Source organism: Mytilus californianus, unplaced genomic scaffold (assembly GCF_021869535.1).
Source record: "Mytilus californianus isolate M0D057914Y unplaced genomic scaffold, xbMytCali1.0.p SCAF_3, whole genome shotgun sequence".
Classification (NCBI taxonomy): domain Eukaryota; kingdom Metazoa; phylum Mollusca; class Bivalvia; order Mytilida; family Mytilidae; genus Mytilus; species Mytilus californianus.
The window spans coordinates 25038906-25110994 of record NW_026262679.1 but is presented as its reverse complement, the minus strand read 5'-3'; the positions used below and the strand labels follow the sequence as shown (position 1 = coordinate 25110994).

General features: G+C 33.0%; 2 protein-coding genes across 2 annotated transcripts in view; both read right to left on the bottom strand.

Annotated features, from left to right (window-relative positions):
- Positions 1–7857, bottom strand: part of LOC127734184 (uncharacterized) — a 17960-nt gene extending 10103 nt beyond the window's left edge. Inside the window, exons 1-3 of the mRNA XM_052243914.1 lie at positions 7796–7857; positions 2235–2298; positions 1–7 (exon numbers count right to left, since the gene is read on the bottom strand). The exon at positions 1–7 is cut by the window's left edge and continues 3514 nt beyond it. The gene's annotated coding sequence lies outside the window, so the exon portion shown is untranslated. The remainder of the gene's footprint in view (positions 8–2234; positions 2299–7795) is intronic.
- Positions 7858–37765: 29908 nt separating this feature from the next.
- On the bottom strand, positions 37766–57256 carry LOC127734187 (uncharacterized). Its single transcript, XM_052243921.1, has 9 exons — positions 57118–57256; positions 55543–55806; positions 54626–54729; positions 53132–53228; positions 43403–43510; positions 43002–43142; positions 42075–42531; positions 39805–40434; positions 37766–39455 (listed from the first exon to the last, which is right to left on the bottom strand). The coding sequence occupies exons 1-9, from the start codon at positions 57223–57225 to the stop codon at positions 39277–39279; spliced, it is 2088 nt and encodes a 695-aa protein (XP_052099881.1). The 5' UTR covers positions 57226–57256; the 3' UTR covers positions 37766–39276.
- Positions 57257–72089: the final 14833 nt, after the last annotated feature.

Genomic DNA, 72089 nt, shown 5'->3' with positions numbered 1-72089 from the left:
TATCCACCTGCAATAAAAATTCACACTTCAAAAAAATGAGACAACAAAATACAGAAAAAAGTTTACAAAACACTACCTAGCAAACTAAAGATTGAGCAACACAAACCCAACCAAATCTTGGGGTGATCTCAGGTTTTTAGGAAGGGTAAGCAGATCCTATTCCACTAGTGGCACCCGGCTCATGATACATGTAAGTAAAAATTTAATGACAATATAACTTCTATATACAATCAAATTTTGTTATGCTATTTCTCTGCAAAATTTTCTAGAAATTATCAACTGAGATTGTAGTCGCATTAGAGTCATTGTGTAATTAAAAGTCAAAGGTCAAATTGAACATATAAAAATTACATTGAGCGAAAAAAGGAAAGAAATTGCTACCTAAACAAGCATTCTGAGAGTATTGCATGGCAATACATAGTCCCCTACCGGGTAAAAATTCATTTTACTGGAACAAAATGCTAACTTGTTCTATAACTTGTCATGGTGTAAACAAAAAGTAAATATCATGTCAATATCTTCAAGCATGACTAAAAACAGTGTGGAAAACTGATTATATGAGTGAAAAAAACATTAGATATGATTAATAGATCTCTAAAATTAGATATGATGTAATACAGTGAATATCTATTTTCAAATTATAATCAAATATAATTAATAGTTCCAAATATTTTTTCTTTCATTTGTCACTAACTAATATAGATTTGTAACTTATCTATAAAATGTCAACAACTTTTATCTACACAATGTAATGTATTGAAATATATATACATTAATAAAAATAGATTATTATCTAATTAAAGGATTTCTCTTCAAAATTTATTTTATATATATAGCATTCAGAAAATTAGTTTATACTAAATAACAAACAAACCTGCCAAAAAATTCTTCAAATAATTTAACAAAGAATGTCTTTTAAAAAATGAGTTATCTCCCTTTGTACAGAAATATGGTTTAACATAGTACTCTAACATTAGATATGGTCCAGAGTTATAATAATGGTCCATAACTCTGGACTAAATCATCAGACCGGAACAAATTTGAACTTGATCTATAACTTGTTATGATAAAACTATATACCATATATTAAATCAATATCTTGAAGAACGAAGAAAAAAAGTGTGGAAAGCTGATTTGCCGGACTGACGGATGGACAGACGGACAGATGGACGGAGTGCAAACCTAAAGTCCCCTTCGACTTCGTCGGTAGGGGACTAAAAAGGAACAACTTAACTGCGGATAACCCATGTTGAATTATTTGAAGATTTTGTCTTGTGGTTCATCCTTACTTCTATTATAGTTTTTTAAGATGTTTGCCAAAATTGCATAAAATTGGTGAAAAAATCACCATGTGTGGTGTTAAGGGCAATAACTACAAAATGTGTTCTATCAGCAGTCATTTGACAATTTGGTCCAAATAGAGAGTAGGTAGATTTCTTGACATTCTGAACATTTCTGTCTTGTCATATTTACTCTATCTATAATGGTTTTAAAGATAATTAACAATACTTGCATTTTACCCTTATGTTTTATTTTCAGCCTTAGTAGCCATGCGTTTTGGTGGCTGGTGGGATCATCAGACAATATTTTTTAAATCAAATGCCCCTAGGATGATTGTGGCCAAGTTACGTTTCAATTGGTCAAGTAGTTTTAGAGGAAAGATTTTTGTAAAAGTAAAAAGAGGACTGACATGTGCACCAAATTAGTGATAAGAAAAGCTCAAACATACCTTTGAGCCATATAAGCTGAATACATGTATATCAGATAATATTTTAAAGCTTAACACTTTAGGATGACATTGGATAAAATTGGTGCAAACTGGCCTTGAACTATTAGAACATGCTATCATATAAAGAATAATGAATTTGTATCATGTGTTTTTGTTATGCTTTAGAGAGTACATATCTAAATAAGAAATATTGCTGCAAGGTAACTACAGATCCTGTCACTATCATCATTTTCTAAACTTACATTGAACACTGCACTTAACACAATTTATATTCTATGAAAAGAGATGTGTGGCATACATCAATGAAACAGCAAACAAACAAGAGTTTGGCCTGTGTGACCTTCCAGTAATCACACACTTTAACATTTGTTCTAGATAAAGGAAATAGCATGCACAAGTATCCTTTCTTCATGTTCCTAGACTATTGACTTTTTATAAATTTTAGTGAAAAGAAACAAATCTGGGTTTACACCATGTGTAATACTTATAAGATACATTTACATACCTGCAGGTAATTTATCTGATTTTCACAATCTTTTCATAATCTTTATCTTTCACAAGTTAATACACTAAAAAATATGAAAAAAACAAAATAAGTTATTCTGTTGCCTTATATATACACTTATATATGTAAGACTCTAAAGTGCGATCGTCACGCTAAAGTGCGATGGTCTACGCTTTTGTGCGATGGTGTCTCATGCTAAAGTGCGATGGTTGTTTGTTTGCTAAAGTATGGTGGTATATCAAGCTAAAGTGCGATGGACTAATAGGGTAAGGTTCGAGGGCTTTAAAAACGTTAAAGAACATAAGATGTAAAAATAGTCCTTTTGCAAAATCTAGTATTCTAAGGTATACCATATGTGATAGGCATTATAATCTACTGGTAGGCTGAAGTGATTGTTTTTTAAATTTAGAAGACCGACCACTAATAATTGCTAAAAAGGTAATTTAGGTGTCACAAAATACTATATTTCTTGTAAATGAATTTTTAACAATTCGTGCGTATTAAATATTGTGATAATTGGCGTAGCTTGCAATTCACACAGTCTATCACTAATGGGAACACCTCCCCTTACAGTCATCATTGTAAATTACAAATACAAAATTTGATTATTGTCGGAATATGTAACATTTGTTTGTTAAGCTTTAATTTAAATGAGAGAAAAAGGCGATGTTCGCAGAGTTTTCTCCTTTTTCGTAGTGACTACACATACATGTTATATTTTCCTATAATGTACAAACTAATATTTTAGCCGACAATTTATAATTTACGCATGCAAACATGTACCTTTATTTTACCGATGTTACTTTTTGAAGCGACAATAATTTAACGAGGACCGCAAACAGGCAAAGTAAACTGCAACATAAACAATGATTTAAATGTATCCATTCGCTTCCAATAAAAGCACGATACAGGATATTTATGCGAATACTATTTTGTATCTAAATAGTAAAATGGTCGACTGCAGGATACAAGTTCTTCTTCCAGCTACCAAAAAAAAAAACACATTTGCTTCAGATGTCAAAGCAGGGTTAGGTTTAAATTAATTATTAATAAGTCATTGACATTTGGTTTAACAGTTGTTAATCAAATATTAGTAATTTATCTTCCGGCGTGTTCATTTTTAGTTTGTATAAACGACTGTTAACGTCATAATCAAACTACGTTTCTTACGTCTATACTTTCGCGGACCATCAGACTTTAGCGCATGGAGGCATCGCACTTTAGTGTATACCATCGCACTTTAGCGTCCCCATCGCACTTAACAGTCCTACATATATATACATGTTTTTTGTATATATGTATATGTATGATCATCAAAAACTTACATCAACTAGTAACTTCTTTGTAATTTTCGACAATAATCATATATCATTTTTCATTTCTATGGTGTGTTTGTGTTGTGTTTTATCTAAAATTCTCCAGCAGACAAGCAAGGATTTCTATACAAATCTTTGAGCAGCCCTCAATTTAGTCTACTGAAATGGTCGCCTGGGTGACTTTAAAAGCTGATTGGCAACCAAAAATTCATAACTGATCGCTATTAGAATATTGAAAATCTGGCGACCGTGATTTTCGGAAAGTTTGCCCTGATCAGAGTCGGGTTTTAAAAAATCGTCTGAGCGCTTGACAGTGACACAAATTTTTACTATATTTCAAGCGCCTTTTAGATTTAAGGTTGATCTTGTCAGTGCTTTATTGCATCAGGTACTTTTAGTTCATTTGTAAGCAATTTGTTGTCGTTGACTTACTGACAGGATTTATATATATCTATCTTCGTATTTCCGCACTCAGTCATGACTTGGACTATTACGTGCCGTTAAAAAGAAAACCATTGGCATTTATAGATTGTGTATATTGAAAGCACATGGTCAAGCCTCGTTCTTGATTTCGTCAGTAAACGGATGGAAACAAGGTCGGGACAATTTTGTAACTTGTTCTCATAGATTAAATAAAATACTGGCTACAATTTAGCAAACAATTTCAGATATTCACTTGACCGATCGAGCAATCACCAGTGCTTCTGCACAAATCCGATGAGATTTTTACTATATTTGGGCTTTGGGCTACCGCTTAACGTCACAGACTGTTTTAAAACATGTATATTGTCAATGAATATAATATCAAATAAATCATGTGGTTTTTAACAGTTGATTTACACAAACTATTTTCTACACTCGTCAGCATAAAAACACAACAAAAACTTAATACTTTTATTTCACAAGGTTGTTAAGCTATAAAAAAATGTAGGCGACCTGAAATTATTTCCTGGCCACTGAAATTTTGAGTTGGCCACTAAATTTTCATGTCTGGTGGCCAATTGGCAACCTCATTTCAGAAGCTACTTTGAGGGCTGTTGAGATAAGCAAAGAAAAAGAGCAGATTTGACCTTATTTTTCTTTTATCATTTCAAATAGAAATAAACTATTTGAACATTTTTTTTGTCACATGGAAAAATATCTTGTCTTCAATGATTCTAATAATTAGGTTATTATACATATTACTATACTGGAAGTTCCCCAATAGCATTTTGTCAAAGAACAAATTAATAATAATTATTGTGGTTTTGATAAATTCTGTGGTATTACTTTGAAGTTCAACAACTGATATGCTTGTAAAATGTTTTAGAAGGAATTCCATAAAAAACGTTATTGTCTGAGCTTAAAGTAAGGGTTGGTCAGGTAAAACTTAACAAAGGAGTAGGCCCGGTAAGACTCCTTTTTGGCCCCAAAATATAGCGTTTTTACAAAGTTGTAAAATTATAAACTCTTAGTTTTTTATTGGAAAGTAGAATATTTATGTAACATAAATATGGGCTGTTTTTGGTAATACAATGGAAATGCATCAGGTGCTAGCATCATTATTTCATGCAAAAATACTGATATCTTCACAATTTAAACATTTTTACTAATTTTAAGATGGTTTTTGCCTAAAATTGAAGTGGCCACACTTGTGTTCAGTCTTAATATTTAAATATATGTTGTATTCAATAATACATAACATATATAAATGTTGAGAGTGAAGACGAATGCTGCCAATTCCATTTTAAACTAAAACCATCTGAAAAGTGATGTTAAATGGCATATTTGATAGATTTTTCATATTTAAGCTTGAATTTGAGCGTTTTTAATGACCAAGACAGTCCAAATCTTTTACAATAACCATTTGAATGGAATGAAGTAGACACTTGAGTGTTTAAAAAATGTCAAAAATCTTTCATCAGATGTACTTCGAAATTTAGGCCGAAATTAGCCCTTAACCGGCCTTCTCCTTTGTCTGGTGTTGTGCATGTTAACATAATCTTCATTTGGATTAGGAGTTCCAAATTTTGTTCTGCTTTGACTGCCACTGAATTCCTATCTAACCGCATTGTACTTTTTTCCTAAATATCAAAACCAGCAAGATTTAGTGTAAGCCACCACTCACTGGTTTTTACCCTTGCGCTTGGGAAATTTCTTGTACATATAGATGATGATGATGGATGGCTGCTTAACGTCCAGCGTCAAATTTATATGCATATTCAGGACGAGAACATTGAGAATTTGAAACAACTAAGTTCGACTCATCAGAGATTAAAATGCATAGATCAAAAGGGAATTTTGCCAGGACCGAGAAAATACTTTGACGCATCAGAGTTTTTGACACAACAATTAAGAAACTACGGTTCGAATTAGCTCAGGCAAAGTTGACCTTAAATGAATTTGGCTATTTTAAGGTCCCTTTTGAAGTTTTGGTCAGCTTATCAGGGGCAGCTCTGGCTCCAAAAAAGTTGGAGCCAGAACAAAATCGCCAGCTGCTATATTGTGTCACCAGTTTTGAAAACTTGGAGCCAACTTTAGAGCCAGCTAGAGTCTTGATTTCCTCTACCAAAATTGAAACCATGTACAATTTAAATTTCTTATGCACTGTACATCATTTGCCATGATAGACTATGGTATTTATTGCATAGGGTTTTGTATACATGAAAAAAAAACATGTGTACTTTTATTTTCTTTGTCAGTACATTATGTATTTCATAAGTATAGGACAATAAAGATTAAAACAAAGCAGCTGTTTTCCCACAAAACAGCATATTGTATGTTTTTGATTGAATGTTTATGTCTCCAAACAGTGACTAATGAGAAAATGTTTTAAATTAAAAAAATTAAGAATAGAAAAAATGGGCAATTAAATGAAGAAAAGAGAAAAATGGGTGTTTATATACATAATAGTGAATATTTGTACAAAAATAAAGAATACAGAAAATTATGACCCAAGCACCCTACCCATCCTCCTACCAAGAACCTCTTAACTTTGCCCATAACTCAAAAGACCTCCTAAACCTATAAATTCTAAAGTCAGAAGTATGTAGACATATTTAGAGTAGGTATCTCAATATTAGGAAAAAATGAAATAGAGTTATCTTTCTTTATTTGGGTGTGCTCCTTCTTCGGAGTATCATACACAGTAGTCAGTAGAAGTGAATACGATCAACAATGGCGGCCGGTTTTGTTATTTTCATATCAAAAGTGAGGGCAGGCAGAGACAAATTACATCTGAATTTACCATTTTTTACGGAATACAAGTAAAAGGATGTTTTCCAACACGTTTATTATGGTTTTCGTCTGTCTGTCAATTACGTTATCTTCATGAAACTACGGTAAACGTTGCCGAATGAAAATTTCTTCAAATCATGAATATGATGAAATGACAAATGCTAACTGACAGATTCTATTTGAATTAAATAATGTTGATGATCATTAATGACCCATCCGATAAACGTATTAACTGTAACATCAGATTATGACACCTGTTGTAACGGTTGATTAGCTTGGGGTCGTAAACAAAGTCATAAACTTGTCACCAGGTAATATTTCATACAATTTCTTCAATTTAAAAGAAGATCGATAATATTTATACCGTTACATTCAAGAAATGAAAATTTTGATGTAGGAAAATGTTGGCGCCAGAAATATCGCCAGCAGCCGAATTTTGTCGCCAGATGAAATAAAAAATCGCAATTTGCGACATTGGTGACGCCCAGCGCAGTCCCTGCTTATGATGTATTGTTATTCAAATTGCTGACTTAAAATCATGAAAATAAAACTTATTTTATATATGATATAGCATCTTCATGTATTTTGATCTTATACATCCTTGACTTTAAATATATACAACAAATAGAGAAAGTTGATGAATGCTTTTGGCCATGCATTGTAGGGTAAACAAGTTATACAACTACAGTCTACATTCTACAAGCTCAAATTGTAGACATTACATGTACATCGTACTGAACCTGTGCATTATGTCAATACATGGGATACTATCAAAATAATTATGACGTCTTGTAAGGCTATTCTTATGACGGCTTCCCAGCATAAAAATAGTATTGCAAGATGTCACAATTACATGTATTTGGACTAGAGCATAGGGATGCTGATGCACCAGATCATGCCAGATGTAAGACAGGCATTTCTTCATCCCCCTTTTCTGATTTCTGAGTGTAATGTGCAAGTTGTGATTACATATAAGTCTTTTTTATAATGTACATGCATTTTATGATGTTATAAAAAGATTCTGCATACAGCCAAACCATTTAATAACATGCATGTTTACAAAATTTCCCTCCATAATGGCTATGAATAACGGGAAGGTCTAAAAACAGGACAGATAAAACCAGGACAGTTATTTTCGATACGTTTTCATCTGTAACTTTTGTTTTTACCAACATATTGTTAAAATTTAAATTGTATAATAAAGAACAGGGTATATACTTACATTATTTGTAAAAATATTTAAAATAAAAAATTAATAAGTTAAAAAAAATCTGCCAGGACAATTAATTTTCAAGAAAAAAATGACCGAAATTGCCGAGAAAAATTTACTTATAATTGAAATAATTTCTCCAAAACAACTGTCTGGCATAATATTTTTTTACGATTATAAAGTTTAGGGAATACTCATTCTAAAAATCTAGAATTTAATATTTTTTTCGATTTTTAAAGGTAAAAAAATCTGCCAGGACAGTAGCCTATTACGTTAGAAATTTTGTTGAAATCAGCTCAAAATCAAAATATAAAGTTAAATATCTTCTTCAAAATGAATGTCTGGTAAGCAAATTTTGATTCATTGGAAAGTTTAGAACATAAGCTTTATGAAAATATAAAATTATGTGAACTTTTATTTTATTAACACAAAAAAAATCTGCCAGGACAGTAGCCTACTCCGTTAAATTTCTGTTTAAATGGCGGAAATTAACAACGCAATTTCTAACTATAAATGAAATAGTTTCTGTATTGCGATTGTCTGGCATACTATTTTGTTACTGTTATAAAGTAACAGACCCAATTATCAAATAAAATAAAGAAATTCAACAATTTTCATTTTTAAAGTAAACAAAAATCTGCCAGGACAGTAACTTATTATGTCTTAATTAACTTGTGGAGAAATTGGTTTCAAATCGAAATGGAAAGTTGAATAGATTATTACCATTTTTGTTATTCGTTGTAAAGTTTGAACAATAAATTTTAGGAAAAGATAAAAATATTCATTTGATAATAGATTAATACCTCAAAAATCTGCCCAACAGTCGTCCTATAGCTAAATATTTGGATGGCACGTGCCAAACTTTACGACCAGTCATTGAATCTGTGTATTTGTGTATTCTGTTATGTCAACCGTAAACGAGCGTGTGGTAATGAATACCTATGAGAAGATATTTATTGTTTTAAGTTATAATTATTTATTAAGAATATAGTTGAAAAAAAAAACAATTCGAAACACTATTTGATTGTATATTTAAAAGTTAAATTTGATTAGATCTCAATTTTACCGCAAGCATCTAAGAGTACGTGTTATAGTAGTCTCAGAGCTCACTAACAACATCTTCAGAAATACAGCTTTCACATGATAAAAAACGTCTGTTGGTCAAGATACCAGAAGTTCAGAAACAAACTAATTCCATAGATTGTGGGTTGTTCGCAATTACAAATGCTGTAGAATTTTGTTTTACAAGTTTTTTCAGGTGGGATACATGTAGAATTTGACACTGAACTTTTTAGAGAACATCTTGTGATTTGTTTGGAAAAAGGTGAATTTATTCCATTTCCAAAGAAAAAAATTAGCATGAAAGGTAAACCGAAATATAAAACTAGTGTGGTGGAATGTAATTGTGAGTGTGGCAAATGTGATTCAGTAGAAGACATGTTAGGGTGTGAATGGCAGAAAGGAGTAAAGAAATGCAACATTTGGAAACACGTTTCGTGTACGGGGATGAAAGAAGGCACTCTAAACACATTACTAATTAGTGAAAATAAATACCTTTTGAAGGATTTGACACCAATCAGTGACTTTGAAGTTTTTATTACTGTCAAAACATAATTTACCTGACTTAATTTGTTAATATTTTACTTGTCTTCCGATGTAAAAAAAAAGATTTTGCAGTTTTTAACACTTGTGTGTTTTTATACGACCGCAAAAAAATTTTTGTGGTCGTATATTGGTATGACGTTGGCGTCGTCGTCGTCCGGCGTCGGCGTCGTCGTCGTCGTCGTCGTCGTCGTCGTCGTCGTCGTCGTCTGGCGTCGTCCGGCGTCGTCCGAAGACACATTGGTTTTCGCACTCTAACTTTAGTTTAAGTGAATGGATCTCTATGAAATTTTACCACAAGGTTCAATACCACAAAAGGAAGGTTGGGATTGTTTTTGGGGGTTATGGTACCAACAGTAAAGGAATTAGGGGCCAAAAAGGGGCCAAAAATAAGCATTTTTGTAACTTCCAGACATAACTTGTGTGTTAGTGTATGGATCTCTCTGACATTGTACCACAAGGTTCCATATCACAAAAGGAATGCTGGGATTGATTTTGGGGGTAATTGCCTCAAAATTTTAGGAATTAGGGGCAAAAAAAGGGGCAAAAAACAAGCATTTTTCTAGTTTCATAACAATAACTTGTGTGTAAGTGTATGGATCTTTCTGAAATTGTACTACAAGGTTCCATATCACAAAGGGAAAGCTGGAATTGAGTTTGGGGGGTAATTGCCGAAACATTTAGGAATTGGGGGCCAAAAAGGGGCCAAAAATAAGCATTTTTCTAGTTTCCAGACAATAACTTGTGTTCAAGTGTATGGATCTCTCTGAAATTGTACTGCGAGGTACCATACCACAAAGGGAAGGCTGGGATTGATGATGGGGGTAATTGCCTCAATATTTTAGGAATTAGGGGCCAAAAAGGGGCAAAAAACAAGCATTTCTCTAGTTTCAGGACAATAACTTGTGTGTAAGTGTATGGATCTTTCTGAAATTGTACTACAAGGTTCCATATCACAAAGGGAAAGCTGGGTTTGAGTTTGGGGGTAATTGCCCTAAACGTTTAGGAATTTGGGGCCAAAAAGGGGCCAAAAAACACATTTTTCTAGTTTCCAGACAATAACTTGTGTTCAAGTGTATGGATCTCTCTGAAATTGTACTGCAAGGTACCATTCCACAAAGGGAAGGCTGGGATTGAGTTTGGGGGTGATGAATCATAAGGGGGTTCAAAATATTTGTGGGGGGGGGATTTTTTTTTTTTCATTTTTTTTTTTCTTTTAAAATTTTCCATTTTAAGTTGGTTATTTCTGATTTATATTTAAAAGCAAATAATAATGATATGGTAGGAGATACACACCAAACAGGATGTGTAAATTATTATATAATAAGTATTGTGCAATAGCAAGAAATTTTCAATTGCGCAGTATTGCACAATAGCAAGAAATCTTCAATTGCACAGTATTGCGCAATAGCAAGAAATCTTCAATTGCACAGTATTGCGCAATAGCAAGAAATATCCAATAGCACAATATTGCGCAATAGCAAGAAATTGTCAATTGTACAGTATTGCGCAATAGCAAGAAATATTTAATTGCACAGTATTGTGCAAAAGAAGATACTTCGTATAAATTGCTTATTTCTTGACCAATTTCAATGGGGTTTTATTCTTGAATTCTTGGGTTTCTTTAATATGCTGAATCTAACCGTGTATTTAGTTTTTGGATTTTGGGCCCCGTTTTTTTAATTGGTCCAAATTGAGGTCCAAAGGGTCCAAAATTAAACTTTGTTTGATTTCATCAAAAATTGAATTTTTGGGGTTCTTTGATATGCCGAATCTAACCATGTATTTAGATTCTTAATTTTTGGTTCCGTTTTCAAATTGGTCTACATTAAGGTCCAAAGGGTCCAAAATTAAACTTAGTTTGATTTTAACAAAAATTAAATTCTTAGGGTTCTTTGATATGCTGAATCTAAACATGTATTTAGATTTTTGATTATGGGCCCAGTTTTCAAGTTGGTCCAAATCGGGGTCCAAAATTAAACTTTGTTTGATTTCAACAAAAATTGAATATATGGGGTTCTTTGATATGCTGAATCTAACCATGTATTTAGATTTTTGATTTTTGGGCCGCGTTTTCAACTTTGTCCACATTGAGGTCAAAAGGGTCCAAAATTAAACTTTGTTTGATTTCATCAAAAATTGAATTCTTGGGGTTCTTTGATATGCTGAATCTAACCATGTATTTAGATTTTGGATATTGGACCATAATAGGTGAATGTCTAATTTAAAATTTTTAAGTTCTTAGACCACATTCATTCTGTGTCAGAAACCTATGCTGTGTCAAATATTTAATCACAATCCAAATGCAAAGCTGTATCAAGCTTGAATGTTGTGTCCATACTTGCCCCAACTGTTCAGGGTTCGACCTCTGCGGTCGTATCAAGCTGCGCCCTGCGGAGCATTTTATTTTTTATTGTATTGTATGATGATTTATGTATATGTATGTGTATGAAATGTTTTTGATTAATAAAACATAAGCCCATGCCCGTTCAATGACCTGTCTGCTGCCTTTAATAAACTGAAAAGAGATCAAATTAATCAACATAACAAAATAAGTAAACAATGTTTTAATGAACACACAAGTAATTATTTTTCTAAATATATTCACTTTAATGATTCTAACAATGATAAAGCTTAAACTGCAAACTTTGAATAAAATAAAAAAATCATTCTTTGAAAATTATTTTAAATTTGAAACAAATTTCTTCACTAGTTCCAATATGATATAGTACTGTCCTTTGCAGATTTTTTTTACTTAGAGAAATGATTAAAAAATAAATTCAAAGATTTTTTGAATGATTTGGTCCTAATAATATCAAAAAAGTATGCCAGACAATGGTAATAAAAATACTATTTCATTTATAATTAAAAAATTACGTTGATTTCCGCCATATATTCAAACATTTAACATAGTTGGCTACTGTCCTGGCAGATTTTTTTTATGTTTACAAAATAAAAGTTCATAAAATTTTATATTTTATTAAAGCTGATAATACAAACTTTCCAATAAACACACATTTTCTTGCCAGACATGCATTTTGAACAAAATATTCAAATTTATCCATTGATTTGAAGCGAATTTCAACAAAATTTCTGACGAAAAAGGCTACTGTCCTGGCAGATTTTTTTTGTGTTAATGAAATAAAAGTCCATATTTTTTTATATTTTCTTAAAGCTATATATATTTCAAACTTTCCAATGAACCAAAATTTGCTTACCAGACATTCATTTTGAAGAAGATATTTAACTTTATATTTTGATTTTGAGCTGATTTCAACAAAATTTCTAACTTAATAGGGTACTGTCCTGGCAGATTTTTGTTTACTTTAAAAATGAAAATTTTTCAATTTCTTTATTTTATTTGATAATTGGGTCTGTTACTTTATAACAGTAACAAAATAGTATGCCAGACAATCGCAATACAGAAACTATTTCATTTATAGTTAGAAATTGCGTTGTTAATTTCCGCCATTTAAACAGAAATTTAACGGAGTAGGCTACTGTCCTGGCAGATTTTTTTTGTGTTAATAAAATAAAAGTTCATATAATTTTATATTTTCATAAAGCTTATATTCTAAACTTTCCAATGAATCAAAATTTGCTTTCCAGACATTCATTTTGAAGAAGATATTTAACTTTATATTTTGATTTTGAGCTGATTTCAACAAAATTTCTAACGTAATAGGCTACTGTCCTGGCAGATTTTTTTACCTTTAAAAATCGAAAAAAATATTAAATTCTAGATTTTTAGAATGAGTATTCCATAAACTTTATAATCGTACAAAAATATTATGCCAGACAGTTGTTTTGGAGAAATTATTACAATTATAAGTAAATTTTTCTCGGCAATTTCAGCCATTTTTTTCTTAAAATTTAACTGTCCTGGCAGATTTTTTTTAACTTACTAATTTTTTATTTTAATTTTTTTTACAAATAATGTAAGTATATACCCTGTTATTTATTATACAGTTTAAATTTTAACAATATGTTGGTTAAAACAAAAGTTACAGGTGAAAACGTATCGAAAATAACTGTCCTGGTTTTATCTGTCCTGTTAATAGACCTTCCCATGAATAACGGAAAGAAGGAACGGTCTAAAACACGGAAGTTTGCAAAATGTTTACTTTTAGTCGTATCTCGGAAACGACTCATATATATTAAAAACAATAAACTGATTTGTGAACCATGAAGAAATGTCTATTGATTGATATAGCCATTGTTATGAATTTTAAATGTTAAAGTACATAAACCGTCGCGGGAACCCTCATAATCAACTAACGACGATTTGTATTTCAGAATTTTCCATTTTGAACCTGATTTTTTAATAAAAGTAAAGAACCCTGTCTAAGACATTTGTGTGATTTAAAGTAAATTTATTAACAAATAAAAGGGTGTAAGTTGCTTTTACACTTTACCAGGAGAAAGGGCGAAATCGTGCTCGGAAGCTACCTTGCATAGAAAAGTTGACGTCAAATTATCACTTTTTTAAACTCAAATTTCTCCCGGCAAAAGTGAAGAACTCGATAAAAAAATGTATGATGTCCTAAACTAATTTATAAACAAATCAAATGTTGCAGTTTCAATTTGCAAGAAATCATGGGAACAGACAAAATCGTGGCCAGAATCCTTATAACTCAATTTTCTTTAAAAATACAAAAACTTTGATATGATTTCTGAAGACAACTTTTAACCTGGGACTATTATACTAACAATATATTATGTCCAAGTTTTAACCTAATAAAATAATAAAAGAAATTATTGAAAATGGATTTTTTTTTACCTACATCCATATTTGTGTAGAAATACTAACGTCAAATTTTCGACTTTGAACCAAAATTTCTCCATAACTAAAGAACCCGGCAGTAAATAAACTGAAAATGATTTTATCAGATAAGCTATTACAATAAAAAAGAATTGATTGAACTTTAAAAGTGAAAAAAAAATGGATCGAAATCGTGGTCGGAAGCCTCCCTTGTATAGAAATATTTCACTGAACTTTCAAATAAAGTTTTTTTCACGATTACATTAATTTCTATGGACAATTCATTATGAAATAAAAATTTCAAAAAGTTCTTATTTTTATTTTTGGTCAGTTGCTTTCAAATGAAATGTTATATCGTATTTATAAACAACCCTTTTAAATCCAGTTGAAATATTAAAAAAAAAACACACACAAAGAGTCCACCATCCTTACATGATAAGATTAATGTTAAAAAATCCCATGTATAGATGTAGCAATACAGACAAACACCCCATCATGCAGCCAAAGAAAAACACGCTATACGTTTTCAATTATTTTTGTTATGTCATTAATTATTTTCGTGATGTCAAATTAGGATGACATAGTAAGACCGCAAATGGAATACGCCACGACAGTATGGGACCCGTACCAGCAAAACCACATAGATAAAATTGAAAAGGTACAAAGACGAGCTGCACGATATGTAACCAGCAGACATAGAAATAGATCAAGTGTCAGCAACATGATAAATGAATTAGGATGGAAAAGCTTACAAAGAAGACGAAAAGAAGCACGACTCATCATGTGTTACAAAATAACAAACGACCTTGTAGCCATAGACAAGAATAAATATCTACAAAAACCAACAAGAAGCTCAAACCGGACAGGACAACATACTTACCTATTACAGCCAGCCACCAAAGACTGTAGGAAATGGTCCTTCTTCATAAACACCGTCAAGGATTGGAACAAACTGCCACCAGATACCGCCACAGCAAAGTCTCTTGAGATATTCAAGTCTCAAGTGACCAAAACCACAAACTAAATCAACAGAACAATTTGTTTTTATCCTGTTTTTAACCTGTTTTAATCATGCGCAACTTGCCAGAATATCATAGTCATCATGTTGAATGTGGGCAGTATTTGGAAGAAGAAGAAATTCTTGTCGCTATGTTTTTAATTAGAGGAGGGACGACATTCTTCACACGGCACGCAGCTAGAGTTGTCTGATATCATCTGGTTTTTGATAATTGTTTTCGCTACCGGCTAATCCTCGGCTATAAAAAGTTTGGAATGATCGAACTACCTCAGAGTTTAAGTTGAAAACAATTTTAATCAATTTTCAAAACTAATCGTCGTCTGGAATGGTAGCTCATATACAAAGCCTGTATAAAAGTAGCTAGTTAATTATTTAATTAGTGCTTAAATTGTGCTAATTATTTTATAAGTTAACATCTTTATCTGCTTTTAACTGTTTTAAATGCTATTAATTTGCTTTGATTATAACTCTTTATAATGTGAAGCTAGCTTTTCATTCCACTTACAAATGGCATGACAATTTTTCAATTTAAAACAATCGCAAGATTAGTGCAACATACACAGTTAATCCGGCGCTTATAAAAAAAAAATATTACATAAGATTACGATGAAAAAATATCGTGTTGACAAAACAAATGCACTTAGTCGGTGTCTATATATCTTTTTTCAAAATGTGTTATAGTTCTCATATCAATTTTTGTATTTCAATCCATAATCTTGAATGTCATTATACAAAAAAAAAATCATTACTGCACACGTATGTGTGCACGTAATTCCATCCAAAATAGTCGTCCATGCTAAGTATATTACTTAAATCAAGATGCTTTTAAAATGTAATTGGATATCCTGCAATTATCATGTTTTCCCTTAACATAAGGTCAACTGAAAACCACCTCCTAAATTATTGAAATTTATCATTTTGCATTAACATAATTATTATCTTGGTGTAAATGAGATACACCAAATCGGGATCTAATACATGCGAGTGAAAAGAACTTGATATGGAATATCTGTGTAATGGTGCTATTTTAAACAAGTTTTAATTAGGAATTTTGAAAACGTATCTTTTGAAAAATTAACGGAAGAATGGTATGACAAAATTATGTCAAATGATAAAAATAAATTACGTATTATAGACTGTTCAAAAATGTATATGGTGTAGAAAATTATCTGATTTTTAATATATCTGGTAGATGGGTTACACTAAAGACCTGAACGTGGACCTGAAAAGACCTGAATATAGACCTGAAGATATACTACTCGATTTATTCAAATTACAATTACTTTTTTTATTTTTCAAAGTTAGAATTTTATTAAAGGTAAAGATCCACATGATATTAAAGATAAAATGTTTTAAATAAAATACAAATTTTTGATGCCAAACCTCGGACCAGGAACATACTGTTCCCAGCTCGGACCTAAACGGAGAAATGAAAAGACCTGAACGAACCTGAAATTCTACGATCAGACTTATTCAAACTTCGATAACTGTTTTATTTTTCAATGGATTTCCTTCAATTTTAGATTTTGTGACACGAAAAATTCAATGTATTTATAATTAATATTTAAAAAGAAATTATGAAAAATACTTTTGAGTTGTCAAAACTCGGACCTGAACGGAAAAATTTAATTACCTGAATTGACCTGAAAATCTCCGGTCAGATTTATTCAAGTTCGCACTGTTTTAGTTTTAAATCAATTTCCTTGAAATTTGAAAAGTGCTTTAGAAAAGTTTAGATTTGGTGTAGCGCCCATCAGAATTGAAACTGGTCGTTACAAACATATTGATATTGAAAATAGAGTATGTTTTAATTGTACTGATGATGTTGAAGATGAAAAACATGTTTTGTTAAACTGTCCTGTTTATGCAGATATCCGTAATGTTATTTTAATCATGCTAGTATTGTTGATGAGAATTTTTTTTACATATGTCTGATAATGAAAAATTGATATTTCTTTTCACAAATGAAAATATGGTATTTTATACTTCCAAAATCTGCAATGAATTTTTATTAAAGCGAAAATGTATTTTATACTCATGATATAGTTGACTTGTATTTGAATTATATTTAAAAAATGTTTTATAGTCTCTCATAAATCTTTAGAGTGGCTCTTTTTGTTAACTTGTGTTTTACTATGCTGTATATTATATTTAACAAGTGGTGAGACTTTAATAAAGTATTTGTCTTGTCTTGTCTGGTCTTGCGATATTTTGTATATAAGGCAAAATTTACCCCCGATGAGTACATCCAAAAACAGCATTAGATTTCTTTCTGTTAATACCTGGATGAAGGACATCTTTTATCGTGAATCTTTCCCAATTATATCAATCTTATAAGAGTTGAAATTTTTTTTCTGTCGAATAAGATGCTCAAAGTGCATTTTTTTTAAACTCTAAAATGCGAAAAAAGTGCACTTTTTAAAACTTTAAAATGCGGAAATGGTGCGATTCTTCCCATGTCATTTTTCTAATTTATCTGCTTTAACTGCCTTTGGTCATGCTTTCTCAAAATACATGTCGCCGTGCTGGGGTCGGAGATAAATCGCAATAAATTTAAATCTCAAAAATTGCCCCACTACTTTTGGAAACCTTAAGGTTAGCCTGAAAATGCACGACGTCGCTGGCTGACAATTTCGACGTCTCCTTCCAATTTTCCCTGTAAGGTTATCGACATCATTTTTCAGATGTATATTGCTTATTTTAAGCTACCTTAAAAGAATAGAACTGTTTTCGGAAATAAAAAAGTTTGTTTCATAAATACTTCCCCCTGTCCCCCCCCCCCCCCTAAATTCGCCTCTGCATCTCAATCTAATAACTGCATGCAATGCTTCCATAACACACATTTACGATTTCCTCGGAAATAATTGTATTATGATATTAACTATTCACAATTGCACTGTTGGAGATAAACAAACAGGGGAATCCGGTTTGAGATAGATATAAGAAAACTTGTTGAACTCCGCCTCCAAGTGAGTAACATCTCAGGTATACATATATATAGCTAATGCGGACTGTTGAATTTCTCTTTTTAATATTGTTAAGGACCATATGCTGACCTCTAGTAGTTTTTCAATTGTGTTGGTTGGTGGGCTGCTGCTTTATTGACATTCTCAACAACTCCTTGTATTCACATTTTAATGCTTTTCAGGAATTTCACATTATACGAAGGTCTAAGAGGGGTGAATTTTCAATTTTAATTGTTTGTGCCATTTTTCTCTATTCTTCATGTGTTAGCACCCCATTATTCTCCATTGTTATTTAGTCTATTTTTTTCTCTATTTTTTATTTTTGGGCTCATTTTGCTGTAGTATTAGTCCATTATTCTCTATTCTGTAAACGGTTTAACCCCATCCAAATCCTCATATATCAAACTGTTATTCGGCTAAAAGATTACAGTTGAAGAATTTTGTTCATTATTTGTAATATAGAAAAAATGATTCAATTTATATCTGAAAGACGGGACATGTTATCTATACTTCCCTATAGCTTTGGTTTTGGTTTTTTGTGTCCTTTCTATTCCGGCATTTTTTTCAAAATTCCAAAAGTACAGTTTTAATGCAGGCATTTATAATCTTGTTAGTACATGTTCAGAAGTACCTCGTATTGGTGTAGAAACCTCAAAGTATAGCTGTACAGATTTAAAGAACTTTTAAAAAATGCCTTCATTGAATGTGAAAAATATTTATGGAAAGCTGGATCTACCTCTTTTTGGTTTTGTACTATAAGATTGGCATACTTTCTCCATGTAATGACTAGTACTTCATGTTTCGGGGTAAAATTCCGGATAAAATCATAATGTTTTCCTTATAACGTAATTTTTCTAGTAAATAACTATATATATATATATATATCATCGTTAATAATGACGACATGCCCGCAGTATTACCGCGTCCTCTCATATTTGACATAAACAAATGGAATGAAATTTTCCGTGAGGAAGTTTACTTCATTTGAAGTGTTGATGTTTAATTTTATATAAGGAATTGTAATAATTAAAACTGGTCTTTTGCGCTCTCTGAACTTAAAGATCATATAGACACAAATTGATTTTGACTTTTTGTATGCTTGTAACACAACTGCGCTGTATAACTTTTGTGTGAGCTGTCAGACTAACGGACTGTTACAACGTCGAATCCAAATCAAAATTCGATCAGGGACAAATGATAATAAATAATAAACAAATCCTTGTTCGTACCAGCTCTGTTCGCTGTTTGCATTCTAAAATAATTAATTCCGGAAAGTTCTCGACTTAACCGATCGGCACTAAGCCCAAAACAACTTCCCAAAAAAAGGCACAAAGTACTGATCTGAAAGTACTCACAATTACTTTAAGCTAGTTCAAAGCCAATTTCAACTAAAAGATAAATGTTTTCCCAGACTAAAACAACAATCAATACACATCTAAATATTGTCACAGTCACATTATACTACAACATACAAAACAGTAATATAAGAAGTAATAACAATCATACTAAGACAGACCACACATTTAACAATCATACTAAGACAGACCACACAAGTAATAACAACCATACTAAGACAGACCACACATTTCACATGGTCATAACAATCATACTAAGACAGACCACACATTGAACGTAGTGATAACAATCGTAATAAGACAGACCACAATTAAATAATCATACAAAGACAGGCCACACATTTAACAATCATACTAAGACAGGCCACACATTTAACAATCATACTAAGACAGGCCACACATTTAACAATCATACTAAGACAGACCACACATTTTCATACTAAGACAGACCACACATTATTCTAAGACAGACCACACAAGTAATAACAGTCATACTAAGACAGACCACACAAGTAATAACAATCACACTAAAACAGACCACACAAGTAATAACAATCATACTAAGACAGACCACACAAATAATAACAATCATACTAAGACAGACCACACAAGTAATAACAATCATACTAAGACAGACAACACATTTAACAATCATACTAAGACAGACCACATATTTTCATACTAAGACAGACCACACATTTTCATACTAAGACAGACCATACATTTTTGAATCGAAGGGAGATTTAGTTTTTGTTTGTAAAGATATTTATTATTAAATCATATTTTACTTGTTAATTAATACAAGAAAATGGGCAAAACTGCATTTTTCCCGAAATGCATTTTCTAAAGTTGACTGGCTAATTCTGATTCAATTATAACATTACCAAACAATAACAATTACATTCTATTCGTTTACTATTTATTTATTTAAACTTTCATCAACTTACTTTAATAACATTTTTAATAAACTGCAATCTGTCAAACATAATTGAAGCCTCAAATAAATCGACACAATAACAAAAGAATATATACAAAATGTGTAACCTATTAAATTTATCTTGGAACACTAAGAATGCTATTATCTTTATATTTTAATTAAGTCGTCTCGTATCAAAGAAGTTTTTTCCTTGTGAAATAAATAATTCAGACTTTATTAAGCATAGAATGTATGATCAATGAATTCAATTTAAAACATTTCCTAAATATCAAATTCAAACGGTTAAGCAATGCAGGAGGCTATCTTTTATGTTGTTGATAACAAATCTCCTTGAGGTATGTTTAGGATGAAAATCACGAATTGGTGAATCTAAATACTATGAGAGCTTGAAGTGCCCTTTTTTTAAAATGACGAGCCAAACTGAACCGTTTTGTGTCTCGTTTCATTTTATGGACTGTTAAGTACATTTTTTTATTTCTGGAAATCCAAAACTGATTATTTTGTAACTGCATGTGAAAGTTGTTCGTGTTTAGCTCGTTTTGAAAGCTTCCGTTCAGCAAGATGAATTCTGACGATAAAACACCATTAAAGGAAAAACGAATATTTTCGAGACATAGGAGTGAAAATTCTATCCTATGGCGACACTTAGCAGAGAGAAATGTTTTAAAGAACTCACAAACCTCTAGCCTTAATCGGTGGCACAGTAGTAGTAGGATTAATACTGAAGAAGGTGACAGACTCAGACAACACATTAGGACCAAGGTCAGTAGCGACAGTGAACTAAATGTTGACGATTCACGTCGGAACTGCTTACCACCCATAACACTTCCACCAATATACTTAAGTAAAGGTGTTCCCATTAAATACAATGAATCTAAAATGGCGAACAAAGGACCGCTATCTCCAAAGGATTGGGAAGAACTTCACAACTGTAGATATCTAAGACCAGCATTACAAAAATACAGACTTCCGGAATTAACAAATGATGAGAACAGCACAGGGAATATTGATGACTGAATGTTAAATGGAAAGACATCAATTCACACTTATTTTATGCATTTTTTTAGATAAATTGTATAGAAGGTAAAATATTTGTTTGCTCTCTTCCTGTTCAAAACGTTCATTTTAATATGGTAGTCGATGCAGTTTTACAGTTTAAGGTGTTATCAAATTATTCCTCTTTATAGTTATTAATACTTGGGACTGTATCATTAAGGATTAAAACGTTATTAATAATGGGAATATTGAAATGATTACTCCAAGTGACAGTATACCTCAATATAAGTGCAAGAACATATTAGTAACTAAAGTGTTAAATTGTCAAATTGTTGTGCATAGCTATTTCTGCCTGGACATTTTAATACTTGACTTACATTTATTTATGTTGCGTGGCAGGGGAACATGCATCCGTGATTAAGGTATATGTTTCCTACAGTAATGTCATGGAGTGTTTGTCTATTTGCTTGTAATTACACAACCTCAAGTCATTTTTGTTGTAATTTAAAAATTATATGCCAGTTTATTTGATTTCTCTTTATATTTGAAACTTCTCGTTCTTCTGTCAAGTTTTGCCACAGTATGTTTTAATGATGATCTGGTTTTTATTAGTTTGTTGTTGTTATGAATGTGAAGTCTTGTCGGGCAACGAATAATATAAAGATTCCACTCGCTTTATGTGAAATTCTATTCATTATTTCCGCAGATGTACCTTTTCGAACCTATTATTATTGTGACAGGTTATTCATTGCCCTGAATGAGATCAGAGTATGTTCTCAAGTACAAGTTACCGTGGGCATTCATGACGAAATTAGTCATACGATTAACGACTTTTACATATGTGATATAATCTATAAATTGATTCATATTTATACTTTGATGAAATATACAACACCTTTACTAAAATAAAGTATACACAATTTGATATTCAGTTATAATTCATTTAGAATATAGCAAAGTGCACTCGACCAATGAAATTGTAGGATTTGGTGTTTCTTAATTGTGAAGAATGAATGAAATCATGTTCTTAGTAAGGGATTATCCTATTGTTAAGGCCTACTTACAGTTCAATCTTTAGCGTCTACTCTTTCAAAAGCTCAGATTACTGGATCCGCGGTTGGTGAGAATAGTAATTTCCAATATTCTGATAAAATTCTAAAACAAGGAATTTAGTTTAACTTTTGAATATATTTTAAACTATTTTAAAGGCATTGTATTTGAACATTTCCCTGACATAATGAAGTCGTATTTGATGTAAAGGACTGGACTAAAATGTTGGCTGTAAAATAAAATTTATTTGTAACTCAAATTTTGAATTCATCATTGATTTGAACTGGAAATAAACAATAGCCTAGAATTAGGTTTCGAGATTTTCTTGTTAGAGACTTGTTGCTTACAAGGAATCGTGGGTTCAAATTGGCAAATTTAAAGTCATCATAATTTAGCTGACCTTTATAGAATTCTATATTAGTGTGTCAAAGATGACCAACACTGTGTTCCAACTGTCGCCTATAATCCAGTCCGGTCCTCTCTTTGTCGGTTTTTACAACATCAAATGGGACTCGTAAATGGATTTTTACTTTCCATGAGCAACACGAAGCGTGCCTCCAGTGGACCAATAACAGTTAAGCCTTTTGAAGCACCTAAGTTTATCCCATGTTTTGTTTTAAATGGAGTAGCTTTCTTTTGCTTAAGTTTTCTGTGTTATTGTTTTTTTTCTACATTTCTTTTTTCGATTTCCGTGTAGTTTATTTTTACGGCATATTTTTACTTCGAATTTTCACCTTTTTTGGTCAAGTTCTTAGGGTTCGATTTTACTTGCACCGATGGTTGATGAACGTGATTAGGGCTAGACAATATACAATCTGTTTTCCTTCGACTTGTGGTAATGAATCGACCCCTTGGTATTTTTCCCCTTTTTCAAAAAGAAGAGAACTAAAAATCACTGAAAATATGTTTGATATTAGAAAAAAAAACAACAGGCGCGAAGACTGAACAACATCAGTATAATTATAAACATTATCAAAAAGTCTGCTGCCTGGTTTCACTAGTAAAAATGTCATATATTATTCGTATCGAAATTCAAACTATGCTCCGTTTGCTCTACCGTTTGCAAGCAGAATTTCGAATCATTAAAAGAGATTGCCAATGTACCATATCTCTTCCTTCAACGGGAAATCTGTTATGTATGTTCCTTGAAAATGGACGACCAAACAATGATGAAGGTTGTGGGATTTGGACATCCATTTGAAAAAGGGTATGTTCGGTTTGATTAAATTACCTTTCTTTGTAATAGGTCAGCTGTAGAACCTTCAAATATTTTTGGGTTAGAGCGTCCCAGTGAAGGTAAATAAAAAAGTAGTATTTTCAATTGAAGGCAAACATTCGACAGGTTAGCCCTCTTCTAACAAGGGGCTTCGACTGGACATCACAAGTCCGTCGGTTCCGTATTTATACACCACACACCGCAAATCAAAAACAAATATCCCCTCAGTACGGATCTTTGCTGAAGGGAGAATATACATACAACTAACAATACATGTCTTAAGAATGATATAAAGATTAATTCATGACCATCTTTATGTATATGTAAGAGAATGATAAAACATTTCTTCATGATTAAGTACGAGCGTTAGCGAGTACTTTTCATGAAGAAAGGGATTATCATTCTCTTACAAACTTAGAATATGTAAAGTGCCCAAGGCTTAAATGATCTCTTGATTGGTTGTATTTAAGAATTAGTTTCATTGTCAGTGCAATGTTTGTAATTAATGCTTGACTTCCTTTTTAGACATAATTTCATTTATGGATTAGTTTTAGTGATGTAAGGACTTTCTTATAGTTTTGGAAAATATAATAGATTGTGTTTTAGACATTAAATGACACAACAGTACAATGAAATGGTAAGAAATGTTTCCTGATTGTGAGTATGAATGTAAATCATGTAATATTTTAGCGAGGAATTATCTAAGCCCAATAGTGCTTTTAGGTCTTTTATCGTGCAGTGAATACAAAATTTAAAAAAATTCTCAAAAATTCATTTTCATCTGTATGTAAAATTATTTCATATTTTTCTACACCTGATTCATTCCTCAGTTTGGGAAAGTATGTTCAGTTGATACTGTATTTTTTGTCCAATCATAATGCTCAGATACATTGACTTTAGTAGGGTACACAACAGAGCAACCTAAATTCTGGAATGCAAATACTACCGTGCTACCTTAACCAAGACATTTCAAACTTGAAATCAGTCATGACACCTATGATGCATAGCCTTCTTACTATGTAACATATTACAATAAAGAATACTAGTCTGCGCTTATTTCTTACCAAAAAAAAAATAATGAAAGATTACACCCCTACCCCAGCTGGCAGATTTTCACTTTTTTATCATCTTACCATTTTTACTTAAGGAGTGAACAAAATCCAAATATATGATGTTTCAAATCAACACAGAAGTCAAACATGGTGATTCAGGAGGAATGATTGGATTGCCAACTCTATTTATAGTTAATCTGACTGAAAGAAACAGTTTAAGCACCAAATCATGAAAAATGATATTAAAGTCCATTCCACATTTTACAGCATGCCTTACATTACTTTAAGCATTTCCAGATTATGAAGGCAACACGACAAGATTCTTTAGATGGCAGTTAACTGTTATTCTAAAATCTTTTTGAAAATACATGTACTAGAATATATCTCTAAGTTGACTGTTTGTCTATTTCTCATGTATGCATTAAGTTAAATTATGTCCCCTTACATAATCATTTTACCTTTATTGTGCTTTTCATTGTCAGAAAATCAAAACAATTAATGACATTTGCATGGAAAATGAATAAACTATTTAATCTTGCTGATAAACAATCATAATTACATTCTTTGTAAAAAAAAATGTCTTGTCAGTGTAAAGAAACCCCTATGATGCTATCTCTATTTCAGCCAAATATGAGGGCTAAATGAACAAGTAAAACCCCTTAACCACTTGCTGGTTCCAAAAAAGCTCATACTGGTGTCATGTTACCACAAAACTACAAATTAACCCTAAAGAAAACTAGTAAAGTTGTACTTGTGTGGAAAAAAATAAGAAATTATGCAATTTATTTATTTCGGTGAAAATAATAGGATGTACAGGCAAATAAAATATGTCGCGTCTTAAATTCCAGTAGTTGCACATGTGTCAGACACTGCGAAAAGTTAAAGCGAGCATTTATAATTAAAAATGTATTGCAAGTTACATAAAAATAATGAAGTTCTACTTTCTAGGTAAATTTTTACTTTATTACCCAAAGATCAGGCAAAATTTGCTGAATTAGCAATTTTTCACTCCCAGGGGTGGAATTTAAGGGCTGTTATCATAGTTGCCCTTAATCAACTTTTTATTGATAAACTTACAAATTGCATAGGTAAAAAAATCCTTCATTGATTTAGTGTAAACATGTATATCCCCCTTAAGGTGGCACGGTAGTATTTCCTGGCCCATAAGGGATAATGATAGCCTTTTTATATGGAACGCCACAGCTGTCTTATGTGGAACTCTGATATTACTTTATGTTGTTTTATTATTACTTGATGATATTTTGTCTTTACTTAATATGGTTTTGACATTACGTAATGATGTTTTAATATAAATCAATATGGAATAGTCATTACTTAATGATATTTCGATATTACACGATATGGTTTCGTATTGACTTGATATAGTTTTGTCATTACTTAATATGGTTTTGTCATTACTCGATGTGGTTTCACCATTATTTAATGTGGTTGTGTCATTAGTCAATGTGGTTTTAACAATACTTGATGTGAATGTGACTTAACGTTATGTAGTTGTTTCATTACATGATGTGGTTTTGTTATTTTGTAATGATCATTTGCCTATTCTTTATATGGTTTTAACATTACGCAATGATGTTTCAAAATTTGACGATTTTACACTACATGATGTGTTTGTTTCATTATTTGATGTGGTCCTGTCTTTCTTTGATGTGGTTATCCCATTACTTGATGAGGTAAAATCACGTGACCAATTCGGAAAAACCTGTTCTATTTTTAGATAGATTTCCATGTTATATGTGCCTTGGATGAGTGTGGCCATCCGTCGAATTAGAATTCGGGTTACTGTTTGAGTTAAACTTTGAGTTAGTCTTCGATTTCGAATTCAAGTCATTATTAGAATTAAAGTTTTAGTTAGCATTGAGTTTCGAGTTAGACTTCGAGTTTGAGTCACATTTAAAGGTAGAGTTCTAGCTACAACATTAAATTTGAGTCACTTTTTGAGGTAGAGTTTGAGTAAGATTCGAATTTAAGTCTCATTTAGATTAAATAAGATTATGAGTTGAAATTCGAGCTATCTTATATGAGTTCGTAATTAAATTTTCTATCGCGGAACAAGGACTTTTGCTCGGGCTTCCGAAAAGAGGGCTCCGGGGTATGCGTACAAAAGATAAACAATGTTACAGTATACAAAACGCAACATAGAAGTTGAAATAAAGCTAGATGTGGTGTGATTGACAATGAGACAACTATCCACCAGAGTTTAAATGCAGTGGATGTAAGAAATCATATATAGACAACCGTACAGCCTTCAACACACCGTATAGTCAGCTACAAAAGGCCACCATGCACCATGTGAAAAAATTCAAACGAAAAAACAAACGGTCTTATTTATAAATAAACAATCTACAAAAAACAAAATGACACACATTTATACAACGACAACAATTGAACTTCACGCTCCTGATTTGGGGCAGGTACATAAAGAAAGTGCACGTGGCGGAGTTTAACATGTATGAGAGCGCTAAATCCATTCCTTAAATCGGACTGTTACAGTTGTGTAACAGCACAACACGAGAAAAAAATGTAAACTAGACAAAGTGATTACCCCGCACTCAACTCATTTAACCGCTTATACCCCAAAAATGACAAAAAAAAGTTCAATTATCTCCCAAAAAGAGCAAAAGATAATAAAAATAAAAACCCTGACCACATGCACACTTTCAATCTATGTACAAACAGCCAGCAGAGTGAGAACTTCCTAGCATTCAAACTGTAGGAGGAGTTATCTGGAAACGCTCTTCTTATGCAAGTAAATTTCCCAAAAAATTACAAAGTTCAACTATCTCCCAAAAGAGCAAATATTAATAAACATTAAACCCTGACCACATGTACACCTTCAATATATTAAACAGACAGTAAAGAGAAAACTTCCTAGGATTCAAACTGTAAGAGGAGTTATGTGGAATAACTATATACCCATAATGGGACGGACAGACGGACGGACGGACGGACGGGGGTAAAACAATATGCCCCCCCCCCCCCCCCCCCCCCCCATCTGTTGCGGTGGCATACAAAACAGTTTCATTTGACTGATTCAATAGATCGGTATGACTTGGTAATATAAATCCATCGGGGTGATCTCGGATGCTCAAGAAAGGCACCCGTCGTGTTATTCGAGAAAGTTCAAACCCAGTGATTTGATTTTATTTGGTAGTTTACATTCAAGGAAAAGATGACGGTATTATGGTTACGACCACTGGAACATGTCCGTCGTCACATGTGAAACAGATATTCCAAAAAGTTTATTTTTCAATTAGTGCGAGGTAGATCAGGGAATTCAATTGATTACAAATAAAAGATTGATATTCGTATAAGTTCAAATGATCATTTACGCTAAAAAAAAATTCGAAGAATTCTTATTTTATAGTATTGATGCTTTGTCGCTTAGTCCGAGCCCCCTCCCCCCGTTCCCCTGTAACTTTAGTGTAAGTTGATTTGAAGCGTTTCATTTGCTACCAATAAAGTTCAAGTCTTTTGATTTGTGTCGAGCCTGCGACATCAATGTAGCGGCAGTGAGACACAACAAACCCTATATTTCGTCGTCGATAGTGGCGTCGGCGTCTCCATCTCCATTTTTTTTTTTATTTCTATTGAGTTTAACCTTTCATTATACATGTTACTAAACATGTATGCCATCATAATTTTGTACTTTTAGAATATCATATTGTATTTATTACTTCGAATATTGTATCTGTATTTATAATGTATGTTTCTCTTTAAACTTGTATTTAGTTTTAAGAGAATAAAGTATCTATGTATCTATCTATAGATCGTTAGGTTTCTAGTTTTTTTTCATTTTTCATTTCGGAACCTTTTATAGCTTACTATAGGGTATAGGTTTTGCTCATTGTTGAAAGACATACAGTTTTGTTTTAGTTAAATAAAACCGAATTAAATTGTTTTGACATGATAAATTTGTAAACCTCCATGAAGTGTTTTAAAACTTGTATAGGAGTTATTCCTCAATTTCAAGAAAAAGCATCTACAGAAAAACATTTTTTTTTTTAATTTGTTTTTACCGATAAATGTACAGCCGACCAACATGACGTTTTTACACTTACAGCAGCAATATCAGGCGAGACACATGGTTCCGTGGAATATTTTACGAATTTATTACAAAAATTCTGCTTCCGTTTGAGAACTTAGGATAAAAACAACAGGACCAAGTGGGATATCCCAATTATGTCCGAAATACTGTAAACTTTTTAATACTTTTTTTCTTATTATTGTCTGCCGTTCCCCTTTTTCATACCAAATAACTCTAAACAACCACTCGAACTTTAATTTGAACTTTAACTCAATGGATAGCGATACCCATCCAAGGCACATTAAACAAACGATATATTGAAATCTGTTTAAAAATAGAACATATTTTTTCCGAATTGGTCACGTGGTTTCACCTCATCAAGTAATGGGATAACCACATCAAAGAATGACAGGACCACATCAAATAATGAAACAAACACATCATGTAGTGTAAAATCGTCAAATTTTGAAACATCAATGCGTAATGTTAAAACCATATAAAGAATAAGCAAATCATCATTACGAAATAACAAAACCACATCATGTAATGAAACAACTACATAACGTTTAGTCACATTCACATCAAGTAATGTCAAAACCACATTGACTAATGACACAACCACATTAAATAATGGTGAAACCACATCGAGTAATGACAAAACCATATTGAGTAATGACAAAACCATATTGAGTAATGACAAAACTATATCAAGTCAATACGAAACCATATCGTGTAATATCGAAATATCATTAAGTAATGACTATTTCATATTGAGTTATATCAAAACATCATTACGTAATGTCAAAACCATATTAAGTAAAGACAAAATATCATGAAGTAATAATAAAACAACATAAAGTAATATCAGAGTTCCACATAAGACAGCTGTGGCGTTCCATATTTTTAGAATTTTCACCACTTTCTAACACTGCCAAAAATCTACATTCAGAGTTAACTGAAGTACTTTCATTTTACTTTTCAGAAATGAATTTGAATATGTATCATGACCGTTTACTTTTTTTTGCTATCTTTAAGAACCCAAGGCCACTAGTGCTTTTATGTCTTTTATCGTGCAGTGAATACAAAATTTAAAAAAAAATCTCAAAAATTCATTTTCATCTGTATGTAAAATTATTTCATATTTTTCTACACCTGATTCATCCCTCAGTTTGGGAAAGTATGTTCAGTTGATACTGTATTTTTTGTCCAATCATAATGTTCAGATACATTGACTTTAGTAGGGTCCACAACAGAGCAACATAAATTCTAGAATGCAAATACTACCGTTCTACCTACTCTGTGGTAGGACATCCTGGTAATCGGTCAAGTAAGAGCAACGTAAAGAAGTAAAACCAAGCTTTCAATCGGTACAATTTTGGGGGGAAATTAACTGTTTGGTGTTTCCTATACGACAAAATCATCAGAAAACTTTCTCCAAAAATTGCACCGATTATATGTTTGATTTTACTTCTTTTGGTTTCTCTTAATTGACCGAGTACCAGGATGTTCTACCACAGAGTAGGTAAGCTGTAGAAAAATTATATAATCCGGATTCAGAAGTCGTTAATATGAAAAAAGGAAAATAACAAAAATACCGAGCTCCAAGGAAAACTCTAAAAGGAAAGTCCATAAGCAAATGGCAAACTCAAAAGCTCAAACACATCAAACGAATGGATAACAACTGTAATATTCCTGACTTGGTACATGCATTTTCTTATGTAAAAAATGGTGGATTAAACCTGGTTTTATAGCTAGCTAAACCTCTCACTTGTATGACAGTCGCATAAATTCTATTATATTGACAACGATGTGTGAACAAAACAAACAGACATAATAGGTAATAATGTCAAAAATAGGGGTACAGCAGTCAACATTGTGTTATAATCTTAATCACTACAAAAAAAGCAAATATGTCAACAAAGACAAATAAAAAGGCATATAGACAAAGCAAATTAGCAAAAAACGAAAGATAAGAATACAAAAATTTACCATAGCACAACAACACAATGACGGGATGTACAAGTACCGAGCCACGTCAAATGAAAATAGTCTGAAATCCAAGGATGCATAAATACGCTGAAACGTTAGGACCAAAAAGGACATAAACACAAGAGCCAAATTCATCTATGGTCAACTAGACAAGACATTGTCTATACAGCGGATAGGGATGTTAAAGGATAATGCTAGCTTCTATTCATCCTTCTTGGCGTTATGTACAGATTCATTTCGAGCATTAAACATTATCTTTTCTTCCTGTATTTCGAAGTTCAATATCAAAGTGTATGACAGCATGAGTTCATTTCACACGTTAAATACTATCTACTTGCTTTCACTAACTGTGCCTATTCTTTGATACGTTATTGTCTATTTTTGTTGTGCTGTACTGTTCTTTATATTAAATTATTTGCCAATATCATAGTGTTGATTTGCCTGTCCCAATTAAGTCGGTAACTTCGTCAGTGATTGTCTATATTTAATCTCTTTTAGGGAATTTGTTGTAGATTTTGAAATTATAAATTTCCCCCACCGTAGCAGTAATTAATATACCAACTTCACCTGCATATGGGATTTACATTTCCCAACTCATTCTGTATTCAAAAGCTTGAAGCTGCTACTCAAACTTTATAAAACGTCACCAGTGTCTGAGCAGAAAGTTGATGAACAGGGGTTATGTCAAAGAACGTCTCGTCCTTTTTCTAAAATAGTTCATCGGAAGATACCAAGACCTTGTTAATAAATATTCCGTATCAACTTCACAAATAACACACAATCAGTGGTCTTGGAGTATAAATTCTAGGTACTGACGTTGTTTATCATCTTAATTACTTATTATATAGTGTTTTTTTATTGGCTTTGTATATATTTTTAACCTTTACTGTTTAGTCCATTTTTGATAATATCCTTTTGGCGTGGCTTGGTATTTATACATCCCCGTCATTGTGTTATTGTGCTATGGTCATTTTTTTGTGTTATTGTGCTATTGTCATTTTTTGTGTTATTGTGCTATGGTCATTTTTGTATTCTTGTCTTTCAGTTTTGCTTATGTGCTTTATCTATACATTGTCTATATGGCATTTTGTTTTTTCTTTGTTGACATAGTTTTTTGTTTCATAGTAATTAAGATTTTAACACAATGTTGACTGCTGTACCCCAATTTTTGACATGTTTACCTATTATGTCTGTTTGTTTTGCTCACACATTGTTGTCAATATAATGAAATTCTATGCGACTGTCATACAAGTGAGATGTTTAGCTAGCTATAAAACCAGGTATAATCCACCATTTTCTACATAAGGAAATGCCTAGCTGTATTAAGTCAGGAATATGACAGTTGTTTTCCTTTCGTTTGATGTGTTTGAGCTTTTGAGTTTGCCATTTGACTTTCAGCTTTGAATTTTCCTTGGCAGGGGCGGATCCAGGATTTTTGAAAGGGGGGGGGGGGGTGTAGATTAAAACTTTCGCCGAGCGGAGCGAGGAGAAAATTTTTTTGGACCTTTTTTTGGCTAAAATACATAAAATAAGTGTAAATTGTACTAATTTAACGGTTTCTGACGTGGGGCATGTACATTTTATAGTTAATGTGAAAGGGTTGGACATTTTTGATGCCGTATTCTCCCCATTAAATGTCTATTGTAAAATGACTGGATGGATCCAAAGCTATGTACATAAATTTGATGTGGAATTGATCGTTAAAAAGTGGACATGGAAAAAATCTCCCTAGCCAAGTCAGTCAATGAAAAAGAGGCCACAACTAGCATCTGAAGAATGCGTTGCGAATTTGTGATTCGCACCCCAGATGCATCTGATCATACATACTTATATAACTGATGTTTTACTTTATTCATGCACTGATCAATAAAAAATAAATCCACACAAAACATTTTTTTATTAAGTTTCTAGTGATGACGTCTAAGCCATAGGATTAACCAAAAGCATCTTCCTCGGATTTCGACGTGAAAAATCGTCAATGATCTTTTCGTAGTCAAGTTTAATGTTTTTATGAACATACAAAAGCAAGAGGGCATTTAAACGTTCTTCTCCCATTGTATTGCGCGAGAAGGTTTTAATATATTTTAATGAAGAGTTTGCCCTTTCTGTGTAACTTGATGTTACGCTGGTCAATGAAAGTAGGCTCAGAAGTTTTACGATGTTTGGAAAGATCGTACTACACACTCTTGGGTCTGTTACGGTAGACGTTAATGTAGACGGTTTGTCGGTCTGGTCACGCCATGACTCGTTCCAGAGTCGAAACTCCTGTCTAAAAGAGTCAGGATATGGCATGTCAACTTCATAATAACCAATAATGTCGTCGATAGCGTCATCTGATGTTTGGTGAATGTTGCTTGGAATCAAAGCCAGTGCCCTTACAATGGAAACAGCATGTTCACCAAACCGAATATTGAACTTCTGAATCATGGAGTCTAAGAATGGTAGAAACACTGCACGTCGAAAATACACTTGATCATTGTCGGCAGGGACATTACTTCGCTGGGTCTGGCACCCACACCGTCTTGGAGCCTTGATACCACCAATGTCGGCAACTTCAGCCATTATCGTAGATTGTTTAAACACGATGTCAAATTCCTTTTCGTCGTCTCGTGTTGATTTGACCAAAGATTTGACGGTATCAATCATTGTATACCCTTCTACAATATCGAGCGTAGACCCTTGGAGTTTTCTACTCAATCCACTTACATATCCAAAAAAGTTGTGGACGGTTTGAAAACTAACTATAAAAGTAGAATCAGTTATTTTTTGTGAGTAGCCCTTTAGCGTCAATAACAGCTTTCTTATCCCAGGAGCGTCCAACGTTAGAGCTGATTTCCTCTAAACAAGATATGATTGGCTCGAACATGGTAGAAAAGCTGCTGAGGGTCGTAATTTTTTCACTCCATCTTGTTTCACAGAAGACCTTAAATTTCTGTTTTGTTATTTTGTTTTGCGCATCCCTGTTCGAATTTATCTCATCTACGGCCTATTCGAGACATCGACTCCGTTTCGGAGAATACTTGAAAAATATCCCGAGCTGTTTTAAGCTATCTAACATCAATTGTATTTCTGGAACATTGCAACATTTGCATAGTACTAGATTCAGGTTATGGCTAGCGCAGTAATGATAAACTGTCCTTGGTGACAGTCGGGTAAACTGCTCCGCGCAACCAAGATTCTTACCAGACATATTGCCGGCGCCATCCATAGTCTGTGCGCGACAAAACTGGATATCCAATCCAGCATCCGTCAAAGCTTTGACTATCAAACCACAAAGTGCCGAGCCTGTTGTCTCTTCTGCTTGGACAAATTCAAGCAACTTTTCTACTGGACTACCGTCCCTAAGATATCGTATAACAATCCCGAGTTGTTCCCAGTTACTAGCATCCGACACCTCATCGCATTGATATCCGAAATGTGGACCAAGCGGTTGAGCCTTTACTTCATCAACGATTGTCTGTTGGATAAACCTCTTGATGCATGATAACAATTCATTTTGAGAAGTTTTTGACATATATGATGCATTTTTAGCACATTGTTTCAAATGGTCATCCAAGACGGAGTCTCCTGCCTCTGCGCGAAATTTAACTAGTTCCTTATAGTTGCCTAGATTATAATTTTGTGTTTTATCTTCAGTTTGATCGTCATCCCGGTGGCCTCGAAGAGCCAATCCGCGCCTCCCACAAAACTCGAGACATTTGATGAGTGATTTCAAAATCTGTCGATTTTTCTCAATTAATGTGTCACTCCTTGCATTTATCAATATCAATTCTGGACTCTGGACTCATATACGTTTCTCGGAACCCAGATAGTCTAATTATAGAGTTTAAATGTGTTTCGGATGATGCATGTCGCTTTAAATCAGTTATAGCGTCTTCCCAGTTTTGGTATGGCTCGGAAACTAGCTTTCGCGGTCGGCGACCAGAGGTGTCTGGAAAGAACTTACATGCCAGGCAATATATACCATCTTTATCCTTTGAGTAGGAAATAAATTCAAACTTCGTAAACCATTCTCGACAACAAGATCTTTTGAAACTACCTGATTTGCAACGACTATCCTTGTATAATTTTGATGGAAATTTGAAGGTAGGTTCTGGCATCCTATTACATATAAGCATGTGTTTTTGATCATCTGTTAATAGAATTGGGTCTGAATTTCCAACATCTATAGCATCAAAGTTTTGCTGTACGTTCAAGTCCGTTCGACCTCCATCTACCGATATATCAGAATCTGGCAATGGATTATCATCTGCGACATGTTCAATATCCGTGGGTTCGAAACATTGAGGACTTGGATAATTTTGATTGATTTCGTTCGTATCGTCGGTGGGTTGAGGGCTTGTCAAGGGTGCCAATACACAAGCCTTCCTGATAACTATTGGAGTCAATTCATATTGCATGTCGGTATTTGATAAAGAATGACACATGTCTTTAATATATTTCACCAATTGTTCAAAAGAGTTAAATTGTAACACTACAGCTTTACCCAACGGTGAAGATAGCCCCTTATCATCTCTACTATGAGAATCCATAACATAGTAGTGCTCATCATTCTTTTTAATCCCGATCGTATATCCCGGATTATTTCCAGTGGTCAGGAAATATGTAGGTGCCATATCAAAGCATTGCTCTACAGCAGAATCAAGTTTGAATGTCAATGAATCTAAATTATCAAATTCTTGCAATACCATACCACTAACTGAATTTCTGACTATAAGATCGAAAATTTCATTTTCAATGCTGACCCTGTCTGGAAAGTCTGTTATGAGAAAGTATACATTATCATTGCGAGCAAGACTTTGGTATGTAGTAGTTCCTTTATGGAGTGTATTATCGACTTCCTGTACTGACTTTGGGATATCATTTAGAGTTAAGAATACTAAAGCTATACACGTGCATTGACGTCCACCGGATTCTATTTCACCTTGATATAGAGAGCCTTTACACACCAGCCTAAATTAAAAAAAAAACATACAACTAATCTGTTCTATTCAGTATTATATTTTATTGCATATCTGATCTTTAATAAGTTCTTTCATTTTATTGGTCAAATGTCGATCAACTGATATTTTTGCGACAGACGTTTGTTGTATGGTTAGTTAGCATGACCTCACAGATTTCTTGACGTTGTTGTAAACAAGATATATGGCTATTCAATGAAATTTACAATACGACCGAATATAGACATATCCAAATGTATGATTGAAATGTTTTACCCACCAAGTGAAGCGAGTGGTTTCAAATCAACCAAAGGCTGCGATTAAAGGTCTGAAATGACAAATTCAATGAAGTTGTGAATGACGGACGAGAAATGGAGATCTAAAGGCCGCACCCAGTCGTTCCTTGAAAAAAAATACTCTGTATACCACTTTGGCGAAATTCCTCTCTTTAGTCTAAACTCCTTCTTAAAACATTAAGAAACACAAGAACAGTACTAGTAATTCAAATACCAACAAAAGTTTAGGCAAGGACCGAGGGTGGCCTGGGATTTACATGCGAACAACAAAAAAAATTACGCCCGTTTTTATACATTTAATACTAAATAATTCTGTTGGAAATTTTATTTTTCTAATAGCAAAAAAGCGGGCAAGATTATTGTTTTCACCCCAGGTACTGCTAGAATTATTTTATAGGGAAAAATAAGGGCCAGACTTTTTTCTCTAAAATTTCTCAGACCCCCGAAAATCAAATTTTCCGTACTTTAGACTTTTAATCTATCTAGAGATTACTGACTGGGGGTCATTATTCAGCAATGTTATTAATTATGGGCTGGGGCGTGTGTGGTTAAACATGTTTTCGTATGTAAATTAATATTATAGCTGTGGAACTTTTTTTTTCATGTGAGATAATAGAGTATTACCTTCTGTTGGGTGGAATAGAGAAATATGCGTCAATGCGCCCTTGCTCCAACCTTTGTCTTTTTGAAGGCGTCATGCTTGTCATCCTCAATTTCTATTTTTAAATGACTGAGTGATGTTTCTTCGACGTACTAGTCAAATCCACCGGAAGCGAATCACGTGACATTAACATAATCAATAACATATTTCACGTAAAATACGTAACGAACTGTCGCATAATATACGGGAAATGGCAAAGTTAACGAAATCTAGTCTGATTAATCATTTTACAGTCTAAATTAAAGAAGATGAAAAAAAAAAGCCAAGTAAAGGGGGGGGGAGGGTGCCTACGCCCTCTACGGCCCCCTCTAGATCCGCCACTGCTTGGAGTTCAGTATTTCAGTTTTTTTTTTTACTTTTGATAGCATATCTATTCTGTCTCTGTTGAGTTTATTCATAGTGTTTCTAGAATTTGTGTGATTAAAAGCTTGACATATTCAGATACGATATTTGTCAATTTTTGAAAACCGTTTGCGGACTTCTAGATATTTTTTTGTTTTTTTTTCAGTCGTTTGGTTATTGTTTAATTGAGCCATTCCAACATATCTTTTATGCATTAAGTTTTGTTAACTACGATATTCGTTGAGTCCAAGTTTCAAATACCATTGTAAAGTCACCTAAACATTAAAATCAACGGAATGACACGGCACAGGAAAACGTTGGATAAAGAAACTCATTAATGATACCAGGCCCATCATTTGGTACGCCAAATGCGCGTTTCGTCTACAAAAGACTCATCAGTGACGCTCGAATAAAAGTTAAATGGCCAAATAAAGGACGAAATCGAAGGAGTATGTTTCATACACATATACATGACCCTTCCAATTTGAAGGACAATTATTAGAAGTGTTGACTCTTCTTATTGGATCCATTTGATTACAATAGCTATTCAAAGACTGGAAATTTCTTACTTTTATTTGATATAATTACATGGACATTTCAAATTAAATAAATAAGGTCTACTGAAATAAAAAAAAAGATATGTATATAATATATAGACAGACAAAATGATGAAAACAACAAACAAAAAAAAAACAAAAAAAAACCCTATTATAAAAGAAAACAAGAGACTATGAAAGTCTGAGGTATTCAATTACAAAGAAAGATACAAATTACTAAAAAATAAGTGTAATAGTAAGACTAGGTGAAAATAAGCAGGGGTAATGCAGAAAAAAAAGGGTTTTTTTAAACGTTCAAGAAAGACAATTTCATTATTTTTGTAGAATATGAGGCATGTCGTCACATGTCTGTGATCTATTGCTATTTATCATATTTTTTAATTATCTTCTTATGGCAGCTTCCATGGACTCCCGCCAACAACATATGTTTCATGGATCAAATGTATTCCCATTACTGCCATATATCCCTGCAAGTCACTACATAATAAATTTATCGGAATCCAGCCGACTTTTTTGTGGACATGGCAGTTAAATGAATAAATTTCAAGTTTTTGTTAAAGTTCAATATGTTCAATTAATTGTTAACAAAAGTATCCCGAAATGTATGTGACATCGCTCATTTACTGTGCTTTGACCTAAAATTATTTACAAAAGGTTGATGACAAAAGTCCGACTCCAAATTTGTTCAAGAAAAGTTTGCGAACAAAATTGAAAACAACACGTTTGATAATTTCATGCGTCCGAACTCACGGTTTTGCTTTATGAGAACACATCCCTTGGCTAATTACCGGCTAGTGCCAGCTCGTGATGGTTTATTTTTCTCACGAAATTGCTACACGGAAATAAAAAAACGTTAAGGGGGTATATCTTAAAAACTTCCTATTTCCTAATAAATAAGTTTTAAAACGAAAATATAGTATTGCTAATAATTAATACAATTTCATAAGTATCATATAGTTAGTTAGTAATGATTTCCAGTTTTACAGCAAGCGATGGCACATCGCCTGTGCGAACGATTTGAATGTATACATCAATATGTAAATAAAGAAAACGTAAAAGAAAAATATTGAAAACTATATCTATCATACCCTCATAAAAGAAGCGTTATTATGGTCACAGTTATATCATTTGTTCAATTTCTTTTTACATCATTAAAGAAGTTATATGCTTGACGTTTTGGGCATTACTAGGAGTTTCTAAATGAATCTCGATTCTTACACTTTACGCCGGATAATCCTATTTTAGACAAGTATATAACTAAAATTGAGAATGGAAATGGGGAATATGTCAAAGAGACAACGACCCGACCATAGAGCAGATAACAGCCGAAGGCCATCAACGGGTCTTCAACGCAGCGAGAAAATCCCGCACCTGGATTTGGAGAGAATGCATGGTTCTTATTGTACAAGTAAAAAGGGGAAATGACTAACGAAACAATGAGAAAAATTTTATCACAGAAAATCTTTGGCCGCTGTGTTGACCCAGGATAACCCAGCATATATATAGCTTTGGCTCATCGAGACGATTTGGTATTATGAAACATCTGTTGAAGTACTCTCGTGGTAGTATCAAAGTTATTTACTAGATGTATTTCACTGATACTAATTGATGGCCATACTTCAAGAAACTTTGTTATTGATTCCTTCAAAGTCCAGCAACACTTTTTCATTATTTCATCGCTTGGTTTTGCACCTAAGAAATAACAGAAAAATAATTTCAAGTTAATTTCCTTGTTTAATAAGTGCATTTTATGCTTAAAATTTTAAAAGTTATAGGAGAAAGATTAGTAAAAGTAACTTTGCTTGTTTCTGAATCCTAGTTATTGATTTCAAGTGTATTATATTATTATGCGATGATTTATCTGAATAAATATTGTTTAAACTAAAATTCTATTTTATACTTGTGTATTTACCAAACTGAAATTTCATGTATCTGGTGTCAATTACAGACAAATTGTGATATTTATACTATATTTAAATTATTCTATTCTCAATTTTTTTTAACTTTTGAGCGAAAAGCAACATCTGCATTTGTAACATACCTAGTCCTATCATTGGTATGGCTAGGGTAACTTCTTTCTTTGACTTCTTGTCTAAAGTATTTACTGTCGACAGAACATTTTCAATGGTTGACCATAAAACGGTTTGATACATTTCCTCAGTATCGCCCTTTTCTCTCCTCAAAATTGCATGCAAGACATGTTTGAATGGCAGCTTGTGACCACCAGATGTCATTAAAACCATTGTTCGAGATAAACCAGTCGATTGTGGTTGTAGTTGTCGGTGTTCTTGTCTGTATTGGTCACAGCCAGCAGCAAGCAATGTTCTAGATAAACCACCCTCTCCTTTGACTAAACTGTCTTCACTTACAACAATGACATCTATGCCTCTTATTTTCAAGATATCTTTTGTATAAATATGTATATCAGTTTTACCACGATAATTCCGTAAAATGTTGACACCGTCAGACCCTGAAAGTACTGCATCAAAATCAAGACATCTTGGGTTCTTCTTCAATTTAGAATGCCAATCGTTTATCATGTCCAGAATATCGTCGTGTATATCTATAATGTGGAATTCTTTCATCGAGCCCAACTTTCCTTGTTTACTAAAATCACAAATACCTCTCAAGTACATAGCAGCACACATCGACTTAGGAACACCACACACCCCTAGAAATACAATTGATTTAGGATTTAGCAAAACATGATATATCTGTGTAATTTAGAAAAGTTATGAAAACTTTTATTAATTCATCTTTGATGGGTTAATCAGGTGTTATGATGTTACCATCACTCATTACAAAGTCATGTTGCTTAATATCTGTATCCCTTCCTACTTTTCTCGATCACGATATCACTGAATACGATGTATCATCATATTTTTACATGTCACAACGGGTGAAACTAATAAAATAAATGTGGATAGTGTCCACATGTGGACACAGATGATGCCCCCGCTTGCATATCATATAGTTATAAAGGGACATAACTGAAGAACAGTAAAAGTGACGCTACCCAAATTTGAACTTGATCTGAGTTTTGTGGTAATAAGCATTGTGTGTAAGTCTCATAACATTTGGTTGATGCTAACTTAAGTAGAGAACAGAAATTAAAAATTCAGCAATTTTTTCTATTTGTAAACACGCATAACTCTAGAACGGTTGTGTATAAGTTTTATAACATTTGGTTGAGACAAACTAAAGTTAGAGAACGAAAACGAAAAATTCTGAAATTTTTATGTTTATAAAGGTACATAACTCAAGAATGGTAAAAGTGTCGCCACAAAATTTCTTACTTAATCTGTATTCAAACTTGATTTGTGTTTTGTGGTAATAAGCATTGTGTATAAGTTTCATAATATTTGGTTGAGGCAAACTTAAGTTAGAGAACGGAAACTAAAAATTTTGCAATTTTTCCATTTATAAAGGGGCACTCTAGAACGGTTCAAGTGACGCCACCAAAATTCAAACTTGATCTGTGTTTTGTGGTTATAAGCATTGATATATAAGTTTCATAACATTTGGTTAAGGCAAACTCAAGTTAGAGAACGGAGAACGGAAACCAACTTTGGAACGTACGTACAGACGGTCAAGGGTAAAACTTAATGCCCCCACCGCTACGGCGGGGGCATAAAAAGAAAGCATCTAACCTACCGGAACACCAGAGATAATAAACTTTAGCGGTGTTTTGATCAACTTTAGGCTTTCAACCCACATGTTTCGTTCGTCTTTCATGATATAAATCAATTTTTCTCAAGGATGTGCTTTTAGTTTTTGAAACGCTTACGTTGGTATTTTTGTAAAGTAAAAATGAAGAATAACACTCAATTGAATTGTTTCATATTTTTTATGTACGGAGCCTTTTATTGCCGACCATACGGTATGGGTTTTTCTCATTGTGGAAGGCTGTACGGTTGCCTATAATTGCTTACATCCACTTCATTTGAACTTTGGTGGATAGTTGTCTTATTGGCAATCATACCACATCTCCTTATTTTTATATAGTAGGCAATATTTGAGTTCGAAGAAAACATTTACTAATAATTAAGTTAAACAGAATAATGGAACTAAAGTAGAAAAAGCAAGCACATATTTATGGCGATCGTCCATTTCTATACTGAGGCTTTGTCTAAAATAAAATATATTTATTATATTCGTCGATAAAGTGCAACTAAATAACTTTTTTGTCTGTCGACTTTCTCTTAGTCTGCCAATCTGTCCACAGACCTTGTAATCACAATATTAGTAAACATATAATAAATGGTGTGATGGTTGAAGAATTATTTAATAACAATAGTTTTCCCGATTTACCTGAACTTATCGGCGGCATTGCTACACACTTAAAACTAGTGTTTCGTGCTGTATCTAGGATATTGCTGATAGTAACCTTCAGTATATTCAGACATTCTGCTTTATTTTTGTATTCGTGCCATCTTGGACCAACTGCATGTATAACAGCTTGGTATGGAAGGTTACCAGCTGAAGTCACTACGTTGTCACCATCAAAAATTTGACCTTCCTGGGTTATTATGTGATTGCATTCCTGTGCCATTTTATGACCCGCAGCTTTCGCTATTACATCAGCAACACCCCCAACGTTAGCTAAGCGATGGTTAGCAGCATTAACAATGGCGTCTACCTTGAGTCTAGCAATATGTTTCTTGTATAACTTAATAACCAGTCCCTCGTCAGTGTTGTATTGATATTTAATGTTAGCATCTTTGTTACCAGTCTGTGTTTCATCATATTTTGTTTTATGTTTTCGAGTCTGTAAATATGAAAAAGATAAAATAATGAAACCGATATGAATAATCACTTCAGAAATATTCTCAAAAGTTACCCACAACTGATTTGACAAGAGGAAATATACTGGATAATGCAAGTTGAAACTTATTGCTTTTAATGGGACATTTATCATGACTATAAGTACAGTCAAATAATAAATGATAATTTAAATTGTTTATAATGAAAATATAATATGAATAAGTTATAATTTCGTTCTAGAGTTAGTATGTGAAAAGGATTTCTATATAGACTATCATAGTTTTCATTATTTACTCTCTGAAGCAGTTACAGAACTGCATGATCCTAAATGTATCATAATTCCCCATTTCTGTCGTTTAAAAGTTCCAATTAGTTTTAAGACATTTAAGATAGTCTTTCTATGAGATAGTTAAAATTTCAAACATTGCTCACTAGAACCCATGGGCCATTTTAATTGTTTTATATTGGACTTACCTTATTCTTTTTGAATGTTGTAAACAAAGGATTTTTCAAAATGTCATCAGCAGAAGGTCTTGTACTTGGATCTTTACACAACATTTTTTCTAACAGACTACATAACTGTGTACTGTATTTATCTTTAGGCATTGGAGGAAGCTGGTGTTCAAAATAATGTAATGATGATGATAATAATGTGCACAAACGATATAAAATAAAATAAATTTTAGTTTGTTTTGATTATTTCATATTTTTGAAAATGTGTTGGTGATGTAACATGTGTATATATACCATTAGTATAAATTCTATAATGAAATGCATATATAAGTAACAATTAAGGTTGACATTATAAATTTAAAAGATGAAAGCTTCTTTTCACAAATAACATCATATGGATAACCTAATATTAAAACTTTTACCTTTCCGTGGACAATTTGAAAAACCAACTGCTGCATGAACATAGCATCAAAAGGTTTTTCTAATGTTGTCATTTCATATACAATGACTCCCATTGCCCAAATGTCACTCTGTAAAAGAAGAGTACCTTACTGCTTGAATAATTACAAAATATATAGAAAAGAGAATATATTCTCTTTAAAATTTGCACTGAAGTGAGAAAAAGAATCATTACTGAAAAAAACGTTATGATAAAATTTACGATATACGTAGCAAGTTGTCGTTCTTTCAAATTGTTGAAAAACTGGTCAATATATAACACTATAATAGTTTTTAGTCAACACTTCATCCAGTAGTTCACATCTCACCCCTCATGACTAAACAAAGAACACAATACATTTGATATAGTTTGTCTTATTTATTCAAAAATTGTAAATGTTTCGTCTGTTTATTTATCATTCTACATTAGAAATATATGATAGATACAGTAAAAATGGTATTTCAGGATCCACACTTTGTATAACTGATTGCACTATAATAATTGTTGTTATACTGTATCCAGTAGTATATTTCTCACCCCTCAATTAGGATTGTAAATCGTCAACTTTTAACGTTTACAATCAGGCTGATAGCAGGCTGATAGCCAGTTGAAATTAAACAAAAGAAATGAAACTCTTTATTAGAGAAGGTAGAAATGGCCAAGCTGGTATCTTTGAATTATTTACATCTGTTTTTATGGGCTTTAAAAGTTTCATGCTTAATTTACGATTTTTTTTTTGCATCTCACTGATATACGTGTTTATACTTAATTTATAGTATTGAGCTTCGAGATATTTTTTACTTTTAAATCAAAGACAATTTTTCACTAAACAGTCAATTGTGTTAGATGCAAATACATGTGGATCTTTTTTTGTGCATACGCATAAAATTTCGCCGAAAAAAATCCACAGAAATATAAAAGATTGATCTTTTTAAAGCTTTAATCATCATCTCCCCCCCCCCCCCCCCCCCCCCCCCAACAGTTTCTAGGGAAATAAATCCTAAAAATAGGCAATAATCTCATCGAAAAGAGAAAGTCGGGTACACCTTTTTATGTTTCGGCGTGTTTGAAGCAACAATATTTCATACACCATCTCGCTTCAGATTCTATTTTTATATATTTAAGCTACATTTTGATATAATAACATTTAAAGATTCACAGTACTACAAAATAAAATATATGGGTCAAGCGAAATACCTTTCTAATCAGTCATAATAACATAGTGTGTGTTTGAATTACAAATTTTTAATAACAAAATAACAAAAAGCACTAGACGACAGACATTACAAGTATGGCATGGTATTGGTTGCAAAAATTTGATATTTTTCATTTAAATGCAATATTTTTTATTCAAATGGTATATTTCTTCATTTAAATGCAATATTTTTTATTCAAATGGTATAATTTTTCATTCAAATGCAATATTTTTTATTCAATTGGTATAACTTGTCATTTTAATACAATATTTTTTATTCAATTGGTATAGTAGTTTTTTTATTTATATGCAATAATTCCATTATGGGAAATTCTTTGACGTCACAAGATCAAATTTGCAACAACGTTTTTGATTGCTCGGTAATTTTTTGGATTTCTTCCCTTTCTTTCTAAACATGAGTGACCAAGAATTAAAAAAACGCGTCGGAATATCACCCCTCTAACTAAATCTGGCGTTCGTGCGAGTTCGTGCACTGGCTGTTAATGCCAATAATGGCCAGGTCGAGCAAAAAATGCGAGTGACAAGTAATAATAATTAATTTGACACACAACCTGTTCATGGATAGAAACAGATACCTGCGTGCATGGCAAAAACGCCTCCAATGAAAACCCTTTCTGAAGAAACTCCCCTACAGTCTACACATTGAAATAAAAAAAAATACATAGCTAGTACCCACCCCCTTCCCCCTCTTAGTCCAGATACATGTAATCATGACGTTCTCTGATGCTATATCATTTTTTACTTTTCTTGATCCTCAGCGACATTGCAGGAAGGCAAACATAAAAAAGAATAAAAAGCCTTCCAGGACGTTATAATTATTTGGACTAAGTCCCCTCTTTATTGCTACATGTAGAAAAAAAATCACCTAATTACGACAGCAGAACCAGCTCACAGAGACCCACAAGAAGAGACCTGAGCTGTGATACTCCGGAACTAATTCTTTAATAAAGACAATTCGGGATAAATTGGAACCAGTTACTAACCCATGTTACAACAATAGTCCTATGCCATAGGACGTACACTGTATATGAAGGCATGAACTTCATATTGTGGACTATCTATAATATGTGCTCTCGTGTCTTATACCGCATATCATTTTACATTTAGGATTCGTTGCTGAGCTTTTTTTACTGTTCCCATCTCCGAATCCCTTAAATAGATTTTTTTTTCAAGCCCCCAGGTAGTTCAATAACTACTATATGTCTTTGCTTAAAAAAGTATGCAGGGCATATTTCAAAACATATTTTTTCTTCAGGACTTTCAATTGATTTACTTTTCAATACTGCATTGGGAAAGTAGGAGGGGGGGTACACAAGAAACTTTATTTTGTGACACAGTATATAATATAATTAGATAACAATCTCTAATGATTTGTATCCAACAAATTGTAGGATTGTACGTTTAGCTATTATCTAGACCAGTACAAAATGTATATAATAAGATACATTTAACAGGGGCGGATCCAAAACCTCGGTGTCTAGGGGGGAGGGGGTTCAGATTTAGATATTTGTATAGAGATGTATATATGCGAGTTTTGGCAGTAATGGTTATGGTGTGTGTGTGAGGGGAGGTGGAGGGGGTTCAGATCAAAGATCGTTTCTATAATTCTAAATCTTTTAGTTTTTACCATTTCACTCTTTTCTTTATCCTTTGATCTCTATTATATTTGTCCTAAACATGCGTGAAATATTTGCCACTGGACATAATGCAACCAAAAAACAATCAACGTATTCTTTATAATTCATCATTTCTTTATTATGTTATCTATAGGTTTGGTCCCGCCCCTTATCTATTTTTTGCACATTATTCTCTCTATGTAAACCCAATTCCTGTCCTGATAAATGGTGACTCATGCATAGCATCATATGTGGTTATTAAAACAAGAAACATATTCATATTATAATAATTTACTGTATGCTTGGACTTATAGATAGATGTCATTAGTCCCAGATCATGTAATAAAGTAGGTCTTATAAAAATACAATAGCATTGTAATGATGATTATATATATAAAATTGAGAATGGAAATGGGGAATGTGTCAAAGAGACAACAACCCGACCATAGAGCAGACAACAGCCGAAGGCCACCAATGGATCTTCAATGCAGCGAGAAACTCCCGCACACGGAGGCGTCCTTCAGCTGGCCCCTAAACAAATATGTATACTAGTTCAATGATAATGGACGTCATACCAAACTCTAAATTATACACAAGAAACTAAAATTAAAAATGATACAAGACTAACAAAGGCCAGGGGCTCCTGACTTGGGACAGGCGCAAAAATGCGGCGGGGTTAAACATGTTTTTGAGATCTCAACCCTCCCCCTATACCTCTAGCCAATGTAGAAAAAACAAACGTACAACAGTACGCACAGTAAAACTCAGTTTAAGAGAAGTCCGAGTCCGATGTCAGAATAGGAAACAAAAGAAAATAAACAAAATGACAATAATACATAAATAACAACAGACTACTAGCAGTTACTGACATGCCAGCTCCAGACCTCAATTTAACTGATTGAAAGATTATGTCTTCATCATATGAATATCAGGCACAATCCCTCCTGTTAGGGGTTTAGTATTAAACCATCATAAAATATATATTAGAAGAACATAACCCGTGTCATGCCAACAACTGGTTTTAGAATAAATATGTTTAATTCCGATGCAAAGACCCTATAAGTGAATTAATATTAAAGCCAAAATATGCAATCTTTAATGACCTGACAACAGTATCGTAACTATATCCCTTCTTAATAAGTCTGTTTAAATGTTTTGTTAGCTTTTGAGGTGAATACTGACGTTTTTGTGCTTTGTAAAGAATATTACCATAAAAGATTGAATGTGAAATACCCAAACGTATAAGATGTCTGCATGTTGAGTTATATTTACGAATGATGTCCTTATACCGATGATAAAATTTAGTAAATGTTTTGACTAGTTTATGATATCGGAAACCCTGGTGTAATAATTTTTCAGAAATACATAAATTTCTCTCGCTAAAATCTTATACGTTGTTACATACACGAGCGAATCGTACAGGTTGAGATATATAAACACCATAAGATGGTGACAAGGGAACGTCACCATCTAAAAATGGATAATTAACGATAGGAAATGAAAAATCATCTCTTTTATCATAATTTTTTGTATTAAGCTTCCCGTTAATGATATAGATATCAAGATCGAGGAGAGGACAGTGGTCATTGTTAGTATTAGCTTTATTTAAAGTAAGTTCAACAGGATAAATTTCTTTAGTATACATACTGAACTCGTCTTTATTGAGAGCCAATATATCATCCAAATATCTAAAAGTATTGTTAAATTTTTGAATCAGATGTTGTTTCGATGGGTCTTTGCTGATTTTAGTCATAAATTGTAACTCATAACAATACAAAAACAGGTCCGCAATAAGTGGTGCACAGTTAGTCCCCATTGGAATTCCGATAACTTTACGATATACGGAATCTCCAAAGCGAACAAAAATGTTATCAAGTAAAAATTCAAGGGCAGATATAGTATCAAAGCATGTCCAATTGACATAGCTCTTTTGTTTGTTGCTACTAAAAAATGACCTAAAAGAGATTGAACATATGTATTCGCATTCCGACTTTTTAAATGCCCATTTAATTAGGTGTGTGAATTTTTTCTTAATAAGAATATGAGGCAAAGTGGTATATAGGGTAGAAAAATCAAAACTTTGAACAGATTCAAAATCACCAATATATGCATGCAATTTATCAAGTACTTCCAACGAGTTTTTGACACTCCAAAAGTAGTTAATTCCACTATTTTCACAGGCCTTATTTGAATAATTTATTATCAGGTTTTTGATTGTACCAAGTGTACTAGTAAGTAGAATAGACAATTTAGTAGTGGAACAATGACTTGAAGACGAAATAAATCTATATTTGTAAGGTGATTTGTGTAGCTTCGGAAGCCAGTACATAGTTGGGACTTTCATTGTATTTGGTTCTGCTTGTAAAGAAGTAGCTAATAATTTATGTTTGTTACAGATATCGTTTTCTGAAAATGAAGTCAGTTGGAATGTTGGTGAATTCGTGATTTCCTTTTGCAGAACCTCAATGTAAAATTTACGTCAAACTATAATGATATTATTAGCAGCTTTATCAGCCGGGACAAAAACAAATTCATTGGCTAGTTCTTTTAGTTTATGTATGATACGAGAAATAGGATTTTTATGGTTGTTGTTAAGAGTAAAATGTCCTTTAAAATGTTGTATACGTATATCAACTATCTTCATTACTGAATTAAAAAAAGAGTCCAAAGATTTTTTGTCAGCTTTTTCTCGTTTTATCCATTTCAAACAGTAAGCACGAAGTGAGTCGTGGATGATATTACGACACTCATTCCAATTAATAATTGACGGGGGACGATATTAAGGTCCTTTACTGAGGAATGATTTTAACTCTCGGTCGCGAACGATGTTAAGGTCTCCTGTTATAACATGGGAAATGGGGCCATAAGTGTATTCGGAATTACTACAATTACATGACGGAGGTGTATTTTCACTGATATTTACATCTTTACAGACTTGGCTATAATTAAACACAAATTTTCGGGTAGATTTCTTGTAAATATAACAAATAAGAGGGAGTTCAGTATTATCAAAATATCCAGGAATTTGTTCTTTAACAGAATGGTCGTTAAAAATACCGGCAATATTTACAAAATCAAAACCTTTATTGACATACTTTATTTTGATAAAATGTTTTTTATGATCTTCAGGGCGATCAATTTTGGGAAACAGTCTAGAATAACAATATGCCATTATAATTTGAACGATTTCATACTTAGGACTGCAATATGAAATTGTGTTGCAATCCTCTAAAATTTTATTTAATTTATTTATAGGTATAGAACAGAGCTTGGTTAATAGATAATGTCTGCCGTTGTTTTTTGAAATAGAAATTAGGTCCGAAATATTTGTATGGTTGGTCCGAAATTTTCTTTGATTGCGATTTTTTCTACGCCCATGAGAACGGTTTTTACGAACAGTTTTAGAAACTATATCCAAAATGTTAACAGAATCGGTTCTTGATATATTACCAATTCCCATGATATTATCATTAAGACCGAGAGGGTAGACTGTCTGTAATTTTTTAATCCAATTTAATTCAATTATTTTCCGTGATCGTACAAACTTTGAATGAGATTCACCAGGCTGCTTATTTACTACTTCTAAAGGTTGAACTGTTTAATATTTAATAGGATGATTGTGCTTTTTAAGATGTTGATGAATGATACTTTTGAATTTATTGGGTCTTTTAAAACGATACAGGTGTTCTTGCGTGCGTTTAGATAAATATCGTCCAGTTTCACCTACGTACTGAATACTGTATATATATTTAACAATGCCAATTTTTGGGAAAAAAGGGTAGGGACAAGGCGTTTTTAAAACATATTAATGGGGCGCGTTTTTTTGTTCTTCGGTAGTGAGCCAGAAGAAGTCCATTTCTGTTTTTTTTTTTTGGCATTGGGAAGATCTTCTGGCTCTCTTCCGTCTATTCTTTTTTGATAGGTTGTTTAGACGGCAGAGGCACATAACAAACATATGGCGTCGTTTAGTCTAAATGACTAATAAATTTATGAATGCAGATATATTAGAATGTGAGCTGTGTTATAAACGTTTTTATGGTATGACAGCCTTAGTAGGACATCCCTGTAGGACGATAAGCTGGATAAATATAAGAACTACACCGTCGGACAATAACAGTTAAGGGACGATTATTTGATATTCTAGGGAAGGGATTTTGATTGATTGGTGTTTAACGCTACTTTGAACACTATTGGGCTATTCCGTGGTGGTCAGTTTAAATTTATAGATGAAGGATGGGGAAGGGAAGAGAGGGTATTATTATTCATTTTAATCTGTCGCTAATCATGCCTATTTTTCAGCTCTTACCAGGCAACCATATTCATATATGAAATCCTTCTGTCCCCACCCCAACAAATAGATAAATATCAAATGGTTTTCCACTTATTTAACACAATTTTAAATTGATTGATTGTTTGTTGCTAATTTTTAACACCCAGTGACAAATATTTCATGCTTGTTCAGGAAAACACGAATTTAGAAGTCAGGTATATAATATAAAAACGAAGAGATGGGATGGGATATGATTGCTAATAAGGCAACTATCCACCGGAGTTCAAATATGAAGTGGATGTAAGCAATTATAGACAATCGTAAGGCCTTCAACAATGACAAAAACCTGATACTGTAAAGTCGTCTATAAAAGGCCCGATATGAAAAGTGTGAACAATTCAAACGAAAAAACTAATGGCCTAATTATACATAACAAAACAATTTACAAAATATCAAATATGAGTCGAGACATGAACCAACGACCACCACTAAATTACAGGCTCCTGACCTGGGACAGGCAAATAAAGAATATGGTAGGGTTGATATAAAAACGAAGATGTGGAATGATTGCAAATGAGACTACTCTCCCCAAGAGACCATATTACACAGAAATCAACAGCTATAAGTCACCGTACGGCCTTCGACAATAAGCAAAGCCTACACCGCATAGTCAGCTATAAAAGGCCCCGAAATCACAAATGTAAAACAATTCAAACGAGAAAACTAACGGCCGAATTAATGTACAAAAAATGAACGAAACACAAATATGTATAACACAGCAACAAACGGCAACTACTGAATTACAGGCTCCTGACTTGGGTCAAGCACATACATACAGAATGTGGCAGGGTTAAACATGTTAGCGGGATCCCAATCCTCCCCCTAACTTGGGACAGTGGTGTAACAGTACAACAACATGTTTGTGAGCACTAAACCCATCCCGAAGCTGGGACAGTGGTGAAACAGTACAATAAAAGAACAACCTGCACTAATCAGTTGCAATTAATCAAAAGATCGGTACGAGACACACAAAAAAAAAACTTACATTAAGACAAAAGACACAAAGCACCGACATTAGAGTATTTTCAATTACTCAGTGGAAGTTTGCTCAAAGCTAATAACAACTAGTACTGAAATAAATCTTGTTCTCCCAGACTGAAGTATCAATCAGTACACAACGCGCGGCAAAGGATTTATTAGAAAAGAAAACAGTCTGAGAAACGTCTGGTTTACGTATACGTTGTATATAGATATAAGAAGATGTGGTATGAGTGCCAATGAGACAACTCTCCATCCAAGTCATAATTTGTAAACCATTATAGGTCAAAGTACGGTTTTCAACACGGAGCCTTGGCTCACACCGAACAGCAAGCTATAAAGGGCCCCCCCAAAAATGACAAGTGTAAAACCATTCACAAACGGGAAAACCAATGGTGCCGTCTAATCTATTAAAAAAAAACGATATACTTGCATATAGATCCATATACAATGAAAGTTTTTGAAAAGTTGTGGTCCGAACGTTTTGACCATCGAAATTTTGCAATAGAAATAATAGTTAGGACCAGAAGATTTTAACAGCCAGTGCAGGACTCGCACGAACGCCAGATTTAGTTTGAGGGGCGATATTCTGACGCGTTTTTTAATTCTTGGTCACCTAATTATGTTTAGAAAGAAAGGGGAGAAATCCAAACAATTACCGACCAATCACAAACGTTGTTGCAAATTTGACCTTATGACGTCAAAGAATTTCCCATAATGCAATTATTGCATATAAATAAAAAACTACTATACCAATAGAATAAAAAATATTGCATTAAAATGACAAGTTATACCAATTGAATAAAAAATATTGCATTTGAATGACAAATTATACCATTTGAATAAAAAATATTGCATTTAAATGAAAAAATATACCATTTAAATAAAAAAATATACCATTCAAATAAAAAAATATTGCATTTAAATGAAGAAATATATCAATTAAATAAAAAATACTGCATTTAAATGAAAAATATCAAATTTTTGCAACCAATAACATGCCATATACAAGTGGATCTTAAAATGCATATCTTATTAAAATCTCATTTTTTGTATGTATTATCTAGGGTAATTCGTCTTCAACCTCTGAAAAAATTTAGCCTGCCCTTCCATGAAATATTCAATTAGAATTTTTTTAATGTTAACTGAACTTTCAAAAATTTACCCTGACAACCGATCAGACAATAGTTTTAAGTTGACAAAAGGCTTCCATTTTCGCGATTGAAAAAAATAGTTGGCTTAATGGGGAGATAATTTTTACGAAGTAGAATCTTGACTGCAAGTGGATATATGTATACAATCAAAATTTCACACGAATAAATGATATTCTAATATAGGGAAAATATCAATGATAAAATAAAGGAAAAAATATAAACATAATTACTAGTAGTCCACCGTAAGATCTTCGAAAAAATAGGGATACCTTTTCATTAAAATTTCACCATAAATCGTTAGCTTAAAGATTTAAATAAAGCACTATATTAATTATGATTTTTTTTTGTGAAAGGAAGAATTATTTTAAGTCTTTGAATGGCTTCTAATCCGATTTGGACATAAGTGATGTTAAAGTACCTTTGTATCATAAGGTTTGAACTGAAATATCTCTGGAGACATGTAACTGGGAGTTCCACACATTGTGACAGCTTTGGAATTACGTCTGTCTAATACTCTAGGATGATAAGGTACTATACATATTAGAGCTATACAAAATCAAATTTGTCCAATATATTTATCTAAATAATAATAACCAGAACTGTCTGCAGAGCAACACAAATACTCCATACGTCTTTCAACTTTAAAATTTGTTAGCCTTAAATAAATATTATAGTAGGCATGTTAATGTAGGTTTCTGTTATAATTTATTTATAAATAAAGAGTAGTATCAAACAGTTATACGTGCAAATGATCTCCACACGTGTCTCTCGTGTGGAGGTCTCAACACGCTTCTTCGTGCCGAGGTGTATGCTGTTATATTTTTATAGTGATTGTTTATATATACTTGAGATAACTTGTATTTTGTGTGCTATTTTATATTCTGGCTTTCGAAAGTTAGTTTCATGAAATTAAAACGCAGCCGATTAGATTAATTTGTTTTACCTGCCAAGTTATCTTAAACATATCTTGTATGGTTTCTGGACGTTGTACTTAATTTGATTTAAGTTGGACCAAGTTCAACAGAAGGATAGACGGACGGACGTACAGATAAGCAAACATACAAATAGACAGATTTACACACACACACCTTTTTTTTGTATATAATAATAATAAGATTAAAATGCAGAAACAACTAGAAAAGGTAAAAATACTACCTTCAACATACTTTATTACATGATCGTTTTCTACATGCAGGCAATGGAATCATAATAATATCATAACACAAAGAGCACTAACCAGAGGCGGATTTAGGGGGGGCAGGGGGGTCGGGCCCCTCTTTTGTGGGAAAAATTTGGTTGCTTATATAGGGAATCACTGAAGCATGACTGGAGCGGGGCCCCTCTTAGGCAATCAATGGGCCCTTCTTATGAAAATTTCTGGATCCGCCACTGCTAACATGCATATATATTACTATATACATATAATTAAGAAGATGTGGTATGATTGCCAATGAGACAACTCTCCACAAGAGACCAAATGACACAGAAATTAACAACTATAAGTCACCGTGCCTTCAATAATGAGCAAAGCCCATACCGCATAGTCAGCTATAAAAGGCCCGGAATCACAAATGTAAAACAATTCAAACGAGAATACTAACGGCATAATTAAGCATAATTTAAGCAATTTCATTAAAAAAATCTAATTCTGCTTTCATATACATGTAGATCAGTTATATAATTTAAGCATAACACCAACGGAGGGGAAATAGAATAAGGTAAATTATATGCACTATATACTATTACGCAGAACAATACCGAGATTTTCACTAAGATTGTGTCGTACATGCTATTGAGAAGACTTGTAATCCTTGAGAACAACATTTTAATAAATATTCAAATTGCATAAAAGGAAATTTTCATACATTTTGACATTTTAAAACAATTTCTATTAGTTTACTAGATAACTAACTTAGCTATTCCCAAATCTCCTAATTTTGCATCTTTCTTGGGTCCAGTCAGGAAAACATTCTGTGTCTTTATATCTCTATGCAATATATTTCTGATATGAAGATACTAAAAATAAAAATACGGTACCAGTTGAGTTTTGTATTTGTAATGTTTTTATACACTCTTGCACTAAAAGATAGTTGTAAATACTATGTTGAATCGAAGCAGTCAACGTGTTTAGATGATCTAAGCAGATTTAATTTTTTTGTCAAGAAAGATTTTTTTGTGTATAAAATCCTAAAGAATGTCATTTGAAACCAAAACAAAATTATCCAGAAATATTCCACAATTTTCAATAGCATGTTCCTATGTTGGTTTCAAACGTGTCAAAGGTTTTGTTTTGCAGAAACAGTTCCTTTAATCAAAACGTTGCTAGTACCACAATGGTAATGTTTTGTTAACTTATTCAAATATTATAATGCATTAATGAATTGACTCTACCCTAACCGATCGTGTTTCATCTCCCTGCGAACGATTTTGAGTTAAAGTTAAAATGAGTTAAATGAATACATTTGTTTATAAAAGTTATATTTTAAAGCTTTTTCGGTATCATTCCTTCAGGATATGTTTTAGCGTAAAAGATTAAAAGTCCATAAGCATGGTAAGTTTAGTTTAAATTAATTTATGTTTTATATAACCAAGTGTTTATTTTAAAGTTACAACATAAAATGATTTATATTCTAAAATGCTATTTGATAGAGAGAGTTGCTTTTTTATTCACACAGTTTTTTAAAAAGTTCTCATTGTGAATGTTGATAAAATTACATTTCAGTTTCGAAAATTTTGACACACGCAAAATATAAAAACATATTTAAGGTAAATTTTTTGTAGCGACACTATATTGTTATCCTTATCGGATTAATACTTGCTTAACTGTACCTTTAAAGCTCTGCATATCTGACCAAACCAATTAACTATCTGGTCTTCAGCCAGAGGTCTTCCTCGTCGCTGTTCCAGTACCTCAGATAAATCTCCACCATCACAATACTCGGTCACTATACACAACGATGCCCTGTCTTTGAACGAGTTAACATAAGCCACAATATGCTCATGTTTTAGTTGCTGTAATAACTTAGCTTCCCGAACTGCTGCGTCTCGTTCTTCCGGAGGTGACTTACTCAAATCAATCACTTTCATGGCATACTGTGAAAAAAGTTTTGCCCAAAGAAACATACTAAAAAATATAATTGTAATCTAGGGGAAAAGACAGTAATATGATCATTTTGTATGTTTGGTATTACACTTAGTTCAGTGGTTGTCGTTGGTTCATTTCTGTCATATTGTTTTTTCGTAAATTGTTTTGTTAGAAATTGGGCCGTTGATTTTCTCGTTTGAATTGTTTCACGTTTTTCATGTCGGGGCCTTAATAGCCGACTATACGGTATGAATGTTTCTCACTGTTGAAGACCTTACGGTTGCCTATAATTACTTATATCCACTATTTGAACTCTGGCGGATAGTTGTCTCATTGGTAATCATACCACATCTCCTTATTTTTTACATATCATATATTATTTGTTCTATAAATAATCGATGCATAGGTATGCAAACTAGTATATATTTATAGATCATAGTATTTGTACCAGGCATTACCCATAAGTAAAACTAAAACCGGACTAAACATATTAAAATTTAAAACTTGTTGTTTTGATTCCTGTTGACTATACTTTATGAAAGGCTGCATAAAGGGGAAAACATATATTAAAGTACATGTTAAACATTCCAAATTTTAAAAAGCGAACACTCAGTTTTTGAACCCAGTAAGATCTCTTTTTGAAAAATGATAGATCAAATCAAGATTCAAACCTTCCATTAGAGACAAGAATCATAGTTTTAAAATGATAATAAATGTGGAATGTGTCCATGGGACACAGATGATGCCCCCACTTACATATCATATAAAGTTATAAAGGGACATAACTGAAGAACGGTAAAAATGACGCTACCCAAATCTGTACTTGATCTGAGTTTTTTTTATAATAAGTATTGTGTATAAGTTTCATAAAATTTGGTTGAGGCAAACTTAAGTTACAGAACGGAAACGAAAAATTCAGCAATTTTTCCATTTGTAAAGGGGCATTACTCTAGAACGGTAAAAGTGACTCCACCAAAATTCAAACTTGATCTGTATTTTGTGGTAATAAGCATTGTGTATAAGTTTCATAACATTTGGTTGAGGCAAACTAAAGTTAGAGAACGAAAACCAACTTTGGGACGTACGTACCTACGTACGGACGGACGGACAAGGGTAAAACTTAATGCCCCCTCCGCTACGGCGGGGGCATAAAAATTGTTTGGGTGAAATTTGTCTATAGCGTAAGTGCGTGGTCTTCATACATACAATCTCTTGCGAAAGTGAAAGTAGAATAAATATAGCAATAATAAATCTTTAACAGTTAAGCATGTGTAATCAATATACGACGACACCATTAATGTCATTATGATTTAATTTACCTTTCGTGATTTATCCGTTCTATCGTGACATAAAAATACTTTTCCGAAAGCGCCTTCTCCTAGAAGCTTCCCAGTTACAAAATCTGTTGGACCTGCTGCGGAAGCCATTTTGATCTATATGTTTGTACAATCCCTTGTGACTATCGACGGTTAAATTTTATTTTTGAAAGACCTTTAAATGGTATTATACAACAATGCTTTTCTTTTCCGAGACTACCCGGAAGTTCTTCAGCATTACCTGTACGAATAATCCAATAATTTACAATCTAAAGTTACCTGTATATTATGTAGTTTAATATATATTCATACACACAGAGTTCATTTATATCTCCTGACAAGATATACTAATTTGTACTGGAGCCAGAAGCACAAACATGTAGTATAATTTGTAACATTCCTTGAAAATAAAAGGTGTACATGTAACTATTAAAGTAGCTTGACTGCACAGTCACATAGATGCCATGGATATTCAGGACGGGAAACAAATTATGATCAATAAATCCAATAGGTAGGTTCTACAAAATGTGTAACCATATTGCAATTTTTTTACTTAAAGAATATGAAACTCTCAACAATACAAGTTAGCTATTTAAAATGAAATTCAAACCAGGTGATAACTTTACATAAATAACCTCAAGGATTAATCAGAATGGTAAAACCCATTCTTTCACACGGAAACCATAAAATATCTTTCAAATAAAGTACAATCTCGATTCTCAATACCATGCATTAGAACGGAATTTTGTGAGTAAAACTAAATTTTACAGGCCAGTTTATGAGCTGTTATTACATGTAGTGGATGTTAACCCTTTCATAATTTGATGAGATCACCAAGATACCATGTGCAATGCCAAAGGTCTAAAACTATTTAGTTTGAATGTCTAATTTATCATCAATTTTCATCCCCTTAGAACACATTGTCAGTGGGTACTTTAATTACAAGGGACTTTTCGAAACCTGTTTTCTTTATATCTGTAATTATATCAGTTTTAACATCAGCAGGAAAATTATCTTTAAGGATTACAGATAAATATAATATCCTTCATTTTAATCGCTGTAACGAGTTAAAGAATAAAAAAATCTAAACATATGATGAACGTCAATAAAAATTCACTACCTTTACGGTCAAGTAGCTTACTGTCAGACTAATTCCAACACTGTCATTTTCATACATATAATTCAACATTGATAGCTTGTAAATTTGACCATAAGGTACTACTTTCATATAGTCATAACAAAGAAAAAGAAATTACAGGATTTCTGGACAGTGAAACAGACCACAACAAGCACCAACAACCGATTTTTCCCAGAAATTTCAATACAAACGACGAACAACACATTGTCCAGATAGCTCGACTTTGTACAGGAAAGACATGTGGTGGGGTCTAGCCACTTTACTTGTGTACAAACCTCCCTCTTTACCTATCTAGACAATATGTACTAAAAGTAAAACGCACAGTAAACATACACTTCACAGTCCATATACATAAGGATGACAACTCACTGGAAGGAAATAAAAGACGGCACAGAATTTGGAAAGGAGAAAATGTGTACTCGATACTACATGAAGCTAGATAAAGGAGCTACATTTATTGGTTGAGCACTGTAGTTGAAGGAAACAAAAACATAAGCAAATGTAAATTACACATAGTCTTTATAAATTTAGCATGTCCACAGAGTTTTTCTGGATTCCCTATCATCAGGAACACTCAAACCTAAACATTTGAAAGCCAGGGATGTATAAAATGTAGAAACATTAGGAGCTATATAATGACCAAAAGGGAGCTAAGAATAATAGCTAAATTCATCTAAGTTACCGTGAAAGTACTTTTATTCGTGGGGTACCAATTTTCGTGGTTTTCGTTAAGTGTCCAACAATATACAATTTTTTGGTACAACTTCACAACTTCAGACTGTACGACTGTTAACATTTTAATTCTCGTGAGAAATAATTTTTGATCGATGAAAGTCAGATTTCCGGTGATGATATGCGATAATGAAATGTTCCTTTTTTTCATAATTCTCATACGAAAAAAAATACTGATTTCCTTTTGGGCTTGCTTTTTTTATTTCATAATAATTAATTCTACAATCTAAAGTACATTTGTAGCATTTTCTTATATGTAACCGTTTTCGTTAAGTGACATGTTTAGGGCCCAATTATTACCTTTGATGATCGTTAATCTGTTGATCATTCGATCTCGAGTTAATAAGTGTCATAACTTCTGATTACACGTGTGCAACAACTAAAATGTTTACTCTGCATTTTCCTCCAATCCAGACAATTTGTGAGCATAGATGAATCAGATTATTTCCAATAGCAATTATTTTATTAAAACTATTATGAATTTTGTTAGTAATGAAAGACGAACAAGTGAGTGAAAATGAACAACTTATTTTACAATGTCCCACAAATCATTATAAAACAACATATGATTAACATCACGAATATTCGTTTCTGAAGTCTACATCTATACTATTGATCTGCAGTGGAAATCCATAACGCAGATACTGCTGTGCAAACGTCAACCTGCGTGCTCAGTATTTACAAGTGCAATTAAAATTGGATGAAAACAGGTGGTTTCTGTTTACAGCTGCAGTCTCCGAAGTTGCTCCTTGAAGCATTCCAGAGATGTAGCTTGGAAGGCTTCAAGAGGCAGGCTGTTCCAGTCGGTGATGGTGCGTGATATATAGCTGTATTTGTAGTCATCTGAGGAGGAACTGATCTGAGTAAATTTTTCTGGATGTATTGTCTTGTTGAGGTAGATGGTCTTATCACGTATGATGGTATGTTGACTGACGCCTTTCCATGTGTGGCTTTGTAAAACAAAGTTAGTCTTCAAATTCGTCACTCGATATTTTTTCTTCAGAAAACTAAAATCCACGAATTTAAGAACCCACGAACATGTATCTTTTGCTGAACCACGAAAATTGATACCCACGAATAACAGTACTTTCACAGTAAAAAATAATCCTAAGGGAGTTGGAACATTAGTTTCTTAATCATTTCTTAATTTACCAACGGGGAATTTTGAAATAAATGTTAGAAATCATGTAAGTGCCGAAGCACTAACTACTGAGCCGATCATACCCTCGGGACTAACATTCCACCATCGGAGGTATCGACAAAGTGCTAGTAAATCAAAATTGCATTTAATAAATTTCGAGCGTTCGAAGATCTTTTCTGGATTTACCTTCACCAGTAATCTACATCTACAGGATACAAAGCACTGCCACAGTCTTCTTAGACCCATATGTTTCGGAAATATCTTTGCGCAGCGTGGGCAGTTAGAAGTTAAAAGTATTGAACTGATAAGAATAAGATAACAGCACTAGGATGAAGGAAAGACAGTGAAACAAGGATCTTTTTGTTGTGGGGATGTAAGTACCCTGCCATGTCCACTCTGTGTTTTTCTTACTTGTGTTTTTGCTTTGTATCTATCTGATGAGATAAGCCCTTTTCAACTGATTTTTATAGTTTGTTCATATGTTGTACTGTTACACCACTGTCCCAGGTTAGGGAAGGGTTGGGCGCCCGCTAACAAGTTTAACACTGCCACATTCTGTATGTGCCTGTCCCAAGTCAGGAGCCTGTAATTCAGTGGTTGTCGTTTTTTGGTGTAAATCATATTTGTTTTTCGTTCATTATTTTGTACATAAATCAGGCCGTTAGTTTTCTCTTTTGAATTGTTTTACATTTGTCATTTCGGGGCCTTTTATAGCTGACTATGCGGTTTGGGCTTTGCTCATTGTTGAAGGCCGTACGGTGACCTAAAGTTGTTAATTTCTGTCATTTGGTCTCTTGTGGACAGTTGTCTCATTGGCAATCATACCACATCTTCTTATTTTTATATTTCAAATTGCGTTTCGGTTCTTCAAATTAGACCAATCCGGCAACCGTAGCGGCCCCTGGGCATTCACCCAACCGGCACACATCTAATCATCATTAGAACTTGCTTACACTTTCACCCCTAATAAGTTAAAAGTAGGTGTTTATAGTCCCTGCTTTATAGATACCAAGTCAGGGGTCTCAGCTTCTGGTGCTGGTAACTGGTTCTAAGTTCTTATAGTTCGAAGAAAGAAATTGTATTTGAGTACATCTGTTCTGGTGTGGTACTGTTGCATCTTCTTCGAGTGGTTAGATTTTGCTCTGGTAACCGACGTAGTGAGATAAGTTGAGGATGGGATATCCATTAGGTCATTTATGATCTTAAAGAGCATGGTTAGCTGAATTTTTGTCCTTATTTCCTCAAGTGTCTTTCAATGTAGGTTTTCTAGGATATATGTAATGCTACGGTGTATTTGTATCTATTTGTTGCATATCTGGAGCTCGACGTTGGACATTTCTAGTTTGTGTGTAGGTTGTTTATTATGCGGAATCCATATAGATGTCCAGTATTCCAATTTTGACCGGACTTGTGTGAAGTATGCTGCAGGTTTGGTCTCTTTGTTGTTTATCCCGAGGTTTCTTTTCAGAAAACCAAGCATACTACATGTATTTGCTTTCTTAACAGTACGGTCAATGTGGTGGTTCCATGACAGATTATGACTTCAAACAACTCCTATGTATTTGGTTATTTCTACTACTTCCAGTTGGTCACCTTTCAGGTGGTATTGACAAAGAATGGGTTTGTTAGATTTTCCCACTCGCAGTACATTACATTCATCTGGGTGGAATGAAATACCCCATTTATCTTCATAAGTGGCGAATAAGGTCTTTTTTATCCATCTAAAATTACTTGCTGAGATCTGTCTATGAGAAAGGCTCTGATCCACTGGAGTGTTTGTCCTCCAATTCTCTAGAAATTTAGTTTCGATAAAAGTCGCTGGTGCGGAACACTATCGAATACCTTGTAGAAATGATTAGGTTTTGTTGAATTTCGCTATCCATTGATGTAGCTAGTTCATGAGCAAGTGTTGATAAATAAATGAGTTTCACAGCTTATCCTAGCTCTAAATCTATGTTGGTTGTCAGTAAGTATGATGCACTTTTCTAGATGTTTCATTATGTTGCTTCTTAGGATATGTTTTTGTAACTTGCACCATATATATGTCAATGAAACTGGGGGGTAGATACTAGTCTTGAATCTGTCATTTTTTCAAATATAGCTGTTACATTCGCATACTTCAAGATCTGTCATAATATCTATCGAAGGAGAATTTAGATAAATATATTGATATATGTATATTGTTTTTATATTTGATTATATTATTATTAAAGTAATTACTCCCAAGCTTTAAGTCTTTTTTCCGGAACAATGAAATAGTGTTTGGCCCTATCAGGCAATGTGGAATGCGTGGTTGAATGGGTGTTTTATATTAACAAATTAAAGATATCTGGGCTTGTTTTAAAACTTATTTCAGTACAGTACTTTTGGGACAACCTGTCTAATGCATTTTGAGGCAGATGAGAAATAAGATAGCTCTAATGAACCTGTACTTTTCTTTCAAAGTGATACCGGTACACATTTTAAGCCTGAAACTAGCTGAGCTAGCTGATCAGGAAGTGCAGATTCAATTGATGTTTTTTGTCTTCAAACACACACACACACACTACAAAGAAACCTACCTACCTACCCATGTGTGATGAATCGAATAAATGCAAACTGAAATATTTTTAATGTCTGGCCTACTATTGTGAAAAGCTTTTTATGTATAGTAGAATCAAGATATGTTTTTGTTTTGAAACATATTTTAATTCATGTTGTGATGTCCGCTTACATACCAAACTACGCAGTGGGACACTAAGGAGACATTAATGTTAAATGAACTTCATTGGGTTTTTTTTTGCCTTTGAAAATCTGGTCATTTCACGCATTGCTGTTAAGCTTTGTCGAAATCAGTTCAATAGCTTTTTAGAAAATTAGTATAATATAAGGCGACATCATACTGCGGTTTGAGTAAATTTTTTTGAAAAAATCCAAATCACGCCGCTTCATGATAAAATATAATATGGACCAATAAATGATCAAATATTCACTCATCTGCGTAAAAACAGTTGAATGTGATATAAAAGATGGCTCCAAGATGATAAAAATCTCGAATGCACCTCTTTTTCTTCATTATAAGGTTCCTTTTGGTCCATTTATACGTATTCTTCCCTCAAAATTGACACTTTTTAGGCTACTAAATCAAAATTTTGGGGTAGCTATCACTATGGAACGCCACAGCTGTCTTATGTGGTACTCTGATATTACGTTATGTTGTTTTATTATTACTTGATGATATTTTGTCTTTACATAATATGGTTTTGACATTACGTAATGATGTTATGATATAACTCAATATGGAATAGTCATTACTTAATGATATTTCGATATTACATGATATGGTTTCGTATTGACTTGATATAGTTTTGTCATTACTTAATATGGTTTTGTCATTACTCGATGTGGTTTCACAACTATTTAATGTGGTTGTATCATTAGGCAATGTGGTTTTAACATTACTTGATGTACACGTATGTGGCTTAACGTAATATAGTTGTTTCATTACATGATGTGGTTTTGTTATATCGTAATGATGGTTTGCCAATTCTTTATATGACTTTAACATAACATAATGATGTTTCAAAATTTGACGATTTCACACTACATGATTTGTTCGTTCCAGTAATTGATGTGGTTCTGTCATTCTTTGATGTGGTTGTCACATTACTTGATGAGGTAAAACAACGTGACCATTTTGGAAAAACTAGTTCTATTATTAGAACCAATTTCCATGTTTAATGTGCCTCGGATGAGTGTTGCCATCAATCCAGTTAGAGTTAAAATTAAAGTTAGGGATACCATTCGAGTTAAACTTCGAGTTAGTCTTCGATTTCGAGTTAGAATTAAAGGCATAATTAGAATTAAAGTTCGAGTTAGCATTGAGTTTCGTGTCGAACTTCGAGTTTGAATCACATTTGAAGGCAGAGTTTGAGTTACAATTCGACTTCAACTTTGAATTTGAGTCACCTTTTGAGGTAGAGTTCGAGTTAGACTTCGAATTTGAGTCTCATTTAGATTAAGATTTCGAGTTGAAATACGAACTAAATATTAGTTCGTATTTAAATTTTCTATCGATGATCGAGGGCTTTTACTCGGGCTTCCGAAAAGAGGGCTTAGGGATATGCGCACAAACGATAAACAATGTTACAGTATACAAAACACAACATAGAAATCTAAATAAAGTTAGAAGATGTGGTATGGTTGTCAATGAGACAACTATCCATCAGAGTTTAAATGCAGTATATGTTAGCAAGTATAGGCAACCCTACGGCCTTCAATACACCGTATAGTCGGCTATAAAAGGCCACCACGTGAAAATGTGAAACAATTCAAACGAGAAAAGTAACGGCATAATTATTAACAAAACAATTTACGAAAAACAAATATGACAAACATGAACCAACGACTACCATTAAACTACAGTCTCCTGACTTAGGACAGGCACATAAAGAATGTGGCGGAGTTAGACATGTCTGTGAGCTCTCAGCCCTAGCCCTAACCTGGGACAATAGTGTCACAGCACAACAGGCATGGGGTAATGCAAATTTGTAATTGTAATGCATGGTAATGCATTACATTTTCCCAAGTAATTGCATGTAATGTGTAATGCAGCAATTTTTGCATTACATGTAATTGTAATTTAATGTATTACTTAAGCAAAAAGTTGTGTAATTTCATGCATTACATTGCATTACATGGCATTACTTTTTTCACATATTATATATCTTTAACAGATTGTTGGAGATTTAACTAAAGCAGAATTTAAGATTTCTTGATTAACTAAGAACATAATCATTTGGATATTGATTTTCTATTTTCTATTTATTTTTCACACTTTACATAAATCACTAGAGGGAAGTTGGAGATTAATCCTTGCCCCAGGTAGAACTTGAAAAAAATTGGTATACACAATAATGGGCGCAGGCTTACATGGGAGGAATGGATTAGATCCTGAAACAGCTATAACTCTTTTAAATACATATGTTATGCCTATATTAACATATGGTTTGGAAATACTACTTCCGACAAGCAGCATTTTTGATACTATCCACCAATTCCACAAGAAAATTATTAAACAAATACTCTATTATCTCAACAAACAGCTGACCCTGCTATATACATACTAAGTGGAATGCTACCAATTGAAGCTGAAATCCACCTTAAAGCTTTAACACTTTTTGGAAATATCACCAGAGCTAACAAAACATCAGTTGAATGGAGATTAGCAGAAAGACAGCTGCAAGTAAAAACACATACAAGTAAAAGCTGGTTCATAGAAATAAAGAAAATATGCCTAAAATATGATCTGCCAGACTGTCAGAATTTCCTAAAATACCCTCTTGGAAAATTCCAATGGAAAAATTTGATTACAAGGAAAATTTATACTAACTGGAGAGAAAAGATAAATGAAAATCCTGAGAGTTATTCAAGCTTGCAACACATCGCATGTGCCTATAAGATCAAAACAATCCATCCAATCCTTACAACAAACACTTCAAACTGCAGGGACATCAACAGAATACCTATTAGAACTAAAGTTGCAACAGGAAATTACATACTGCAATCAAATAGAGCCAAATTCAACAAATGTGAGGTATCAGCCACCTGTAAAATTTGTAATAAAGAAGACGAAACGATTGAACATTTTCTTATCTCTTGTATTCATCTTGAACCAGACAGAGAAAAGCTTTTAAAAGTGATACGTGAGCAATGTCTTAGATTGGTAGAACTATTTAACATTAATTTGGATATAAACTTAATCCATGTGATAATTAACCCATACCATCTTGTGAAATTCTGTGCTTGCACCCAACCTAGTGATTTATGTAGCTTTATTAGCTTGCATGTTGAACCTGCTTGTAGAACACTTATATATAACCTGCATATGCAAAGGTACAAGCTCCTAAACTATGGACAGAAAAACTTAAGAAAGTCAAATTTAGCTAAGTAGTAGTTGTGTGTGGACTGTAAGTTATTATCATTAATTAAAAGTAAATATATTCTAAATTCCGTAAATAATTAGATATAAGAAGATGTGGTATGAGTGCCAATGAGACAACTCTCCATCCAAGTAAAAATTTATAAATATGATATTGGTGAAGGAATATATTGACATACTTTCATTGTGTACAGACTGTATTATAATTCTATTGGTGATTGGATTTATTACTTCGTACTGAAGGTGTGCCTATATTGGCAGAATATATGAAGATACAGATACTAGAATGACCAAATTACAATTCTAAATGAATAACACAACACTGTATATCAGATTAAGTTCTTTTTTTTTATTTCATACATTTTCCAGCAATAAAAAGATTGAAATTTGAAAAGCATTACAGTAAAAGTGTTCCATTGTTGTAAAAAGATCAATGAATACCTTGTCATGATGAAATAACAGATAATTGAACATTGTCTTAAAACACTAATTAGTTTGTTTTACAATCAATCTTTTCACCATTTTGACACTTGGTCATAAATTATGCTCTATGTTTATTATATAATCAGGAAAGAAATTCCCAGTAAATATTTTTATTGAAATTAAAAAAAACAAATGTATATTTTTCAATTAAAGTGAAGTTATTATAACATTAAGTTATAATAATTATTAAACTTCATCTCTGTAATTTCTTTTTGGAGAAAACACAGAGATGTATAATACCTTGAAACATAGAATGTGCATGAAGGATGAAACCTTCGAAACCCTTATGATGTTAAAATTAAATAGTCTTATTGAATAGACTTTTAACATGTATATTTAAATTCAACACATGGAACTCTTACTGCATATGCTAGAATCTTTTGTGACTTCAATGTTGTTTTTCAAAATATTTTATTTTTCTTTTCACTTGATAATAAAATTTACAAATGTAATGTGTAATTCTGCATTACTTTGCAAAAATAATTGTAATTTAATGCATTACTTTGATAAATGCATGTAATTGTAATTTAATGCATGGTTTTGTCAAAGTAATTGTAATATAATGCATTACATTGCAATGTTATTCGCCCCATGCCTGCAGCACAACATAAGAAAAAACTGTAAAAATCAGTTGCAATTGGCTTAACTCGATAGATCGGTATGACTGGGCAATATAAATCCATCCAAATCCGGGGGTGATCTCGGGTGCTCCGGAAGGGTAAGCAGATCCTGCTCAATGTGTGGCACCCGTCGTGTTATTCGTGAAAGTACAAACCGAGTGATTTGGTCTAATTCGGTAGGTAACATTCGAGAAAAAGAGGACGGGATTATGATTACTACAATTGGAACATATCCGTCGTCACCTGTGAAACAGATATTCCAAAAAGGGTTTTTTTCAATTAGTGCGAGGTATATCAGAGAATGCCATTTATAAAAAATAAAATATTGATATTCGTATATGTTCAAATGATCATACATGCTAAAATAAAATCGGAGAATTCTTATTTTATAGAATTGTTGCTTTGTCGCTTGGTCCGATCCCCTCCCCCCACCCCCCGTTTCCCTGTAACTTACGTGTGAGTTGATTAAAAGTGTCTCATTTGTTGACAATAAAGTAAAAGTCATTTGATTTGTGTCGAGCCTGCGACATTAATGTCGCTTTGGCGTCTTCATCATTTAGATCGCTAGGTTTTTCGTTTGAATTGTTATACATTTGTCATTTCGGGACCTTTTAAAGCTTACTATGCGGTATGGATTTTGCGTATTGTTGAAGACCATACAGTGACATATAGTTGTTAACTTCTAAGTCATTTTGGTATGTGGTGGAGAGTTGTCTCATTGGCAATCATACCACATCTTTTTTTGCAGGAAATATTACCGAATTAAACTGTTTTGTCATGATAAATTTGTAAACCTCCATGAATTATTTTAAAAAAATTGTATAGGAGTTAATCTTCAAAATCAAGATAAAGCATCCACAGAAAAACAAACTTTTTACAGGTAAATGGACTTGTTACAGTCAACATTACACTTTTAAACTGACAGCAGCAATCTCAAGCGAGACAGAGGGTTCCGTGGAATCCTTCACGAATTAATTATAATACTGCTTCCATTTGAGAACTAAGGAGACAAAAAACGGCCGGACCAAGTGGTGTGAGGATATCCCCCATATGTCCGAAATATTGTTATTTTTTAATACTTTTTTTCTTATTTTTGTCCGCCGTTCCCCTTTTTCATACCAAATAACTCAGAACAACAAATCGAACTTTAATTTGAACTTTAACTCAATGGATAGCGACACTCATCCGAAGCACATTAAACATAATTATGGAAATCGGTTTAAAATAGAACTAGTTTTTCCCAAATGGTCACGTGGTTTTACCTCATCAAGTAATGTGATAACCACATCAAAGAATGACAGAACCACATCAATTACTGGAATAAACAAATCACTCGATTCTTACATGTGCAATAAAATTTTCAAAATATGAGGAATTCAATAAGTTATCAGAAACAAGTCAATCGAATTCTTATATGATATCGGGAAATACAATTAAAGCGTAAATATAATATATCAACGATTCCTCATGATATATTCAATAGTGAAAGATGTGTACAATCACTTCAAAGTATAATCGACTCGATGCTACACAGGAATAACATAGAAAATAGAATTAACACAATATACGAACGACTGGTACAAACGTTACATGATGAAATGGACGAATATTTGTAGTACAAAGATTTTAATGAAAGTACAAACAAACGGAAACGTAACATTGGAAAAACGTATTGGAATGCCGAACTACAGCAACTTCTGTTAGAAACAAATAAAACCGAAAAAGAATTTTTAAAGTTCAAAGGAGATAGGAGAATACCGAAAAATCTCGAAAACAACTATAAACTGAAAAGGAAACAATTCGATAAGCGTTTAAGACAAGAAGAACGAAAACACTCGGCTGAACGACTGAATAGAATAAAAAAATTGAATTATACATCAAACCCTAAAGAATTCTGGCGGGAAATTAATAAACTTGGACCTGGAAAGGAACAAATTAAAATTGATTGTGTTGTCTTAAACGAGGGTGGTTACTCTAATGATCCAAATATTATTCTTGGAAGATGGAAAGAAGAGTATGGAAAACTTTTTTCGGGGAATTCAAATGAAGCGAATAATGAATTTAAAGACGAAATAGAAAAATTGAACTCAAGATGGGAACAAGAACTGAGTAATATTGACGTTGATATTGGTACTGAAAATGATCCCACCGCCAACGCAATTAATGACCAGATCTCCTTAGAAGAACCTAAACAAGCTCTTCGAAGTGTTAAACTTGGTAAAGCGGTAGGAATTGATAACCTTCCAAACGAAATTTTACTTAATGATTAATTAACTACTGTAGTACAAGAACTTTATAATACATGCTTTTGTAACGGGATAGTTCCCGATGTATGGTGTCAAAATATAATACAACCGCTCCTTAAGAAAGGGAAGGACTACCGAGACCCGTTGTCGTACCGTTGCATTAGCCTTATGTCCACTGTTGCAAAAGTGTTTAGTCATATTTTGAATAGAGGATTGGTAAAGTACATCGAAGAAAATGACCTCTTTAGCGAGGAACAGAATGGTTTCAGAAAATTACGTTCTTCTTTGGACCATATTTTCACTCTATGTACAATTTTGCGTAACCGAAAAACTATGAATATGGACACTTATCTGTGCTTTATTGATTTTAGTAACGCGTTCGACTCCGTAAACCACACACTTCTTTGGAACAAACTATTGTCAAATGGTATACATGGAAATTTCTACAGAACTATTAGAAATATGTACTCGAAGTTGCAAAGCGTTGTGCGAATATCAAAAAACACACTAACTGACTGGTTTTCAGTCGACACCGGTGTCCGCCAAGGGGACAATTTAGCGCCCACACTTTTTGCGCTATTCATAAACAGCCTGATCCCAGAAATCAATAATTTACACAAAGGAGTTAACATAGGGGACGACATGGTAAGCTGCCTCTTGTATGCCGACGACTACGTAATTATGTCTGACAGTGCGGAAGGATTACAATCGCAACTGGACTCTGTGCACAAATGGACTAATGATCATTTAATGACAGTAAATTACGACAAATCTAAAGTTATGCACATTCGGAAAACTACTGTTAACCAGTGCGGTCATATTTTTATGTTTGGTGATGAAGCATTGGAACTTACCTCGAAATATCGCTATCTTGGTCTAGTCATCTGTGAACATGCCGATTTTACAACTACAACACATGAATTACTTACCGCAGGTAGCAGAGCTTTAGGATCACTAACTTCAAAATACTACAATATGGGAAACATGGACTATGATACTTACACCAAATTCTATGACAGTACAGTGTCGCCGATACTTGAATACGCATCTGCTGTATGGGGATTTAAGAAGTACAATCCGCTAGAAAGATTACAGTACAGAGCCATACGGACATTTTTGGGAGTTGGCAAGCGCGCTCCTATCCCGGCTATCACAGGAGATACAGGCTGGACTCCTATACACATGAAAACTCAATATAACATGATAAAACTATGGTGTCAATTGTGTGAATTGCCTGACTATAGGATGTGTCACAAAGCTTTTATGTGGGATTTGAACATTTCCAACAGATATATAAGAACATGGAGTAATGATGTAAAAACAATAATGACTAAATGTAATCTACTATAGATGTGTATATCAACCTTAACTCAGAACGACGATCAACGACGCATATCATATCTTGTGTTAAGGACAAACTCGTTGAACTGCATCAACAGGAGTGGTTAAATGCGTTAGAAGATATGCCTAAATTACGCACTTTCAAAAACATTAAAACTGACTACAAGGTAGAGCCATACTTGAAAAAATGTTTATCAAGACAACAAAGATCTGTGATAGCCGGGATGCGAAGCGGAACTTTACCATTAGAGATCGAAAAGGGGAGATTTCGAAATGTGCCACTTGACCTACGCCTATGTAAAATGTGCAAATCTCAATCCATAGAGGACGAATCCCATCTTTTGCTGTATTGAAAACGCTACGAACAATTGAGAACAACACTATTCAGTGACATCCAAGACAATTATAACATAGATTTAAATACGCTACAAGCGCACATCAAATTAAAACATTTATTTTGTAATTACAGCAAGCTTGTTTCTAACTTTATTTTGAACTGTTTTACAATCAGACAATTTGTGGTCAATTGATATCGTGCCTTACTATATTTTCGTCTAAATTTGAACTATATCTATTTATTTATTTATTTATTTTTATTTTCAATAATGGAAACATAATGTGTATCATATCATGACAGTGCATCATAAGCCTATTTGGCTGGCTGAAAATCACTTGTATATTTGAATATAATTGTTTGTTATAATTCAGGTTGCACTTTAATATTAAAATATTCATTCATTCATTGTAGTGTGAAATCGTCAAATTTTGAAACATAATTATGTAATGTTAAAGCCATATAAAGAATTGGCAAGTCATCATTACAAAATAATAAAACCACATCATGTAATGAAACAACTACATTACGTTAAGCCACATACACATCACATCAAGTAATGTCAAAATCACATTGCCTAATGACACAACCACATTAAATAATTGTGAAACCACATCGAGTTATGACAAAACCATAGTAAGTAATGACAAAACTATATTAAGTCAATACGAAACCATATCATGTAATATCGAAATATCATTAAGTAATGACTATTCTATATTGAGTTATATCATAACATCATTACGTAATGTCAAAACCATATTATGTAAAGACAAAATATCATCAAGTAATAATAAAACAACATAACGTAATATCAGAGTACCACATAAGACAGCTGTGGCGTTCCATATATCACGCATGAATGTAAGAAATGTGATCATAAATGAATTATTGAAGTGTCCAAGCTGATTGAACTACATTGTATATTCATAAAACTTTACTGCCTCAATGTGGGTTTCTATAAGTTCTTACTTACAATCTAAGTTTACGCCACGTTCTACAGAGGGTCACATATTGGTT

Coding starts and splice junctions, on each gene's coding strand:
- LOC127734187 (XM_052243921.1), bottom strand. CDS start 57,225: ATGGCTTCCGCAGCAGGTCCAACAGATTTTGTAACTGGGAAGCTTCTA. Junction 54,730..55,542: donor AGATATGCAGAGCTTTAAAG/GTACAGTTAAGC, acceptor TTTTATTTTTAG/TATCTTCATATCAGAAATAT. Junction 43,511..53,131: donor TCAAACCTTATGATACAAAG/GTACTTTAACAT, acceptor CTTCTTTTACAG/AGTGACATTTGGGCAATGGG.